Here is a 70939-nt window from a genome sequence, read left to right as displayed (position 1 = left end):
ACTAAATAATAATCTAAATAAGTTGATTCTGTAGCAGCCCTCTCAGCAGGTCGGCATTGACGCTTGAAAATGCATTTCCTTTTTGTTTGTTTTTCCTCATCCTTTCTTTAAAGAAGTGTTTCTTTAAAAGCTTTTCTTTTATATATATATATATATACATATATATTTGTGGGATTTTTTCTCCAGAGCACAACATCTAGGGCTCTATTACAATTTAGCTCTTTTTTTCCAAGTCCATTTCTTGGCTCTACAAAGCAGCTGCACTCCCTGGAGATCCTTTGTTGTAACTGTGTAAAATATTATGAAGTGTGGGAAAAATCTTGATCTCTTGTTGTTTTTGTATTTCTTTGTGGAGGGGGGTTTTTCTTCCCCCCTTCCCCAAGACAACTGATTTATGGGAGAGGTCTCAGCCAGCCCTTCTCATTACCTCAGGGTTCTTTTATGGTTTGATATGAAATACAGCCAGCATTTAAAAATCTTTCCTTGACTCCTCACCTAATGGTACCCCCATGCTGGGGGATGTTTCCTCTTCCTTCCTCTTCTCTCTTTGGGATATTTGCTTCCAGGTTTGCTGCTGGATTGGGAGCTGCTCCTCCATGGCTTTGGGTAAAGCTTCCTTGGCTTCACTCACCCTTCACACACTGATGCTGCTCTTCCCTTCCTCTCTTGCTTCCTGCACTTGGTTGGTTGATTTCTTATTTGATTTTCCTTCTTCCTTTTATGATTCTGGAAACATATTCCTGGCTATTAGAGAGTCAATTCACCAGGCTGGCATTTTTCTCTCTCACATACCTTTTTTTCTGACAGAGGTCATGACTTTTTGACTCAAATAACAAAACAAAAGAAAAGAAAACAAAAAAAAGGAAAAAATGGGATATGAGAGAAGTTAATAGGTTGGGCTGGTTAGGGAGTTGTATTTCCTCTCTTGATGGGTTCTCTGGTATGAATGCAACTGCACATGTAATGGGCTAGGTACTGATGAATGTCCAATGACTATAAAATTCTGTTTAAATACATAAATGTGGAGGGGAAAATTCACAAGGGATGTCTGACAAATTTTTCTGATTGCAAGGCTGCCTGGAAGACCTTGATTCCCCTCTGGGCAGGGATGGTGAGCACAGACAAGGAGGTTTCCTACGCCCAGGGTGACCCATCCTTGCAAGGCTGGGTAACTTCTTTTCTTTTCTTTTCTTTTCTTTTCTTTTCTTTTCTTTTCTTTTCTTTTCTTTTCTTTTCTTTTCTTTTCTTTTCTTTTCTTTTCTTTTCTTTTCTTTTCTTTTCTTTTCTTTTCTTTTCTTTTCTTTTCTTTTCTTTCTTCTTCTTCTCTTCTCTTCTTTCTCTTCTCTTCTCTCTCTTCTTCTCTTCTCTTCTCTTCTCTTCTCTTCTCTTCTCTTCTCTCTCTTCTTTTCTCTTCTCTCTTCTCTTCTCTCTTCTCTTCTCTTCTCTTCTCTTCTCTTCTCTTCTCTTCTCTTCTCTTCTCTTCTCTTCTCTTCTCTTCTCTTCTCTTCTCTTCTCTTCTCTTCTCTTCTCTTCTCTTCTCTTCTCTTCTCTTCCCTTCCCTTCCCGCACCTTCCCGCACCTTCCCTTCTCTTCTCCTCGAGTCTCCCCTTTTTTCTTCCCCTCCCCTCCCCTCCCCTCCCCTCCCCTCCCCTCCCCTCCCCTCCCCTCCCTCCCCTCCCCTCCCCTCCCCTCCCCTCCCCTCCCCTCCCCTCCCCTCCCCTCCCCTCCCCTCTTTCTTTCTTATTTCCAGAGTTTTTCAAATTCTGTATTTGAGGAGCAGGGCTTGTCCCCAGGGAATAAATGCCATAATCCTCTGTGCTGAGCTCCAAAGTCCTTTGCTAACACTTGGACAGGTGGACGGATGAATTCACACAAGTTCGAGATATTTATGTACTGCTTTAAAAATACACATTGAAGTTCTAACAGGCCTGTGAAGTTTGACTTTTCATTTTTATAAAAGAATTCTTTTTAAAATTCTTATAAAATCTGTGTAAGGTATTTCAGAAGGTGGAGTGATTCAGAGTGAAATTCAAACCTAAATCTAAATTTTCAAGAGCAATCACACCCAGGCTCAGCACAGGCCTGTTTTGTTGTTTTGTTTATTTTTTTCCTGAGCTACTGCTGAAAATGCCAAGCCAGCACGGCCTCTGTTCCATGGGAAACGTTGTGAAAGTTTTGATTCGATTTAATTTTACTCCTATTTCCCAGAAACTGGAAATTTACTTTCTGAAAGCACTGAAAACAGGCTGTTTACTAATGAAATAAATAATAGCAGCTGGGAGGCCGAGGACAGCGATGATTTCCTAAGTGGCTGCCAGGATGATGGGGAGCTGTGGCTCGGAGCAAGCGCTGGCTCCAGCTCAGCACAAGGCACAGCAAGCCTGGCAGCTCTGGTGCCACGGCTTTAGCTTGAAAATCAGCATTTCCATGCCTGCAGGAGAAAAAAAGTGAAGGTTTCTACTCAAAGGAGAGGTTGCAGCCACCTGGGGGTCGGGTTCTGCTGCCAGGGAACAGGGACAGGAGGAGAGGGAACGGCCTCAGGCTGGGCCAGGGGAGGCTCAGGGTGGACAGCAGCAGGAATTTGCCCATGGAAAGGGAGCTCAGGCCTTGGCAGGGGCTGCCCAGGGAGCTTTGCAGTGCCCATCCCTGGAGGTGTCACCTGGAGGTGGCACTCAGGGCTCTGGGCTGGGGACAAGGTGGGCATCAGCTGGGACTCTGTGATTTGGAGCTCTGTTCCAACATAAATTATTCCACAATTAGGACTAAATTCAAAAAGATCTTAAAGCTCATCCAGTTCCAGCCCCTGCCATGGGCAGGGACACCTTCCACTGTCCCAGGTTGCTCCAAGCCCCAACCTGGCCTTGGACACTTCCAGAAATGGAGCAGCCACAGCTGCTCTGGGCAGAAAGAAAGGTGATAACCAAAAAGCACACGATCTATTTTTATGAAAAGGTGTATTTTGAAGAGTAGATTTTTTGACCCCTTTCCACTTCTCTGATGGTTCAAGTTTTACCAACCATGAGACCAGCCTGCTTCAAGTCTTGCTCCTTTCCTCTGTCTCTTGGGCCTCATATTTGATAATTTTTCAGTCCCTGACTCATGCTAATGGCCCACACAAAGATGAGCCAGATAAACAGGAATGTCCCCTACAACGACGCCAAATATTGAAAACTGGCTCTGCAGCAATGAAAGAAACTTTTTTGATTTTATAGGGACACTTCTTAACACATTTAAGAGTTTACACTTTCATTTCAGAGGGCTGGAACAATAACACATCACATCCTGCCAAAGGCTGGTGAACACAGACGGGGTTGCTGTTATTTACATGAATTTACATAATTCACAGACCAAGAATCATTTGATGCAGGGATAAATGATACAAAATGAGATAGGTTGCAGCAAAATTTGCAGTTCAGCTTGTGGTCATCCTGGGGCAGACAGGGGCAGGATTTATTGTATCTTCAATATTTGTTTTCAGATTATTCCCACAGCTCTCCTCGGTGTGTGCTGTGTTTCCTATCTGTCCTCAGTATCCAACACTTCCAGACAGACCCAGTGCAGAGAACAAAGCTGGTTGTGGTGGTTTTTAATTAAGTGAACGGTGCATGCACGTGTTGGTAAAGTTTTTTTTTGCTTTTGAGGTACCAAGGTTTTGCCTGCTGGAGGTGGAATGTGGTCCTGCTTTGCTTCTATCCCACTCGGAGCAGGTTAATGCTCCGGAGGCCTCTCTGCTTAGATCTCCCTTCGTTCCCAAAGCCCTGCCTCTGGTGTGAGGTGATGGATGCCTGGAAATGAACTGTGGGGGGATTTATTCCGGGAGAGGAGATAAAAATAATTCAGCCTGTTTCTCTTTGCCCTGAAACATTGGACATTTTGCGTGAATTATGAGCAGCCAATACGTCTTGTTCTTGAGAGGGTCAGGTGGGGAAAAAGGGTTTGGAGCTGGCAAGATAAGCCTTCCCTAGAAACTGGGGTGGACTTACACATCCAGAAATAACCCAGAGTTTTCAAAGTCTGGGGGGCTGTCCAGTGACTTAGAGGGGAAAAAAAAATAATCCCTAGGACATGAAATCCGAACAACAAAAGGCAGCACTTCTGCAGAGCAGCTAAATTGAGAAGCAAAGAGAAAGTACCAGGAAGGGCCATTAGAGAATAGTGCCACTGGAATGAAATAGATAACTTGGGAGGCAGGGAATTTCCCCAGGCACCATTTGGCTGCGTGCCTGCCCCAAAAAAGCACTTTTTGACATTAAGGCAACAGCAGAGGGAAGCTGGGACTTTCAAAGGCAGTTTATCTCCAGTTGTTCCAGTCTTATTTTCTAATTGGCCTGGACTCTGGACCATTAAAAGGGTTGACAAATGCTACAGGAGTAAGAGTATTAGTAACTAATGCACTTAATGATCTTGAATAGACTTGATAGACATGAGGAATGAGTTCTCCTTTATTTCACAGGAGTGCAAAGGAACCTTGCCATAGGCATTAATTGCATTTAATTCCATGTTAGGGCCCATTCATCCTACCAACAACTTGGAAAACAGCTTAGGAGTAAATGTGATTCTCTCTAGAAGTGTTTCTTCTCATCAAATGCTGCAGATACACAAAACTGAAAATATTTTTGTGATATGGCAATGAGTTTTTAATTTATTTTTTTTTAATGCAGTCTTAAACCAACCTGCTTTTCTTAGTGTAAAAATTGGCTCTCCAAAACAAGTAGAAGTACAGATGGATGCAATATTTTTATTTTGTGCTTCAGATGATACCATATGCCAAGCCTTAGGAGGTGCTCAACTGCCAAGGAGGTACAAATAGAGATTTACACAAGGTGAAACTGAAAGGTGAAACTGCCACGTTTTCACACAGCAGGGCTCAGTGAAGTGCCTGTCCTCAGAGAAATGGTGGCTTCTCAGTTGAGAAATTCTAGTTTTGCTTTGTGTCACAGCAATTTCCCTGGAATTACCTTCTCTGTGACTGCTCAGGGTAACTGGGAGTGCTCAGTTTTAGCTGAGGGAGGACGTGGGGGACATTTGTGAAGTAATGGGTAATGGCTGGGGGTTCAGAAGGTGGGTAAGGGCTTCAAAAATTCATATTTTTAAGGTGGTTAATGGCTGAGGATTCAGAAGGTGGGTAATGGCTTCAAAACTTCACGTTTTTGAGGGTGGGTAATGGTTGAGGATTCAGAAGGGGCTTGAGGACCATCACTGCCTTTTCAGAGCACATCTCCTGTCAATTGGTCAGGCAGTGAACTATCCCGATTTTCACTTCATACCAAGCCCACAGGCAGCACATACAGCGTGACATCCCAAATAATTCTCCAGGCTGTGGGTATGGAAACACTGTCCAGGAAACAAAAGGGGTCAGATGATCTCTTTTGGGGCCAGCAGGCCACAGACAGCTGAGCCATTTCCATAACACTTTCCTCCACCTCCCCTGCACTCACCTGCCTCGTCGTTCAGTGGGATTTGTTTGGGTGGGAAAAGTCCTCTAGGAAAAAAAAATCAGTTTATTTAACATGAAACAAGCTCATCCTAACCTAAAACATTACAACATTAAATGTGTTTCTTTTCCAAATTGGCAACTCTTCTTTTCAAATAGGTTTGGGCTGTATTAAGCTATTAATTATTAGTTTTTATAGCAAACTCGTTCTCTCCTCCCTCTTCAATATTTCACTGCAATTTTATATTATGCCTCTGCTATTTATTGGCAGGTTATCTTTGGATAGGAAAAGAATGGAAATAGAATAAAGGACATAGAATTGTAATTTGCAGAACTTAAAATATTCCTTAAAGGGTCGAGATGCAAAAGCACTGCAATTAGCTAAAATATGACTTGTAAAAAGTTGGGAAAATGTCTAGATAATTAGAGTGACCCAGGCTTCCATAACTTCCTTGGCAATATCAGTTATGAATTAGGAAGGATACACTCTTCCCAGCGATAGAACCCTCCCCCTGGAGATAAAATTTTTCCACAGTTTGCAGGAAAACCACATGGGGCGGTTGGACGGGCGCCACGCGGACCCGGCGTTTTTGGGTCGTCTCCCGGTGCCAGTGACCAGAGAGATGCTTCCAAAAATCCATCAGTTGGGAGTAGGGGTGTGGATAAACGTCAGCAGCCACGCTGAGCCACGCTGAGCACCACCACCCACCCTGAGGGAGAGCTGTGTGCCCACCTTCCCCAGGTGCCAGCTGGAACTGAGCGTGCCAGGCTCTCCCCGAAGCCCAGAGCTGTGGGTGGAGGAAAGGAATTTCCCCCAGGAGTTATTCTGTGAGATTTCACTGCCACCCTTGGAACAAACCCGTCCGTAGCTGTGTGGCTTTGCTGGACAATTTGTTTGCAGGAAAGATGGAGGAATGACTGTGGTCACCCACAGAACCATTGGATGGTACGTTGGTGCTCCTGCGGGTGTTTTCCTTGTTCATTTCACCACAATTCAGCAATTATTCATCCCTGCCTTTTAAAGGCTGCCCAGACAATGGTGGTATGAGCTATTGCATCTTCCCAGGCCCCACCGTGGGTGGGAAGGGGGATGTCTCCAGGGGTTTCCAGCAGGAATTGGGCTGATTTGAGGAGAAATGCTCACTCTCTGGGCCGATGTCACCGCTCTCCTTATGCGATGTGTGGTACAAGAGATCCTCTCCTGTTACCTGTTCAGAACCCTCATCACTGCCCAGATTAAAAATGCAAAGCCAGAAAGAGAGACAAAGGCTGGGATCCTGCCTGCATCTGGGATAAAAAGTGGTGGGGAGCACAAGGAGAGTGACTCAGGACCAGGATGCCCATCTGGAAAACACCTTTTCCCCTGAATCTGTGTAAGCACACAGCTGAAACAGGATTTTTGGCCACTAACTTGGAGTCTGAGGCACAGAGTGTGTGCCTTTGTCTCTGACACCTGGCTCTGAGATCCAAAAAAACACTGAACTTCATATAACATGAAATTTACGAGAATGTTTTTCATGGTGTTACATGAAAACAACTGTTAAAGTTAAATAGAAAAAGTTTTTTACACTAAAAGTGTTAAGTGTGTAAATTAGAGAGTTTTCTTAAGTCACTGGGTGAAAAAGTTTAAGTTTAGAGTTTAAGCTAGTTTAGGGAGCAGAAGACAAGATGGAGGGTTTAGAATGTTGTTTCTTTTCCTTCTTTCTTCTTCATCTTCTTCTAGAGGTTTTTGGGTAGTAGTAAGTGATTGGATAGAGAATGCCAGCAGGTCCTCTCCACGGCCATGGAGAAGAGGAAGGCATGGATGTCTCAGATCTTGACTGCAGTCATCAGAACTTTACGAATAGGTGTTGTTTGTTCCTTGGATTGATGTATCTCTCATGTTAGAGTGTGCCAAAATGCTCTCCCAGCCTCTTTGAGAAAACAAAAGCAGATATTAAAAAAAAACCCCCGAAACATGCCCTTATTGAGGGTGCTGCTGCTTTGGCACAGAGGAAACATTGAAGGTGGTACCCAAATGAGCAATGCCACGAGGTGCACAGGCACAACAGACCAGTCCACAGCAAGATTTAAGTTTTGCTGGAGGTCACACCTACAGCAGCAGCAAAAAAATAAATAAAAAAAATAATAAAAAAATAAAATTATCAGTTCTCATTTTCCAGTGCTGAGGGCGAAACCTCTGCTTGCACGGCTCAACTCTCTCCCCTGCAGCCTTGCAAAACAGGGTTCTGCTGTGCCTGAGCATGAGGAGAGAGCCCCCAGGGCATTGCTGAGGGCCAGGTCTTCATGGGAGGAGCAGCCACCGATTTCTGAGTTGCCTGTCTCTGCTGATGAAGAAAAGTGCCCCTCAGAATGCCCTCACGGGTGGTCTCTGTGCCACCTGGAAAATGAGGGCACAGCCCTGTGGGCTGGTTAAAGCTGTCACTCAGGCTTGTTTCTTGCACCCCTGAGCAGGCTGCTGCTTTCCCTGGGGTGTTCTTCAGAATGATTCTATAACCAGAATAGCTCCAGACTCCTCCCCATGCTCTCCTTTCCCCCTGCCTCGGGTGTTTTTGTGCATGGCAGCAGCCTCTGAGTTCAGGGGTACCTCGGGGCAGCAATAAGACTCAGTTACCAGCAGTGCTGTAAATGCACTGATAAAGCAGAGCAGATGTTAAAGTGCAAACACAGGTTACCCCAAGTGGCCTTGTGGGGCCACTCTGCCATCGATTCAGTGGTGTTATGCTGACTGGAGACACCCTCCTGCAGCCAGAGAGCTGAGAAATCCCACTGGCTCTTTGCCACTTGAAAGCTTTTCATCAGCATCATCTGCTGGATATTCCCTTTCCCAGGATCATGGAGCCACAGAATGGTTTGGGTTGGAAGGGACCTTAAAAATCATCCAGTTCCACCCCCTGCCATGGGCAGGGACACCTTCCACTATCCTAAGTGGTTCCAAGCCCTTTCCAGCCTGGCCTTGGACACTTCCAGGGATCCAGGGGCAGCCACAGCTGTTGTTGTTCCTCCCAGGGAACAATTCCTTTTGTATATCTAACCAAAATTTCCCTTCTTTCAGCTTGAACCCGTTGGTACACAAATTACCTCCAAAACAAATCTGGCATGAACACAATGCCCTGTTTTTCCAGTCTCCAAGAAAAGAGGTGGGGAAAACCCCAAACCCAAACATACTCTTCTGCAGCACAAATTTCTGGAATTCATGTTCCCAGCTTGGCACAAGGAGCCACCTCCTTCCATGGGGTTAAGGCACAGCAAACAGAAGGTGTGATGAATGGCTGGGGGATATTGTTAGCACACGTGCCTGGCACTTGGGAAGGAAGAGATGAAATACCTGACTCGTGTTTTCCAGTCATTTTCATCCCCCACTAAAATAAACCTCTCCTTGTGTAAATGGAGGTAATTAGTTAATCCACATACTGCCAGTATCTGCTTTGATGCAAAATCAAACATTGTCCCGCATCCAGGGGATTTTTCCTGCAACAGAAACAACAACAGAAGTGATATATTCAAGTCCTGTGAAACGGACTGGAACATCTGGTGATGCATGCAGGTCTTGGAATATATACTGAGACTAAACCATGTTGAATTTAATCATTTGGATTCCCAATCTCACACACATTTAAAAAAAAAGTAAAAAAACAAACCTCCTTCCCAAAAAAACTGTGGAGGGTTTATTGAGCAACTCTTTGCCCCTCAATTCAAAGGAGGTTTTGTGCTGTCCACCTGCAGATCTTCTTAACTTTCCTCTGCTTTCTCCTCCTTTGTGATGATGAAAGCTTTTCCACTCGAAAGCACAAAAAGGCATTTATTGTTTTTTTTGTGCAACTGCAGACCTTCCTATGAGGAATTTCCAGGCAATACAGTCAAGATATAGAAAATCTCAATTTTAAAAATAAATAGCAGCCCCCTATTTTTATTTCTTTTTAACACAACACCGAAGAGCTGAAGGAGGAAACCTCTTGGTGTCTCTATCCTACGTAAATACACGATGCTGTGTGGTGACCCCGAGGTGCGACACTCGAGCTGAGAGCCCCTCCTGCCACCTTGCCACGATGTTCTCACACCATCCTCATCCTCTGTGCTCCTCAAACCCGGGATGTGTGGAGCTCACAGGGCTCTCGCTGCCCCGGCGGAGTAACCGGGGAGTTCCTCAGCGGTTCTTCGGCAGCGGCGATGGTTTAACGTCATTAAATAACATCTTCATTAAATCGTCTTGCATTAAAACTCTCCCTCTTTTTGAGGCAGCAACAGTGACTGCTTCGAAAGGCTTAGAATGTGTCTGTGGATGGAATTTCTTGTAGTAGTGCGGGGTCTGAGTGAGCTTATTGCTGCTCCCGCTTGATCTTGGGTTGTCACTGGCGCCGAGGGATGCCAAGGATTTGCCACAGGCCCGTGGGTGGCACGAGTGCTTAGCCAGGCAATTCCTGGGCTAATGCAAAATTAGTGAGTCATATAAGCTACTTCTTAAGAAGATCAGGCCTCCCTGGCTCATTAAAATCCAGACCGAGTGGGGAGAACAGACGTGACAGCTCGATGAGTCGGATGGGCTCTGACCAAATTTATTTTGAAACTGTAAAAACTACGGCCAAAAAGTGACACTGAGCCTCAACCTGGAGCTGTTTGGGGGTTTCTGTCCTAATTTAATCCCAGCAACCACTAAAAAGCACCACCTGCACGTCCTTCTCTTGGCCAAAAATCTGGACACAAGCCTCCTGTGTTAATTTAAGTTATATCTGCAGGATTGAAAAGTCTGCTGCTCCTATAACCTTTTTTTTTCTTCTTTTTTTTTTTTTTTTTTTTTTTTTACTTTTAATAGGTGTTAATGTTTCTGGATAGGCTTTAAAGGAGACTTTACAGATGTATATGATAGCACTTACCAGCACATCTGCAATTGTAAACCAGGCATGCCCTGCAAATTGCACAATCCATCACTGTTATTACTAAGCCCTGATAAAACAACTGCTTTTGTGATAAGTGTTCAAGCCCTTTCATATGTTACTTGAGTCAATGATAAAAGCTGCAGTTAAATTTTAATAGGGCATGTTTACAAAGGCATTTTTAAACTAATGCCAAAATACACAATCTGTAGCCTGTATTTTTATACACCCCAAGGTGGAGTCTAGGTTATTTTTATGGTAAACATATGGAAGCCTGTTTTACTTACTATTTTTTCCCAAATAAAGTTGCCTTTTTTTTCTTTTTTTCTTTTTTTTTTCCTTTTTCATTAAACTGGGCCTTTTCGTTGATGTTTTCAGGCTGTTGGAGGCATTGGGAATGATGGATATATTGTGATTAAGTTTCTCCCCCTTTTTTGGAAAGATAAAGGGCTGACATGTATTCATAGCTTTACTTCAGTTAAAAACAAAGTGTATAAGAAAAAAAGAGAAAATTTGAACATATGGCTAAATGATCTGAATCTGATGAGCTTTTTCATGGAAAATCCATTTTTACCTGCTGGAGAACTTCTGAATCTTTGCCCCAAAATAAAAATGCCAGGTTCTTTTCTGAGGAAATATCATCTCTGGTGTGCTATTCCTGTATTTTATTTTTTTTTAAATTGTGATCCACATGCAAAAGGATCAAAAACAAATAATCCACAAAAATCCCTTCTCCTGGGGCTTGATCCAAGGCTTATTTCAGAACATCTTTCTTTGACTTAGCAGATTGGATCTAGACTGAATTCCTGCAAAAGCAAAAAAACCTTTGAGATGCTTTGAAGAAATAGGAAGAGCCATTCATTGGAATGAGGAAAAGGGAAGAAGGGAAAGGTTCTGTTGGATGCTTTGGCTCTCCCTTAAACCTCACTCAGCTGTCTGGAGCCCAGTGAGGCAGCAGCACCTGAGGCAGGCACCTGCACTGAGCAGTTTTTAACCCTGCCTCAGTGTCCTGATGGTTTGTGTGTAAACCTTTTGTTCCCTGCCTGCAGAGTTTATATGGCAATATGAACAGTTTGTCGCTGAGTGAACCAGTTCACAGCAGATACCGCTAAGTGAGAGGAAAGCTGCCTGTCCTAAAGGCCATAAAATGTTACAGCTCAGTCCTGGCTATTAACTGTGGTGATGGATGAATGTTAATAGGCAGGGACACGCACTGGGATTCACTTCCAGATGGATCCCGTGCCTTGTGCGTGACACTTTTGCACCAGGATGGGATGGAGAGCATTCTGGCTGCTGGATTTTCACAGGATCACGGGATGGTTTGGGTTGGAAGGGACCCTAAAGACCACCTAATTCCACCCCCTTGCCATGGGCAGGGAGCCTTCCACTAGATTATTTTTATATCATAAATAATTTATTTTATTTTATTTTATTTTATTTTATTTTATTTTATTTTATTTTATTTTATTTTATTTTATTTTATTTTATTTTATTTTATATCATATCATATCATATCATATCATATCATATCATATCATATCATATCATATATTTTAGATCCATGATCTCTGCTTCTTTCTCCTTTTGAGGTTCCCTGAGCCTGCCCAGGGTTTGTGGCCACAAGACCCTGTGTACTTTCCTGTTTTCCCTGTCTGTGAGAGCAGAGCCTGATCTGGGATGTAACAACATTCCAGACCCAGGCACAGTTGTAAAGGGTCTTTCTGGGAGTGTGACACGTGTGTCCCTTCACACATGGGCACAGTCCCAGAGCAGGTCACACCTCAGGGGTACAATTAAACAGGTATGTGCCTGCTCACGGGGTTGGGGCCAAAATTCAGATCCTACTGGCTTAGCAAGGGGTAAATTTGGCCAGTGTTTTTACCAGCCCTATGACATCACATTTGCTTGACCTGCTGTGAGTAATGTAATTACAGCCTGGGCTGAGTGAGGCAAGGAAAATAGGATAAGAGAGAGATTGCAAGGCAGTGATGAGACAGAAGAGTTAACTCCGGAGCAGCAGTCCAGAGATCCACGGAGATGGTGGCAAGAGGTGGTTTTTGGGAAGAGGGGTGACCCAGATGTGTTCAATTTCCTTTAACACCAGCAGCCACCAGTGAACTGCCCACACCAAGCTCCTCCTGTCAAACACAGGGAGAAATGGGCATCCTTCCAGCCCCAGAGAGCTATCTGTTGATTTTAAGGAGAATTTTGAGCTAAGACTTGAACTTTCTTAGATGACAAAATTATTTAGGTGACCAAAATCACATAACACAAGAGGGAAGCCAGCAGCTGGGACTGAGATAATGAATTCATTTGCTGGAGCTCCACAGGCCCCTTGAACCAGAGGTGATTTGGACTGGAATCCAGAGGTGATTTGGACTAGAATCCAGAGGTGATTTGGACTGGAATCCAGAGGTGATTGGGACTGGAATCCAGAGGTGACTGGGGATTGGGACTGGCATCCAGAGGTGTGGAGGGAGAAGTGAAGAAGGAAGGAAAATCATAGGGATGAGCAGGGAGGCAGATGTGGATGTCTGGGGAAGCAGAATTCCACCTCAGGGATCAGCAATGGGGACAGGGAGCCACCAGCCACAGAGGGGAAGGGAGAACCCGAGTGAGAAGGAGGATGGAGCCAAGTCCCAGGTGTGTGCAGGGGTGAGAGGAGATGCTGGGCAGGAGGGGGAGTGCTGGGCAGGGCTTTTCCCTTCTCCAGGCAGGCCAAGGGTGTCTAAAGGTGCCCCATAATAAAGGTTCTCTTCAGGAGATCTGGCAACTCACAAACTGCATCCCAAAACCCACCTGGTTCCTGAGCTTACACGAGGAGAATCCACTGAGAGGACTCAAACAGATTTCCAAGAGGCTCAAAATTTATCAGGAGTAATAGATATAAATACAATATATAAGGGAATATAAAGGAACCCCCAGACCACTCTCCCCACAATGAGAAATTAGGTATTTTTAAAAATACCTCTCCAATTTCATTAACTTTATGTGGGGTGGGATATATCTGGCCAGAGAGGAGTGCAGCAGTTGTGGAGACACTGGGAGAAATACATAAAAGCAGATGAGGATTCAGGCACAAACCACTGTTGTTATTGCACCTATTGAATGTGTGGCAATATTTCCAAATATAAATCATATGGGAAGAAAAAAAAGCAAAAAAAAAAGCAAAAAAAAAAGCAGGAATTTGTTACATATATTGGTGAATCAACATTTTTTTTTAGGAAAGTGTGAATTATGTGGCAACCAGGGATAGGTGTGAAGCTGTGGAACCCAGGACTGAAACCATTCTCAGGGCTGTCCACTCCACCTGCCGTGACCAACTGTGGCACCAAAGCTTCCATCAGCCTGGAAGGAGTCAGCTGAGGAGAGTTTCGTGTCCTGGTGTCGTGGTGACAGGTACTGAAAGCCCAGAGTGGCTGTGAGTGATCCCTCTGGGCTGCTCCCTTGGCCAAGATGATATCACCTAAGTGGGATGGCCTGGTGCAACTCCCACTGGTTAATTCTTCATTAGCAACCATTACACACCTGATAAAAACACCTCACTCTGCCTGTAGCAGGATGTGGCCTGAAGTGTCACAGAACCAGGCAGGTTGCATGGACAGCCCCTATGGAGTGGAAGTTTTTTAGGCATGTGCTTGCTCTGGAAAAATGCTGCAATGCCTGTCCAGCCTTTGCTGGGATAGCAAATGTGATGATGCCACTGTGTTGAGCAGGATGTTGTGATGAGCAGCACAGGCCTTGCTTTGCTGTGTAAATGTAAATGTGAGCACGGGAGGGGAGCAAAACCAATCCAAGCAACAAGACACCCGCCCTGGAAATGAGGCTGATGTGGATTTCAGTCAGCTGTAGTGGCTGGGCCCTTCTTGGCATTGTGTCATTCTCCAGGACATCATGGTGTCAGGCTCAGGATATCGCTGTGCTGGTGGCAGAGCAAGCAGGATGAGATGGGATAAGCTGGTGCCATTTTTCCCAACTGAAGTGAAGGATGTTTGTACCTGGTAGCTGGCGCCTGAACTCAGATGTCCTGACCAGAAAGATTTGAAGCAACAGGATTTCTGCTAAATATTATCTAGACTTTTGTGTCTGAGTTAGCAAACGGGCTTTGGGCTATTTTGAAGTCGCTGCAGCGACATGGAACGATGAACATCCATCACTGGAAAATGCTCCTGTAAAGTGACACCCAGAGCTTCCCAACCACTGGTTAAGTCCCCAAAGAGCAAACTGTGTCAAATGTTGTGGGCAGACTCTCCTGGCAGGTGTCAGGCTTCCAGTGGACAGGTGATGCATCCAAATATTGTGGTGAAGGTACTGGATCAAGGCACTGCTCTTCAGTGTGGTACTTCCAGGACTAGACACCACTGATGCTTGAAGCAGCGGCCCCAGGGAGGTGACCACCTGAAATTACAAAGGGATTTAGTCACCCTCAGGACTGGACTTTGCATATTCCTGCATTCCCATGGGCTGTGGTACGTGAGTGGCAGCTCCAGTTAAAAATTGTTTCCACATGTGCCAGCCACTCGTGCTTTTTGCTCTGGAGGGTCTCAAGCCAGTCCTTGACACATTGGCTGGGATGCCAGCTACAACAGGAACTCTTGAGAATTCTCTAGGATCATGCAAAAGTGCATTATCTTTTTTCTTGCAGCGCTCAGTTCTCGGTTGTAGGAAGAAATTTTGTGTGTGTTTGTACCTGTGGGGGTGGGCTATATATACTGTGAAGTTTCTGGCCTTGATGAGATCAGAGAAAAATGGGAACTGCGCACCCAGAAGGCCAGAAAAACAGAATGCAAATAAAAGGAATGTTATATTAACATAAAAATCAAATGGTTATTGAAAGTAAAAAAAAAAAAAAAGAAATGTTTTGAGTTTGGAGCTTTCTGGTTCACGCTTATTTTTTTTCTTTGTAAGTTTGCAGTCAACCATAGTGGCCTAGTCTACTGCAAAATTTGAGTGATAGAAGCTTTTTCCAGTTGTTTTTCCTTCTGAGTGATGAGAAGCAGTTTCCAGTAAATGAACAGCAACCCACTGCTGAATCATCACTGTTGAGCAGAGGTTTCAAAACCTGAGCCAGATAATTGTGTGAGTGCAGCTGGCACCGTGTTCCTGCTCTCTGACTGACAGAGCCAACCTTGGGCTCACCTTTCCCGAGCGCGTGGTTCCCTTGGCTTTGGGATTGCTCTGGAGTGAAGGCTGCCAGAGCCTGCCCCGGGAGATGAGGAATGAGGGACCTGTAGGTATTTCTCAGCCCATTCAGAGAGGCAGCTCAGCTAATGTTCCCTTCCCTTGGCAGCCTTTCCCTCCATATGCCAAAAATATTTACTCTGAGAAGAGGAGAACTTCAGGCTGCTTTTGGTGCCTGCAGTCAAAAAATAACAGACCTTGATTTCAGTCCTGTCTTCCTAAAGTGAGCAAATATGTGACTAACGGAGGAAAAATAGTAACTAACACAAAAACACGTGCATTCAAGACTTTCCCTGTGGAATCACAGAATGGTTTGGGTAGGAAAAGACCTTAAAGATCATCTAGCTCCAAACTGTGGGCAGGGACACCTCCCTCTATCCCAGGTTGCTGCAAGCCCCATCCAACCTGGCCTTGAACCTTTCCAGGGATGGAACAGCCACAGCTTCTCTGGGCACCCTGTTCCAAGGCTTTTTGGTCATTTGTTGTAGACAAGAGGGAAGATTCAGACATTCACACCATGAGAGCCTCCACCTCATCTACCCCAGGCTCACTTCAGAGGTGATGGAAGGAGGCCATGTCCTCCTGTGGGGCAAGATTTGCTCCGCTCCCTGGGAAATTTGCTGGATGGGTCACTCAACTTGAACCAGCAGTGGCCAGAAACACCTGTGAAATGGCATAAAAAAAGCATCCACCAAATGTCCCTGGTCAGGTTTAGCTGGGATAATGTTTTCCCGAATCCAGGATCTGCCTTTTTCTGTTAAAAGATAATTTTACTGAAAGGCATTTCTATGAAGGTCCCTCTTCCAGCACCATCAGTGAGGAGAACATGGTACCTGATGTTAGAAAGATTTCCTGGGTTCTGTTTGTCTTTAAGGGAGATCAGAATGTGACTCAGGAAAGGAATTTTCCCTTACAAAGTCCCCTTGAGTGGAATTTCAAGGTGTATTTGTTTATTCATTGTAGTGACTTGGATCTTTTACTCAACCTCCTTTAAAAGTCAGTTTTTGTAAGTTGTAATCCACCCACAGGACCAGCGTGGTTGGCTTAGATTCAAATTCTGGCACACTGTACACACCTGTGACTAAACAGAAACTGGTTTGCATGGCTGATTTCTCTGTGTATCTCTTCTAGAAGTCTGAACAAAAAGGAAGAGAATCAATTAAAATGAGATTTAATGGCACCTAATTAATCTGAATAATTTGGATTCCTTGAGGTTCTGGCAGCAGTAGGATCATAAAAATAAAGAAGGAATTTGCAGTATCCAGAGTTTAAAATGGTAAGATAGAATAGGGATTTCCAGTAGCGACAGCAAGCAAGAAATAGTATTATTTCCAACAAAACACTATGGACAAACAGACCTAAAAAGCCAGGAAATGTAGAGAAAAAAATGACTGATGTCAGTAAGGGTAACTCCAAAAGCTGGGGAAGAGTCTATAAAGGGTGAATCATTCCCTGTAGGGAGGAGGGGCTGAGGGAGCTGGGAAGGGGCTGGAGCCCCAGGAGGGGCTGAGGGAGCTGGGAAAGGGGCTCAGCCTGGAGCAAAGGAGGCTCAGGGGGCCCTTGTGGCTCTGCACAAGTCCCTGGCAGGAGGGGACAGCCGGGGGGGTCGGGCTCTGCTGCCAGGGAACAGGGACAGGAGGAGAGGGAACGGCCTCAGGCTGGGCCAGGGGAGGCTCAGGGTGGACAGCAGCAGGAATTTGCCCATGGAAAGGGAGCTCAGGCCTTGGCAGGGGCTGCCCAGGGAGCTTTGCAGTGCCCATCCCTGGAGGTGCCCAAGGAAGGGCTGGACGTGGCACTCAGGGCTCTGGGCTGGGGACAAGGTGAGCATCGGGCACAGCTGGGACTCCATGGGCTGGGAGGGCTTTTCCAGCCTCAGGGATTCCCAGATTCTGTGAAAACTTACGACCTCAGCAGAACTAGAGAAACACAAGAGGAGGTGAATGAGAGAGGCAGAATAAGGAGCTTTGCCCCAAGGGCGGGTCGGTCAGCACCTGGGGGTTGTGCAAGAGCTGCAATGTCTCAGAGATGGCAGCGATAGGAGACACAGCAGAGCCAGAACTTGTGCTCTGAATGACAGGGAGGAGCTTGACAGAGCATGTCCTCTCCTATCAGAATCTCAGGTTATGATAACTTTCCCCCATAACATTTTTTGATGCTGTGAATCAGGCTGTTTTTCAAATTCAGCTGTTTGACATACAGGAGAAGTGGGCAGACTTAATATTGCCAGACCGGAAAATCCATTTACTCTCCACATCTTCATTTGGCAGAGGTGAGGCACAGATTAATGAGTGAAGACTTTATTTTTCAGGCTGTGAAAAATTCAAAACAACTTAGAAATATGAAATCATTTAATAGTTTGTGTTGGAAGGGAGCTTAAAGTTCATCTGATTCCATCCCCTGCCATGGGCAGGGACACCTTCCACTAGTCCAGGTTGCTGAGTCTCATCCAGCCAGGTCTTGAACACCTCCAGGGATGGGGAGTCCACAGCTTCACTGGGCAACCTGTGTTCTACCACCAATCTAAACTTCCTGCTAACTTCAGAAAGTTTGAATTAATTTACTATGAAAAAAATACAGGAAAAAAAAATTCAGAAAGACTGGAAAACTCAGGGTTGGCACCAGGGCTGCAGAGGTCGGAGTTAGCGAGGTCACAGCTGTTGGGGTGTGTTGAACACGGGAGGTGATGTCAGTAGGAAAAGGAGGTGGAGAGATCAGACTCCAGGAGGAGTAGGTGATGGAGACAGGTGAGGATTTAAAGCATGAGCTGGAGATGACCTCTGCCTCCAGTGCTGACTCACAAACCAGCCCTGTAGTTTAGACAGACGTGACAGGGTGTGCACTGAGAGGGAAAAATACATATCTGTGAGGGGTGTTGTGTGCAATCCCCGTGGATTGCAGCTGCAGCCTTACTCATGGACATCATTGGGATGGATAAAGGGATCTAATGAGGGAAAAAGCCAGGGAGCAGCTGGACACACCCTGGGAGCCCTGTGTGGCTGCCTTGCTTCTCTGGGAGGAGCATCCAGCTTCCATTTCATCTTGAGATCCAAGTGGGAAAGGGTTGTGGGTTTGGCACCAAGGAGGATGCAAAGAGGATGAAGTGTGAAGGAAGGCAGCAGAGTGTCTCTGGGGGTGTGTGGACTTTCCTTTGCTGCAGCAGGGGTGGTGAGGGCTGGGTTGGAGGTCTGGCAGGCAGGGCTGAGTGCTCATTCAGGCTGGAAGGGACCTCTGGGGCCTTCTGGTCAGCGTCCCCCAGAGCCAGAGCAGAGCCCTGTGGTGTTACAGCAGGGACAGGCAGGTGCAGACGTTCCTCATGGCATAAACCCCATGATGGTGACAGCATTTGGAAATTCAGGTCAGAACTCCTCAGCCTCCTGTGGGGCATGGAACATCCCCTCCTGAAATCCCCAGCCCATCCCCAGCCCCCTCCTGCCTCTGCTGCTCAGCTGCAGTTTTGTTTGTGCGTTTTTGCGCACGGAGCTCTTATGCAAAATCAAATTTTCCTTTTCCCCGTGCTGTCTTTTTGTGTTAAACAAAATCTTACGTTCTTCTACTTCCCTGTCATTCCAGGGCTTAGATATGGTACATTTTGTGGGCCTGAGAGCTCACGATAAGATCAAGCTGTTAAAAAATAAAGCCAATTCCAGACAATTTTCTACTGTAGAACCCTAAGTGGTGTTTGCTAAGACACGGTCCCCCTCGTCACCACAGAAATTCAGATCTATTTCCCCACTCTTCTGGCAGACACTGTTTACATCTTCCAAAGTTTCGAAAGGAATAGCAATTAACAAAGCTATTTATGTGCCTAAATAAATTAAAAAGGAAAAAAAATACCTTTGTCATAACATATTTGTTGTATCAGCATCATCTGCTTAGCCAGGATTTTTTGAGCAGCATTTTCTGGGAGTGTTTTTTGAAAGATCTCCAGAAGATGTGGCTGTGTCCAGTGGCACAGGAGACCTTTCTAACCCCGTGCTGAGGCAATTCTTGTGCCTCCCTCTGCCTTAAATCACTTTTATCTGATCTGCTCACATTTACACAAGGCTGGAGAGCCTCTCCAGCCCTATTTGGATGGAGGTAAACTGCTCCTGGGTGGAGTGCTGGAAGGAAGAGCCAACTTCCTCCCTTCCATAGATGGCTGAAATATATAATCTTTGGGAATTAAAGGCTCTAATTACCTCACAGGGAGCTGTGTCCACCGGAGCTGGAGCTTCACAGGGCTGGAGGATGCCTCAGCAGGGACATCTCCTCCCTGGATTGCGGTCTGGATGCCCACACAGGGGCTGAGACCCAGGGAAAAGGCAGAAACCCCAGGTTTCATAGGAAAACAGTGGAAATCACCTGGAAAAGGCAGTGCATTTCCCTTTGTAATTATTTTCACCGCTCTCCCTTGTTGGAAAGCCACGGGGATATGGAGGTTGTAGCATTGAGGTTGCACCATCCAAAAGACAGGAAAGGTAAAGCTCTGCTGGTTTTTGCTGATTGCTCACCTGAGCTGTGAATAAAGAGTGGAAGAAGTGTGGCCAGGAGGCCAGGAGAGAGAATTCTGTCCCTGAGCCCTGCTCAGGTGAGACCCCACCTGCAGAGCTGCCCCAGCCCTGGAGCCCAGCACAGGGAGCAGCTGGAGCTGCTGGAGAGAGCCCAAGATTAAAAAAATAAAATCTAAATGATGATGACCTAAAAAACACCATTGCTGGCTCCCCTGTGGTGGGGGGTTACTTTGAGTTCAGTGCTCCAGGTGAACACACCCAAGGAGAAGAAAGGCAATTCCATCCAGAAAAATCAGTAGAGGGTGAAAATCCTTCATCCTGAAAGGAAAACATCACCCATGTGGTGCTGTGGGTGAAACCCAGCCTGGGTTGAAAGGGAAAGTCAGGTCTGGGATGCTCCTGGTAAAAAGAGGCTTCTCCTGGAAGCTCTGACATTTCTCCCTAATTTCAGTGGTGAATTCTGGCAGCAAAAATGAGTTCTGGCCACCTGGGTCTAGCACAGGCATGGACCAGTCAGGGCTATTCAGATGAAAGCTGTTTTGCAGGAAGCTGAAAATGCCAAAAAAATAGCAGTGTTTGGGTAAAGGTTTGTATTTGCTTACAGATTTTGTGGGTGTTTTCAAAGCCTCAAGGAGATGCATATGGCCATTTCTGCCTTTGAGCCAAGCTTGCACTGCTCAGGAGGAGAATCACCAGAAGACCTGGTTTTGTGTTGTGCTGGACACATAATTTGCTCCCTCCATCTTCAGCTAAATCTGAGAAAAATGCAGATAAGCACCCAAAAGGCGAAACTCTTTGTATAAGGATATTTTCAACACTCATTTCTCCTCTTTCTCTCAGGTCTCCCTTTAACCCTTCTGGTGGATCTGAATCTTTTTTTTTTATTTCTTCCAAGCTTATTTAAGACAGGCTATTTTTTCTCCTGGGGCAGCAGAAGACAAAGACCACTTGTCATTTTTTTTTTGCTTTTAAAGGGACACAGTGTCTGTTCTTAGAGTGCCAAGAGTCCCCGTTCAGGCGCTCGCTGGTTTTGGCTTTCCAAGAAAAAAAAAAAACACACACACACAAAAAAATAAATCACTTTCGAGCTAAAATTAATCCTGGGAAATTTCAAACCAACAGGAACATCCTTGAAAAAGCCAGAGCATAAACAAGGGGTGAGAAAACAAACATTGCTTTGAATGCTGCTGCTTGTGATGTTGCTCCGGCAGAAGGAAACGGGCTCAGGCTTTAATGGATCAAAAGAAACAAAGGACTGGCTCGGCTTCACTCACCAAACCCAGCAAGCTGTGTGTGCTCAGCCACAGCTACAAACAGGCTATTTCTTCCCTCCTGCAAGTAAAAAAGAATGTCTCGACCACCTATCATTAACAAGCCATGGTTTCTGAAGCAGGGGACAGGTTTTTAGCGCAGATCAGGGTGAGCGGGCGGCTTCGCTGCATGGCAGGTTTAGTGAGATACTCTGGGACACTGGGCTGAGAGCCGTGGCTCTCAAAAGTGCATTTTAGCAGAGTGCTGAGGCCACAGCAAGTGCATTTAAGGTTGTGCATGATGATTGTGTTTGCCTAAAAGGGCGTCAGCCTAACTTTTGTAGTGCCAGCATGGCTTTTTATTTAAATACAGAGACATAAATGTATTGCATTGCAAGTAGATAATTCAGCAGGAATATACATATCCCTTAAAAAAACCACCAAAAATAGTTTAAAAATGTTACGGCTCCCTGTGCAGCTTTGCTGTGAACACCTTTAGCTCTGTAATTGAAGAGCATCACCATAAATACACTGCTTTTTTTTCCATATGCCTTAGCCTAGAGGAGTGCATGGCTGGTGGTCTTAAAAGATCTTTAAGAGTCAGGCCCAATTGTAATATTAATTTTACAACTAACACAGTCAAAACAACCACTGCTGTTAAACACGGTTGCACAAGCTCAAATTAAAGCCCTCTCTAATTTACCCAGAGCTATGCCATATATCATGTTTTATTCTGGTTATCATCAGCTACCCAGTTTGTCCAACACTTTAGATGTTATTACTTCAAGGAGGGGCTGCAGTGCTCCGTGCCAAAATTGCCAGTTGTCCTGGGTTGAGACAACCATTAAACTCCTGCAGACTGAAGCCAATTTCATTATGAATCATGGATTTTGTGGATTACCACATGCTTACTTAAAAGGACAAATAGCTTTGCTACTACAGGAATAACAGTTCCCTCCGAGATCAAAAGCAAGAAGGGGAAAAAAAACTAAAAAAAGCCTCCAGTCATGAAGAACACTCAAAGCAAGTGGTGGCACAAGGATTATATATTACCCATGCATGTAGAGCAAAGCAAACTGTCATTAAATGTTCCCAGGAATGCAGCTGAGGAGTGTTGGCAAACTCTTAGAGCAGTGGAGGTTTTGGAGGCCAGCACTTTTATTTTTAATTTTTAAATGGAGTCTTTCTGTTAAGCTCCTTGCAGCAGCTAAAGGAAGATGTCAGGCTTGCCTTGGGCTTTTAGGAACATGTCTGAAAATCAGGGCCAGGGCTGATGATCTGCTGCCTAAGGATTTGGGAGCTCAGCACTGGATAGGAGGAGGAGGAGATGGCCAGAATTTTGCTCTGGCTGACACATCTGAAAATCTACATACTTACCAGTACTTACCCTAATTTAGAAGTACAAGCTCTGTTTTTAACTGCAAATATTGAAATCCTGCATGTCTCCTGCTGTTGGGAATGTGGGAGAAGACACTGAAGAGACAGCTATTTTGCCCCAGTTGCAATATACTCTTGACTGAAAAGGCAGAAAGGACTGTGGACTTTTCAGAAAGCCAGTTTTCTTTAAAAAAAAATACAGATATATAATAGAGTGTCCCTTATGAACTACACACATGGCTGCTGCAGGGATTACTCTTCCTATCTTCACAGTCTTCAGGAGAAATGCAGGAGCTTCAGTCATTCTTCTTTCCAGGGCTTATTTTAAAAAAGATTTTGAAATAAATAATTTAATTAATTAAAAAAAAAAAATAAAATTAAAGAGCAAAGTAACAAGCGTGACAATTTATCCAGAGGTTACTTGAAGGCATCCCTGAACTGCAGCACTTCCCAGGACCTCTCTTCATGTTTATCAGGACAATAGAACTGCACAGAGACCAAAAGCTACCACTGAGACCAATGATTTTTTTCTTTCTGTGCTGTGACACACTTCCCAAGAATTTAAGTATAGTTCAGGACAGAATAATAGAGTGGCAACTTCTCTTTTATTTCTTTTTCATCTTGAAAGGAGAAAAGTTTGAGATGCTTTTGAGGGTCCCTCCTGCCCAGTCCAAATTTCACAGAATCATGGAATGCTTTGGGTTGCACGGGACTTTAAAGATTATCTTGTTCCAGCAGAATTGGAAATGGGCAGGATCTTTAGGGTCCCTCCAACACAAACCATTCCATGATTCTATGACTCTCAGATGAGCAACCTCAGCCAGCTGCAGGGAGATTTAACTCCTTCCCTTTCCCTGTGGGAAAGGGGTTTGATGATCCTATTGCATCTGCTTGGCATATCCCAGTCTTGGATGTTACACAAATAATTGGGCAGCTGAAAATTCTGCCTTGGGTCTGGTGAGAGCACTTTGCTTGGTGATGTGGAGAGCCCTGAGCATTTCCACAGGCTCCCTGGGGGACAGTGAGTCACCAGAGAGAAGTGAATGACAGGACACAGCCCCTGTGACATGTGCAGAGCACATTAGGTCACAGTTTCACCTCCCTCAGACCCAGCAAAGGCATAAGATGGGATTTGTGCGTTCCTTGTCACGGCCAGCGACACCTGAGTTCAGTTTTCTTTGTGACAGAGGTGACAGGGTGTTTGTCCCCCAGGCAAACCCTGGAATGGTGCTGTGGGACACAGCGACCTGTTGGTGTTGCACCATCAGCATTGGTACAAAACACCAGACAGAAACTTGGAGGCTCTGACAAGGAGCTCTTGACTCGTCCTTCCAACTGTGTCCGAGTGAGCGCGGAGCCCACAGCCCCGCCTGGGCTGCAGGATTGCTTCCAGCCCAGCCCCAGGGCTGCAGGGGCTGCTGCTGTGTCACTCTGAGCAGCTGGACAGCCCAGGGAGGCTTGGAGCTCTGCTGGCTCCTGTCCCACCAGCTCAGGCCAAGGTGACAGCTGCTTGTGCCTGGCCTTTGTAAATACGCTACCGGTGAGCGTTGCTGTGCTGGGTGTGAATCCCTCTGCGCTCTGCACTCCCAAAATCACTGTCCCTCTTCTGCAGCCACTTTCTGTTGTCTCTGGCCACCCCTGAGCCTGTGCCAGCCCTCCAGTGCTCCCTGTCCTGAGAGTGACCTCACTCCGTGTCAGGGTGAGCTGTGCAGGCAGATTCCCGGATTTTGCCGTATGAGGGCTGAGCCAGGACACCCCTGCGTGCTCCAGTAGCTTGTGGCTGAAAGGACAAAGTCCCCAGTGCAGGTGACACGGCTGGTCTGGCAGCCCTGAACCCTGGTACTGAGCACACCTCCCACGCTGCCGGGCACTCGGCCAGGAGCTGCACCCACAGCACCAGCAGGAAAGAAATCAGCTTTCTGATGCCATGGGGCTCCTCTGGCTTGTGGGGTTTCTTTTTTCCTAACCCATCTCTTCCTCTTTTTCCTGACTGCCATTCCGTTTTGCCGCCAGATCTCGTTCTTACTCGTTTTTTTTCCTCAGCAAGAAGCCTGCCCACATCCTTCCCAACTGCATTCAAAAGCTTTCTCCAACTTGCAGACAAACATCGAGAAAAGCCAAAGCTCTAATGATAGCTGTTAATGCTTGACTATGAACCACCATCCACCAGGCAGCACACAGGTGCTGACAGCAGCTAAGTGCTGGCTTGGGCAGCTCTCGTGCTGCTCTCTGCAATGTCCTCCACACCTTATCGGAATTAATATTGTTAATATTAATATTACAATAGAATTAATAAATAGAGTTAATAAAATTAATAAATAGAATTAATAAAATTAAATAGAATTAATATTGCACTGCTGCTCGTCCTGGAAGTCCGGGATGTGGAGCAGAAGGGGACTGTGCAGCTCTAGGACCCTTTGCTCATTCCCACTCAGATCCTGCCTCAGAGGGGATGAGCCAGCCTCTCCATACACCTGCTCCCAGCTGGAGCCTCCCAGGTGTGTGCAGATGGATGCTGAGGAGAGTTCAAAGAGGCAGCGAGCTGGCTGTACACCAGTGCTGCAGATAAGGCCCAGACGGTGATAGGGGTGTGATTCAGGTGATGAATGAGGGCTGCTCCCTCTCCCTCTGCTGAAACCTTTGCTCCTTCAGACAGAGAAATGGAAAGCCGACATGGTCTGTGCTCCCAGCCAGCTCTGAGGACAAGGCTGCTCCCTGTCCTGGGTTTACTCACGGGTCAGGACCTCAGGTGCTAAGCCTCACTTCTGAGGCGGCTCATAAAATGGATTTATGGAAGCCAGGGAGTATTGTAAAAGCTGGCACACCCTTGGCCTTTACATTCAGAGTCTGCAAAAAGGTGCTGCCTCGGGAATTGCCGCCGTGTGAAGGGACCTGGCTGCAGCTGCCACCTCTGCCTGTCCCTGCTGCCCCTGGCAGGGGTGGTCACTCACCGTGAGCGTCTCCTTGGTGCCCTGGCAGCAGGAGAAAGTTCCCTCCTTCAGGAGCTGTGCCTGTGTCACACAGGAGGGACAAGGCCTGTGGGGAGCACAAATGGAGCACAAAGCCAGCCTTTAACACGAGGCTGGGCTTGGGTGGGTTGCAGGGTCCTGCAGCAAGGCCACCAAGACCAAGAGTATCTAATTGTACTCAAACCAACACAGGCTTAGACTCTGGGTTGTTTTGGAAAATGTGAGGGAACAGCTCGGCTGGACTGACCTCGTGGTGTCAATCCTCCTCTCAAACTCTGGCCAGTCCTAGACTTTTCCAGGGAGCTCTCAGCCTCCAGAACTGGAGGTGAAGGCCAGGTTAATTTGGCTGCCTTCATTCTTGTTGACATCTTTTCAGGGTGTGATTGGTGGGTGTGATCACAGGAGACGCTCAGAGGGCAGAGATCCCGCTCTGGGGACTGGCAGGGAGGGTTCCCAGTGGAAGTTTTCTCCAGCTTTGTACCCCTCCATCCTGTTTCCTGGCACTGCAGGGCAGGAGGGAAATACCTGCAGAGTGGAGCAGCTGGAGCCAGCACTGATGCTCAGCCCTCAGGCCACGGGGGCAGCAGGAGAGGGGAAACCACCCCTGGTGCCCAAGGGGTCAGTTTTGGGCAGTGGGTCACTGCAGGAGATCAGGCCTGGACATCTTCCTTGGAGCTCCTGCCTCCCCTTCCCCACTGCAAATTAAAAAACCCAAAAACATTTCTGGACATTCTAAGCAGCCTGTAACAAGTTTTGTCGGGTTTTGACGACCTTCCAGACCTTAGCTGAGCAGAGAGGCTGGCAAAGATGCTCAAGCACACACACACTGCTCCTGCAGGTCTCTCTGCATGCTCTGAGTCTCCAGGGAATGCTGACTGGGAGGGATGGGTGCTATTCTTAGAGGGCAAGAAAGGGGCTTCGTGCTCCAGAGAGGCTTCAGCTTGCAAAGGCTTGTTCCTCCATCATCCCTTTCAAGTAAGTTGAGGGTTGATTCAACTGTCAAAGATAATTACTGGAACAGGCTTGCTTTTCTCGGAAAGATTATACTCCCTCAAAACCAGCTTCTTCTGAAAACACTTTGCAGACAATAAAAGGTTATTGGCAGCTATTAAGTCCTAAACATTGTCTACCTGCTGCAGGGCAGGGGCACAGGAGCAGCAGGGGTTCAAACTCCATGGCAGGGGCATGGCTGCACCTCTCCTGCTCCCCACGGCTTCCATGGTGCATTTGGCCTTGGGGGACCCTCACCTGGCCCAAACTCTGGCTCCAGGTCTGCAGCAGGCAGCCCTTGGCTCCCTTGGCATGGGGCTTCCAGATCCTGAGTGCCCTTCTTTCCAAAAGAGGTTGGGTTTGGGGTGGAAGGGAACTTAAAAATCATCTCATCCCAGCCCTGCCATGGCAGGGACACCTCCCACTGTCCCAGGAGCTCCCAATGTCCAGCCTGGCCTTGGGCACTGCCAGGGATCCAGGGGCAGCCCCAGCTGCTCTGGCAATTCCATCCCAGCCCCTGCCCACCCTGCCAGGGAACAATTCCTGCGCAAGATCCCAAGATCCAGCCCTGCCCTCTGCCACTGGCAGCCATTCCCTGGCTCCTGGCCCTGCAGCCCTTGGCAATTGTCTCTCTGCTTCTTTCTTGCAGGCTCCCTTCAGGTACTGAATGGCCAAAATTAGCCATACATAAATTTAAATGTTGTTCATATATATATATATATATATATGTACATTCATACATACTCTATTTTTTTTCAAGGCATGCTTATTAATTTTTTTAAATATTCAGTCTCTGTGTTTACTCATCCCTACACACTTCTGAAGCAGTTGAATGAAAAAAGTCTGATTTCAATTAAAAATACCCAAAAAACAGAGAGGAAGAAGTTATCCCTGTACTGTAGGACCTTGTAAGTTTCTTGGTTTTCAGTGCCAAATTACTTTTTTTTTTTAGCCAACATGGAAAATTTTTTCCCAGTGGGTTGGCTGAGATTTTCCTTGGGGAATTAACTGTGCCAAGTCAATTGCCACAAACATTTATCTCTCCAGGACCACAGGGTGCTCCGTGATCCACACTGGCACCAAATGGGTGGAAGAACTGAGCTCACTTCTAAACCTGTTTTAACAAAGGAGCAGCACAGACTGGGCCTATACCTAAATTAAACGTGACCTGGGATATTCCAAGCTCCACAAGGCACAGACCAGCCTGTGTCTGTGCTGCTGAGCTGCCTCACCACCCAAAACAAGGTGGCTTTGTGCAATCCCCCTTTTGGGAACGATCCCTGAAACGCTTTAACTGCCAAATCATGCCCCAAAGTTATTTAGGGTTAGTGCTGGCAGCATCACCCAGTTTAGGTCAGGAAGAATCTCTTTAGTTTACCAGCACAAGGGATCTCATTGCAGGCCCTGATAATGTTTGAGGGCATTGTCATAATCCTGCATCTTGTGACAGTACAGGGCTTCAGCTGATGGGGAATTTAACCCAATTTTCCACACCCATTTACCCAGGCTTCTGGCATTGTGCAGGGAGCTGGTGCTGCCTGGAGTGCTGCCAGCATGGGAACACCATCACACCACAAAATCTCCTCCTGGATAGGTGGTGCATTTCCATCTGGAAAGCTGAAATACTTGGAGTTTACAAAGCCTGTGTGAAAGACAAGTTGTATCTCCAGGAGCTGCACTCAGGGTGAGCTGCAGTGGGAATAATTGGCATTACTGGAGTTCCCTTACGAAGCAACACATTACTTCTGAAAAAAATAAAAATAAAAAATTAAAAATGAAAAATAATAAAATAACTTTAAAAAATGCTGTTCTGTGTTAGCCACTTCCTCACAGCCATAAGTTTATCCCCAGAAGTTTTATCTCCATGACATATTTGTGGAATGAGTGCAAAAGAGACTCTCGAGTAATGTGCTTCTGATTTGCTCCTCCATCACACTGCTGCAGAATCATAAACCCAGGGGTCACTAGAAGGGCCCTTTGGGCTCTGTGTGGGCCCAGCAGAGAATAGTTTGGAGCAGACAGCAGCATGTCCTTGCTTCATCCCCTCAGGGAATAAGGGACTGAAGGGAAGCGAGCGTGGGCACAGGAATGAGTGCACACAAACTTGCCTTTATTTAATTTAGCCAGGAAACAATGCGCTTCTGCTCCATCAGAACAGTGAGATCCAAAGACAGTTTTCAGCAGGAGTACTGGGACAACTTCTTTCCAACCCTGGTTGGTTTCTGAGCTGAGTTTATTATTGTTTCTAAGTGATATTATTTGAAATTCTAGTAGGAGAGCATATACCAAGCAGTCCACAGATCTCAAGCCATACATTCCTACTGGTAACCCAGAGATGAAAGGCTTGGAAATCCATCCCTGAACTGTTTTCTGGATTTCTTGGCATCAGGAAAATTCAACTGGGAGTGTCAAGGGTTTTACTAAATAGCTGCTGGAAGGACTCAGCAGCTGAAAACCCTGCTTGGGTCAGCAAACCAAACGGTTTAATGGGCATCACATGAAAAGCAAAACCAGAAGTTAATCAAAAGCAAAATAGGATGTCCTGACCGGGAATTCAACTCTGCCCCATGATAGTTTGATATCACATCTGCAGCAAACTGCTGCAGCTGAACTGCACAGCACATTTGAGCCCTAATTCATGTGTAGACAGAATCCTCTGAGCACTAAAAATGTAGGAACATTTTTCCTCATTTCTGCATGGGTCTGTGAGAGTACAATGAGGTGGAGTCTGCAGAAGGAAGAAGTCTGCCTCTTCTGCTTTAGATTTCATTATTTTCATTGATTTTTTTTTTTTTTTTGAGTTATGTAACATTCTTTTGCTTCTGGAGTAATCACTTGATTAAAAAAAAAAAAGTAAAAAAACAAAACAAAACATTTGCCTCCTAAAATCATACATTTCTGTAAGGTCACATCACACCACGTGGAAACAGCTCCTAGCAAGATCAATTCACACAAACTGCATGCAGGAAAATACTATAAAAGCATTGGCTCTTATTGTTGCTCTCTCCCTTGCCTGCACTCCCCACAGCCTGACATTTGTTAATGGTTTTTCTTGACTGAGTAGTTCTTCTCTCAGGCAGTCTGGGAAGAGTTTCAGCTTTGTCCTCCACTGTGCCCATGCAAGGAGTCTCAGAGGGAGGTGATTGGAAGAAAGTGGAAGGAGCTTTTCCAGGGTCAGAGAGGCTGATCCAGCTGGGCTAAAGCTGGACTTGTTTGTGCCAGGAATCCTTTTGGGAAGCAGACTCACAGGTAGCTTGTGAAAAGGCTCGGGAGATCTTTAATTTCCATGGCAAAAAATGTTTCTGGTATTTTTATGACCTTGGTTTCTGGTCACCTCTGGTTGACACCTCAGATGTTCTTGGCTTCCACCTAAGCTGAGTAGCTGAGAGGTGAGTCACAGCCTAGTTTCACCTGAGGGCAGGTTTCAAAGACAAGTCCCTTGTGTGGAGGTTTTTTGTTGCTCTTGGGTATTACAGTGAGAAATGAGTTAGACAGAGAAAGCAACCATAATCCACCACAGGTTAAAGAGTGTGTCTTTAAATGAGGATTAGTACTCTTCTTGAGGGACACAGAGACAGGAAAAATGTGTATTTCCTAAAGAGTTTTGTATGGTTTGGGTTTTTTTTCCTTTTTGAAGTTCAAACCATTTGTGTAACATTCCTTGAGACATCACACTTATGGCCCAGCCCTGGGCAGTTTCTTTGCCTGCTATTTCATAGTGAAATACTCCTGTTTCACAATGTCTTAACACACAGGGCTTGAAATGACCTGCTACTTGTCCTTCAGCAGTATTTCAGTCAAGTTTCTTGTGCTGACCCACTCAGCTCTGCAGCCAAGATCAGAGCACAGGAATGTCCCCCTCAAACAGTGGCAGCAATTTTCAGTGACGAAGCTCTGAAATGAGATTCAATGCCCGGGCAAATCTGCCTTTGCTTTGCTTTGTAGGAAATGTTTGTGACTCGAGAATCCATTTGATTTGTGAGCCTTAACTGGAATGAAACAGACCGTGCAATCCACAAGATGCTTTTTTATTTCCTTATCCTCTCCATTTTCCTTTGAGAGAACACGGCTTCACCACTGGAAGAGCTCGTGGCATGTCGTGAGCTGCCCCAGCAGATGCATCTGCAATAAATGTGTGTCCAATCTTCACAACAACAGCTGATTATAATTTATCCCCTTATCATGAGGGATTTGTCAGCCTTTGGAATCCCTGGCTGACAGGGGTCTGTGGATGATGGATTGCAGTAGCTGTCTAGGCCTGATTCAGAGAAAGATGTTGACACACACGGCTCATTTCTGAGAAAAGTCGATTTTTTTATGGGACATGGAATCCTGTTACCTTGCTGCACCCTTCAGTCTTGTGACAGAAGTGATCCAGCACCCTATTGCCATAGAGTTTGCATTCAAAGTGCAGCACAGATGCTCCTGCTCTTTGTTTTGCTGCCCCAGGCTTGGAAACTAGCACAAGAATGAAAGCAAAGAGCACTTCTGCCATGTGTGCTGGGGCTTCTGCTGGCTGCTCTGCCCTGTCCAGGTGGCCCCCAGCACAAGGAATGTGCAAACTGCTCCCCTGGGAGTGCCACCCCTGCTGGTATTTCTCCCCTTGTCCCCACTATCAGTAAAACAGAGGGCTTGATCTGTGATTAGATTTCTTAATTGTCTTCACATTGCCAGTTCAGGTGAGGCTGCTCTTGAGTTGGGCAATGGGGCTGTACCCAAGTGCTTTGAGCTGGCAAGCTGCCGCTCCTTGCAGCACCTGCAGATTCCCTGAGCGGCTGGAGGGTGAGTAATTCACAGGGGTGGATGGAGATGGGGGTTTCACACATTACAGAATCACACAACAGGCTGAGCTGGAAGGCACGCACAAGGATCATCGAGTCCAACTCCTGCTCCTTCACAGGACCATCCCCAGCACTCAGCCTGTGCCTGAGAGCCTTGTCCAAACATGAGCTCTCAGCCTTGGTGCTGTGATGCTTCCCTGGGGATCCTGTTCCAGAGCCCAGCCACCCTCTGGGTGAGGAACCTTTTCCTGATATCCAACCTAAACCTCCCCTGGCTCAGCTTTAGGCCATTCCCTGGGGTCCTGTCACTGTCACCACAGAGCAGAGATCAGTGCCTGCCCCTCCTCTTCCCTCACAAGGAAGCTGCTGTGAGTGAAATGAGGTTCCCCCTCAGCCTCCTCTTCTCCAGGCTGAACACACCAAGTGCTCTCCACGTGGCTTCCCCTCAAGGCCTTTCACCACCTTCACCGCCCTTCTTCAGACACTCTCTAATAATTTAATGTCTTTCTTATATTTTGACACCCCAAACTGCTCACAATACCAAGGTGAGGCCATCCCAGCCCAGAGCAGAGTGGGACAAGCCCTCCCTGTCCCAGCCAGTGATGCTGGGCCTGGTGCCCTCAGTACCAGGGATGTCCCTCCTGGCTTCCAGGGCACTGCTGGACTCAGATCCAGCTTGCCATCAGCCAGGACCTGCAGGTCCCTTTCCATGGCACTGCTCTTCAGCATCTCAACCCCAGTTTGTGCAGAATCTGGCATTTTCCCTTGCTGAATTTCATGCAGTTGGTGACTACCCCTGATCATCCTCTGCGGCATCTTTGAGTGCCTTGACAGCTCCCCCGCTCCCAGAAAAACTGCATCCAGCCCTGAGCTCACAGGGATACCTCCTGCCAGGCTGGAGCACCAAAACCATTTGGTTATTTCCATCCAGCACCAAGTGCTGAGCTTGGCTGCTGGAGGCCTGATTTTGGTTTAGAGCCAGGGGTTCGCATTACCCCACTTATAAATTTGCCCACAAGTGTGAGACCTGCAGCTTGTTCCTGAGCTGATCACGCAGCTGGCTCCTGCAAGAGGAGCCACTGCACGTGTGGTCTCAGCCTGGCACCGTGTCAGGAGCACTCCCCTGGCCAGTGGTTGTGTGTAATTGTGTGATACACGCCCCAAACACAGAAATCCAGCGCTGCGGGCAGAGTTGCGCAGCCTCAAAAATTGCACCTATTAAGGGTGAGACTGCCATGAAACTCAACAGGAAGCTGAAAGAGTACAGACACTTCCAGAAACAAAACCTGCCCCCTTTTTCTTGAAATGTCATTGCTTTTCAAGGTATGGAAAGAATGAGGATTAAGCAGCGGTGTCTCTTCAATGACGCGTCAAATGATCTTGAGCAACAGCTGGAGCTGCGTGTTTGGGCATTGCTTTGGGTGTTTGGTAGGAGCAGCCCATGGAAGATCTTTCCAGGCATTTGCACAAACAAAGCTCCCTTAAGTTGCAATCCAAGGTGAAGCCTCACTTTTGATGGTAAAAGCAGGGAGAATTTAGGGGAATCAGAGAAGCTGTGCTGGGTGTGGGGAGAGGACAGCAAAAGAAAGGGTGAGGTGGTATTTCTGCCTCACTTTTTATTGTAATGCTCCATGAATTCATGTTCCTGTTGAAGAGCTGTAGGTTGTGTCACTGTCACCCCATAAAAGGCCAAAGCTCAGAGACAGTCCCAGGGCTCAAAGAGAAACAGGGGCCAACCTGATCTCACAATCTGATGTCACACCTATCACGTCATCTCTTGGGTTTCCTTGAACTGAATTTTCCTTGAACTGATTCTCATCTGAGCCTGAGCACATCATCTGAAAAAAACCCCATCCTGTCTTGATGATGGCATTTCTAGAGGTGAAGAATCCAGTACACAACATGAAGTGTTGTTTCCATTGGTTAATCCCCTTCGCTATGAAAAATGTGCTTATTTTCCACAGAACACTCATATCTGGCTTTAGTTTTTAGGCACTGAGTTTTGTTGAATCTTTATCAGCTACTCTATCATCAGATTTGCATTTTCCAGAGATACACTTTTTACCATATGGCTCAGGAGTGTGTGGGGGGTTCATCCTGTGGACAGAGACTATTTCCAAGAGTTTGGAGTGACAGGACGAGGGGGAATGGCTTCAAACTGACACAGAGCAGGGTTAGGTTGGATTTTAGGAAGGAATTGTTTCCTGTGAGAGTGGTCAGGCCCTGGCACAGGTTGCCCCAAGAAACTGTGGCTGCCCCTGGATCCCTGGAAGCATCCAAGGCCAGGATGGATGACCCAGAGCAGACTGAGCTCGTGAAAATTCCCTTCACCCAGTTGGAACTGGATGATTTTTAGGGTCCTTTCCAACCCAAACCATTCCATGATTCTAGGATTATGCACAGCTATTCTAGAAAGAAATCATGGTCAAAGTTTCTTCTTCCCTAGCCTATTTCTCTCCCCCAAGCTTTGTGGTTTTACACTCACTTATCTCTAGTTTATGGAGTTCAGCTTCCCAGCTATCCATCCCTGTGTCAGGAATCAGTCCTCTCTGTTCCCCTCCCTGATGATTAGCAGCTCCCAGAAACAATCCACAAGACTGAGTGTTCTGCACCAGACTCACTTCCTTCCCAAGAGAGAAATTTCAGGAAGAATTTTTTCACAGAAAGGGCTGTTAAAGCATTGGAAGGGGCTGCCCAGGGAGGTGTGGAGTCCCCATCCCTGGAGGTGTTCAAATGTTCCCCAGGGAACACCTCGGATGTCTCTGAGCTTTGTGCACTCCCTGAGGTGGCCTCTCCTGCCATATCCAGAAGTTTGAGTTCCAGGCTAGAGCACAGATTTCACAAATATTTCTGAGAATTAGTTCTGTTTGCTCACGGTGTGTTTCATTTCAGGAATGGGATGTCTTCCAAGCTGATAAACTTTCCAAACCTGGAAAACGCTAAAAATGTTTGTAATTGTGAGTTTACCCTTGCCTTTGAATCCAAATCCAGACAATTTTCCTGTTGGTAATGCTTTGTGTAGTGGGAATTAGTGGATAATAATAGGATTTTTTTATGATTCCACCTGAAGCTTCAAATAGGAAGACAATAATAAAATAATCACAAACCTGACTCACAAAGCTAAAAAGCAGATAAAGCACACTGCAGATCTAAGGGGAAAACCCAATTAAAGCCCTCCTGCTATCTGTTGAGGTTTTCCTGTGAATTGCTAAACTGTTGTTTATTTCCTTTTAAATAAGCAAACAACCAAAGAACAGGCTACTTCCTTAAATGAAATTTTTCAGTGTTTGTTTGTCTTTCTCCATAGAAATTCAGGCCTTTTCCAGACTTGGGACTTGTAACAAGGACTGATTTTATATCCTGAGAGAGGAGAAAGATGAACACAGCCGAGGAAGGGAGATGCTGTTAGGACTTCCATGGGTTTGAGCCTTGGTTTTATTTGTCTTTTCCATCAGTAGGAGAGGCAATTTGCATTAGAACTGAAGACATGATGATGCAAGTAGTTTGTTTCTTTATTTCCAATAAATATGTCACATTAAAATGTAAAGCTTAAACTGCTTTGTACATTGTAAGCACAAACAGCCCATCTCCAGCAAGGGAAATATCTAAACCACCTTATCTTGGTTTTCATGCACTCCTAAGTAATTCAAACGTCAAACATTCTTAGTTTAAAACACAAGAATTAAAACTTTTTTTTTTTCAGTGTTGTTTTGATGGGTTTTTTTCCCCCCGCCACCCCCAAAGACACAGCTTCCTTTTGACCAGATAAAACCTTTCATTCATAAAGTATGGGATGTTCTGTTTTCAGTTCTTGTTTTGAGCAAAGTCAGGGAGGGACAGAAATGTTGAGGTGAAGAAACAGATCTTTCAGCAGAACATTTTGAAACATAAGACTACAGATACATCCTCTATGTTTTGGTGGGTTTTTTTCCCCCATCTGAAAGAGGGACAAGTCTGGCACAAATCTGAATCATCTAAGCTGGCTTTACATGCATTTTTTGACAGATTAATGTTCAACCAGGAAAGGTCTCCTGCTCACAAAGCATCTTCCCTGGGAGTGCTTCCCTAAACTTAGCCTGACTAAACTAAGCCTGACACTGCAGGTAAGAAAAAAGCAGCCTTAAAACAATTTTAAAAAACCTTGAAATGTTATAAGCAGCTCCTCCTTGTGACACTGTTGAATGTCTAGCCAGCTCTTCTGTGTGCTGACACACATGGTTGCTCAAGAGCTGAGCACTTGTTCCTGACATGCAGGCCTGCCAAAGCCAGAATAGTGAGGACATTTACAATACAGTGATGTAATCTTCTCCCACATTTTGAAAATGTGGTTTTTCTGTTGCAAACTTCCTTGGTTTTTAATAGTAAAGCAGCAGTGTTGAGTGTGTAGGGGCTGTGCTGCAATGTTAAACCCCTTTCCTAGCAGCTCAGCCGGGATTTCATAACCCGGTGGAGAACTCTGTGTTCATATTTGTCACCCATGACTTCACCCAGGGACCACTTTCTGTTCCTCTATCTGTTTCTGGGGACAGGGCTGACCAGCACTGCTCTTCTCCATCTGCAGGGGATGGTGGCTTGATAGCCAGCCCTGAAATCCAAGGGGATGAAGGGTTGTCCCATCCACAGATAAAACCTCATGTCCCACAGAGGCAGAGCAGGAAAAAGCATCCACAAGGGCGCTTTATGTGCCAGTTCATGCTCCCTCCTCCCTCCTATCCCAGGCCCAAAAGAAAAGCTGGAGCTATTTTAACTTTGGGCTTTTCTGTGTGGGAGAATGAATCAGAAAAGCAGTGGTGCAGTATTCCCCATGCCTGGCTTTGTTGATCCATCCTGGGAGCAGAGCTACTCCAGGATGCAGGTCCCACTTGATGTCTAAGCCCTGCTTGAGGGTCTGATTGCTTCCCTCCCTGCAGGCAGAGGCTCTACAGAGTCCTCCAAGAGCTCTGGGAGCTTGGAGCAGCCACAGGCAGCCCCTGTCCCCTCTTCTCCCCCCAGGTTTGCCAGGAAGGGCAGGAGGGAGCTGTGTTGGCTGTCAGGGACTGATAACGTGCTCTGGATATTTCCTGGATGTAGCTGCTCTGATTTACAGCCAGGCCAAAGAGGCTGCTAAGGACCAGCTCTCTTTATTTCTCCTGCCTCCCACACACAGGAACAAGGAACAATAAAGATCATGACCCTCTTTCCACTCGCATTCCTGGCCCCTCCCATGCTGTCCAGAAATGGGAGAAGAAAACGTTGTAGGAAATGAGAAGTCAAGTGGTGGCAACAGGGCAGGAAAAGTCTTTGCCAGGCTGCCAGAACAGCCACTTTCTGTTCTCCCTTCTCCCTGCCTTTGGTGTTTGCAGATCCTCGACTGGAAGGGGCTGGGACTTTAAAGCAAAGCAGAAAGCGCCTCTATGAGCAATGTGAGACTTATAAAATCATAGAATCATGATGGTTTGGGTTGGGAGGGGCCTTAAAAGCCCATCCAGTGCCAGCCCTGCCATGGCAGGGACACCTCCCACTGTCCCAGGTGCTCCCAATGTCCAGCCTGGCCTTGGGCACTGCCAGGGATCCAGGGGCAGCCCCAGCTGCTCTGGCAATTCTGTGCCAGGGCCTGCCCACCCTCACAGGGAAGAATTTTTTCCTAATATTCAATCTAACCCTACTTTCTTTCAGTTTGAAGCCATCCCCCTCTGTCCTGTCACTCCATGCCCTCCTGCGAGGAAAGTCGGTCCCTGCAGTGAAGAAACTGTAGGAATGCAGCTGCAGGGCCCAGCTCCTTCTCTGAGGTACATTTAAACTCTGTTTCTGGGGAGCTGGGGGAACTTCCACCCAAAACCACCTCTGCTGCTGCAGAGGGGACTCACAATAGCAGCAGAATCTCAGATCTCAGCTGGATCCTCTGCAAATCCCCCTCAAGCAGAGGGAGATGCAGGGACAGTAATTGGCATGGAGCAGCAGCTTGGCTGTGCTGGTGACAGAAGATTCTGTGGGAGTTATTAAGGGGCTCCTGTTAAGGTACTACTAATAATTTTCAGAATCATTTCCATTCCTATTCTTCCCCTGACAGCCCCAAAGTGCTGTGGGTCCTTTTAAAGCCGTTCTGCCTGCGAACAGTTTATTGTTTTATTTGATACGTTGCTTAGGGACAGCTCGGCACCTCCTGTGCTTTATTTCCCCCCTCCCTTCAAAGAGTGAGAGCACTTTAATATTTCTTGGAGAAAAATGGATGTAATAAAACATGAACATCTCGGGCCCAATCTCGCTGTGGTGGAAAGCTCTTCCCTGAGAGGCTGTTCCACGCTGGCTTTTCCGGTTCTGTGCTCTGCAGAGAGCTGGCAGCACCACCCCTCCTCCCATAAACATTTTTCTCCTGCTAGTGGAAAGCTTTGCTCACTTTGGATGGGAAGATGGAGCAGAGATTGACCTCTGTGGTCTCCATTGATGGGTTAGGGTTTTTGTTTTGTTTTTTGGTTTTTTTGGGGTTTTTTTTTGTTTGGTTTGGTTTTTGTTGGGTTGGTTGGTTTTTTGATTTTTTGTTTTACTTTTTTGGAATGAGACACTGCACATGGCTGAGCTGGGTCAAATCACACGATGATGGTCAAAATTTCCCAGGTGCTGGAGCTCCTACTGGCAGGGGTCATTTCATAGAATCATGGAATGGTTTGGGTTGGAAGGGACCTTAAAAATCATCTCATCCCACCCCAGCCATGGCAGGGACACCTCCCACTGTCCCAGGAGCTCCCAATGTCCAGCCTGGCCTTGGGCACTGCCAGGGATCCAGGGGCAGCCCCAGCTGCTCTGGGCACCCCGTGCCAGGGCCTGCCCACCCTGCCAGGGAGAATTTTTTTCCTAATATCCCATCCAACCCTGTCCTTCTGCAGCTTAAGGCCATTCTCCCTTGTCCTGTCACTCCATGCCCTTCTGAATAGTCCCTCTGAGCTCTCCTGGAGCCCCTTCAGGCCCTGGAAGGGGCTCTGAGCTCTTCCTGGAGCTTCTCCTCTCCAGGTGAGCACCCTAGCTCTCCCAGCCTGGCTCCAGAGCAGAGGGGCTCCAGCCCTGGGATCAGCTTAGTGGTTTTCTCCACCCTCATTCCCACAGATCCACGTCTGTCTTGTGCTGGAGGCCTAGACCAGGATGCAGAACAGCTGCTGGGGGTTCCCAAGAGCAGAGCAGAGGGGGAGAATCAGCTCCCTCAACCTACAGCTTGCCACTGGAGTCCTCAAGGTTTGGAAAACATCCAGGTGAGAGCAAGGCCACTGCTGAGAGGTGGCTGTGCTGGCCCCTGAAGTGACCCCAGGAGACCAAACAGCACTGACTGAGCACCTGGGTGAGGTCTGCACAGGGATCCTGCCAGGGGAATGGAAAATCCCCCACTTAGGAGCTACTTCAGGCTGGAGATATTGAAGTCTGGGAAGAGAAGCAGGGAGGCTGCACCAGCCTCACTGTCCACTCCTCACCAGCAGGAATCTCCTTCCCTGTCAGAGTCATGGGATGAGGACTCAATCCCACGTGGGATTCAGTGGAATTCAGTGCTGGGCTTAGCTGGGGGTTTTAGGGATCGCTGAGGAACATGGAATGAAAAGTGTTCATGTGCAAGAAAAGGAGAGGAAGAGATCTGTGAATTCTGGAAGGCACATTCCGCTTGCAGAAAAGATACATCCCAAGCCTTTGGAACCTGGCAAAGCCTCTTGAGGAGAAAATGGAATTTTCCCTACATTAACAACAATGGTTTTATGTGTTTAAAAAAAGAAAAAAGAAATTAAATTGGGAAGCCAGCAGAGGTAGAGCCCTGCTGAGGAAGAAAAGGAGCGTTGTGCACAGGACACTGGGGAAGCTGCTCCAAACCAGTCCACCCTCAGGCAGAGATGTCCCTGCTGGCTCAACAGTGGCTCCAGGGAGGACTGGCTGTGGGATGGGCAGTGTGGGAGAAGGGGATTTGGGACTCACTCCTGGCTTCAGCAAGATGAGTGTTCCTGGCATCTCCCTGGGCTGGCACTCAGGATGGGGAAAACAAACAAACAGGTCTGTTCAAAGGCATGTAGGAGGAAAGATATTGCTCTTGGAAGAGCTCCTTTTCTTCCACAGGGCAAAAAAAGCACCCTGCAAGAGAACAAGAGCTCCCTGTGAATGGCAGGAAGCTAAATGGGAGAACTGCATCTGCTGGATTGTTCTTTGCCTTCTGTCAGGGGAAAAAAAAAAAGTTAGACAAAGAAATGAAGTTTGATTCAAGATATATCAGGCCAAAGACAGGCAGCCAAGCAGGAAAAGGTTTTTTAGCCTAAGAATCATAAAATGATTTGGGTGTGAAGGGACCTTAAAGCTCATCCAGTTCCAATGCCCTGCATGGGCAGGGACACCTTCCACTAACCCAGGTTCAAACACCCAGATGAAGGAGAAGGGGGATTATGCTCACTGCACCTGACTTCTAACCTGTAACTGTTTAATGCAAAACACTTTCCTTCCTTTCTGCACTTCACTCAGCTGGTTAAGGTGGGAGATGGGCTCTGGAAACCCTGCTGTGGCAGAGCAATCCCACCCCAGACCTCAGTGAGTTGTGCACGGAGCGGGTCAGGCGCTGTCGCTCCATCACTGCCCCCCTTGGCCTCAGGAGGGTGAGTCCAACCCTGGTTTTCCAGGAAGGAAGGACATGGCCACCAGCTTTCCAGAGGGATTGCAGGTTTCACCCCTCTGTGTGTCACCTTTGGTCCCTGGGATGGGGTTAGGAGAGTGAGGTGAGCCAGCCCAAATACACATTTGGGGTGGGGTCTCCATTTCCAAACCACAGGATTTTGGCTCAGCTTGCCCACCTCCCTCTGAGCTCTGGATTTGCCTCCTCCACAGCCCAAGGAATGCACAGACAAGCCTGTTTTCTCTTATGGATCTGCTCATAGTGAGAGACAATAAAGAACAAACAGGTTTGGGGTATGCAGGCTTTAGAGGAATTGTATCAGGACTTTTGCATTTGCTCTCTTGTTTTAGGTCATGATGAAGAAAACCACAGTAAACATTCTATATATGGGATTTTGGACAATTTTTCTAGCTATCTACACAGCAGCTGGGGAAAATATCTTCCAACCCCCCCCAACATTTTGCATGGGCAGAGGTTTCATTACATTTGTTATACTTGCTTCTCATATTTTTTTTAGTCCATCATTTACCTCATTGTAAATGCCAAGAAAGGTAGATATGGAAGAAAAATGTTGAGCTCTGATACTTCTTCCCCAAAGCCCAGAATTACTTAATAACTGTTTTATTGATACACAGAAACTTACTGCTTGAAAAATCTCGATTTGCACGGAGCAAATGATGCTGTTACTGACCAGCGTATCTTATTTATTTTAAATAACTTCACTTATTGTGTGGCTGCAGAGTGCACATCACATGGCACCCATTGGACACGAGATCCTGGCCACCTTTCCCAAAGGCTGTGAACCCTAAGCTGACTTTTTCATTCTTCTGGCTTACAGGGACACCTTTTATTCCCTCTTTAGCCCTTTGAGCATTCATGTGCCTGGCATATGAACGTCGTTGCAGTCACATGGTGCTGTGAACACAGGGAGTTCAACTTGTGCTCCACTTCACACAGAATTAAAAAAAAAAAAGAGAAACATGAGACACGAGATAAACCCACATGGCCAAAGTCTGGCAATCCTTCACCCTGTCAAAATTTGGGCCATCCTTGGAAAGGGCATCAAAAAAGCCATGGAAGAGATGAGAACTAGAAACAGAAGAGCTGAATCCTGCATCCCTCCCTTTGGTCCTTGGTTTATTAACAGCCAACAGGGCCAGAAATTCAGGGCTGAGAAGCCTCTAGGTTTGCTGATAATGCTGAGTAGTTTCAGTAGCCGAATGCCAGAGTGCTGGTGAGGAACTCCAGGGGAACCTCACAACACACAAAAAGGTGGCAGGTGAGCACCAGTGTAGGTTAGTCTAGAGAAGTCCAAGGAAAAATAACCCAACCTGAGCGTATGTGGTGCTAAACCTGCAAACAGTAGCTACCAGGAAATGGGTGTCTGACAGCTCTGAAATCATCAGCTCAGTGTGTAGGGACTGCCAAAAAGCCAAAAAAGCATAAGGGTAGAGATAAAACAGCTTTCTTTTGCTGCTGAGCACAATGTTGGTGTGCCCTCAGCTCAGAGCCTGGGTGAGGTGCTGGTCTCCAGTGCTTGAGGACAAGTCAGTAGAGAGTGGCCAAGGGGGCTCCTTCCTTTTAGGCTGGACAAGGTAAGAAATCCCCAAGTTAGAAGGAGAAGAAAGAGGCAGGGTGTCCCTTCCGAGAGGCTGAGCACAGTGAGGGGATGGGGGTTCACTCAGGGAACCACCAGCAGAGCCAGGTTTACTCAATCCTCCTGCCACTGGTGGAGATAAAGGATGAAGTACTGGGATAAGTGATCCACCATCTGTCCCATCCTCACTCCTCACCTGTACTCAGCTCTGGACAACTGCTCAGACCTAAGGTGAGTATGAGAATAAGGAACAGCTGGCAGATGTTTCCCAGAAAAGTCCCCTGGACACTGTGCATTTGTAGCTCACAGATTTCCCAACCCAGAGGTGGTGTTTGACTTGGGATGGAATTCTAATTTTTTTCTTTCTTCGTTTTTAATTAAAAAAGAAAAAAAAAATAAAAAGGGAAGACTTTGAAGTCAAACTCTTGTTGTTAGAGGTGATACGCCAGCCATGGGTAGGTGCCAACTGCAAGACTTTATTTTGATTGCTGTCTCATGAGGAAAGCTGGCAGCTGGGAGCACAGGGAGGCTTGTCCTGAAGAAGGGGAAGAATTCAGCCAGACTGCTTTCAACAGCCTCTTTGATGCTGGGTGGCTGAGAACACAGAGCAGGGCTTTCTGTGTGTGTTGCAAAATATCCTTTAATATTTTGGGTCACCCTGGGCTACAGCTTCAACCCCTGAGTGGAGCCAGTTCAGAGCAGGAGAGCAGCTTTTCATGGAATAGATCACACACAGAACCAGAGATTGGAAAAGATCCCCAAAATCATCAAATCCAAGCTGTGACCCATCCCCACCTTGTCCCCAACCTATGTTTTGGCCCTTTCCAATGTTTTTGCTTGAACATTTTAACTTCTGGAAAATACACCACTGTGGTTTGCATGGATCAGGATGCTTCTACTACCAAGAAATTCTTTTTTTTCTGCTGGGAGAGGAAAATAAACAACTTTCCTTTAGCCTCTAATTTGGAGCCTTCAGTGATCACCCACGCAAGAGCCAACCCTGTTTTCAGTCTAAATAAATAGTTCTGTGTTCAGGGAAAAAAAAGCTGCAAATGAGACTTGACCAGGTTGAGAAGACAATTAGTGCTCTGCAGCCACGGTGTGAGAATGGCAAAAAAAAATCCCACATTCAGCATGACAGCAAATTTTTTTATTTTCATGCAAAATAAATAACTCCCTCAGGATCAGGACCACAGGCAGGACATAGCACTACCCCTGCCCATGGCAAGGGGATGGAAGGGGATGATCTTTAAGGCCCCTTCCAACCCAAACCACCACTCTATGATTCTTTTCCTTCACAGGAGCGTGGAGAAGTAAGGCTGAAGGACAAGGAAAAATAAGTGCAGCTGTTCAGGGAAGACCAAGGTGCTGCAAGACACATCCCATTTAGAAAGGCACCTTCCCCAGAAAACTCCAATCCCATGCTTTTTCAATTGGTGGCTACACCAAAAGCAACAGCAAGACACAGTTTGGTAGAAAGATCAAGAGGCTTAGGGCCAGCATCATTTAATATCTGTATTTTTTACTTCTTAAATGTGTCGAAATGTTTCTGTATTTCCTGCTTCTCTGGGAGGTGCAGGGATGAAGAGGGTGATGGAGACAGTAGGGTTTCTTTGCACAGGAGAGGAACAGTTCAAGCCAAAGTTGTCATCCCACTTCTGTTTTTCAATATCTTCCCCCACCACTTTAAATGCTCTTTCACAGCACAGAGCTGCCAGTTTCCTTTCAGAGGCACAACACAAAGGTGTTAACTTCAATTTCTACCCAGAGAGAGTGGTTGCATGCATCTAGCCCAGCTCCAGACCATCAGCCTGAGTGAGCACTCCTGCAGTCTTTTCTCCAACAAGCCCTCAGCCTGGCTGGTTATTTTCTTTTGGGGGTTACTTTTTTCATCCTGCAGCTGTTGAGGGTGGTGGTAGCAGGATGGACAAGGATTGAATCACCAAACAAACAAGAAAGGAACTCCTCTGAAACTTTCCAGATCGAAAAAGCACACACAAAATTTTCTTTTCAAGAGGTTTTAATGAAGAGTCATATTTTTAAACCTCTCACACTGTACAACACATTTAACTGTACATCAAGCTCAGATAAAAAATAAAGCTTTCTTACAAAGTACGGTTTTCCAGTGACTTTTTTTTCCTTTTTTTTTTTTTTTGCAGTAAAAATAGCTGCTACATAAAACCCTCCTGATCTTTGAAAAGGAGTCACAGTTATTTCCAAAAATAGAATTCGTATTTTAATCATACAGAATAAACTGCAGGAAGAGACGAGTGAACTGAAAAAATAAGGCTTGTATATAAATTTTTTTTTAAAAGTACATGCATAGAAGTTGAAAAACATATGCCATTTATAAAGAAAAAAAGGTAATTTTACCCATATTAATATTTTCATTTTTCAGTTACAGAAGAAACCACAAACAGGCCCTTTTATGTCCCAGAATACAACATTAGTTTCCTGTAAAAATGCCAAAATGCACAAAGAATTGCCAGCTTCAGGCTTGGCAAAATCCTGAGCCCGACCTCCCTCCCTGCCCCCCCAAATGCATGCACACTGAGTATAGAACTTCTGCTGTCTCTCAGGCCAATTAAATATTTGCAGAAGGTTGTATATCCTAGACAAACATGAAAGCCAACCCCCCCCCTCCATTTGATAAGTTTACATTCATCCTATTTCAAAACACACATACAATTAGTTTAATTTACACTATACAGTATCTGTTAAATAGGAACATCAGAGTTTCCAAAGGAATCACAGAATATATACAAACTGAATATTGAAATGGTATGATTTTCCCTTCTTTTAAAAGGGTGGTTGTTTTTAGGTTTTTTTTTTTTAACAGTTGCTACATCTGGTTTTGGACACGAGAGTGTTTATGTACCTATGCAGCACATTTCTGGAGTAGTAACAATAATAATAACAATAATAAAACGTGCTTTAAAACAAAAGTAATACCGGTCTCCTTACTGCTCATTTAAAATAAATTAGTTTGTGGTTGTTTTTAAATAACCTGCATGAGGAGGGCGGTGTTTCACAAACATCCCAGCAAGAGTTCTGCTGCATCGCTGGTTTCTCACAGCCAACCTTTGGTTTCAAAGCCAACCCCATCCTTTCAGGGCAGTGTCGAAGCGCTTGGCAGGGCAGGGCAGGTCAGAAATGCTGACCCCAGGAGCATCCCCGTGTCTCCACGCCGGAGCCAGGGCTGTGCCCGCTCCCGCAGAGCCCCACCGACCCCGCTCGGCCGCTTCCCTCCGGCTCTCCGCGGTTACAAAATGGATGAAGGTCCCGCTTTGGGCAGCCTCCCCCCGGGCACGGCGGGCCCGGCTGCCACGGCTCCCGGGCACTGTCCCCACTGGTGACTCCAGACGCACGAGCCGGGGCCGGGATCAGTCCTCGGTGTCGGGCTGCACGCCCAGCATGGCGTGCAGCTCCTCGGGGGTGTAGCCCAGCAGGTTGTGCAGGTCGCACACGAAGCGGTAGACGTAGCGCTTGCCCGACGTCTTGTGGATGATGTTCTTGTCGTAGTAGTAGCGCAGGCCCCGGCTCAGCTTCTCGTAGTTCATCTTGGGCTTGTTCTTCCTCCTCCCCCACCGCCGTGCCACCTGCCAGAGAGCAAAATGCAGCTTTATTCGACTCGTCTTCTCCTCGGCGGCCGATTAAATAAAACCCTTTCTCAGACACAGCATTTCATTTGCTTTGGATGGCCCAGCCTCACAAGAGAGGAGCTGGTGACTGATCCCACAAGAGAGCTCAACAGCAGCAAATCTCTCAGGGATTTTCTCACCCAGGAGAAGGTGGCTGACAGCAAAGGACACCAGTTTGCAGGGGATGGGCCAAAACGTGCTTAAGGAGGTCAGGTTTATGGAGAAACCACAGAATATCCCAAGCTGCAAGTGTCCCACAGGGACCAAAGTTTAATTCCTGGCCCTGCACTGGACAGCCCTGAGAAACACTGAATATCCTGAGCTGGAAGGAATCACAGGATCAACCAGGCTGGAAAAGACCGGCGAGACAGAGCCCAGCCTGTGACCCAACACCACCTTGTCAAGCAGACCATGGCACCAGGTGCCACATCCAGTCTTTCCTTCAACACCCCCAGGGACGATGACCCCACCACCAGTCCAGCTCCTGGCCCTGCACAGGACAACCCCACGAATCACAGAATACCCTGAGCTGGAAGGGACCCACAAGGAACCAAACCCAGCTCCTGTCTCTGCACAGACAGCCCAACAATCCCACCCTGTGCCTGAGGGTTTTCTGCAAACACTCCTGGAGCTCTGGCACAATCTGCTCTCTCAAAAAAACCCTGTTTTACCCCTCATTTGCTATCAGGCAGCAGGGGACAACTCTTTACTGGAAGTTCAATGCTACGAAGTTCCTTGGAGTTCATGATTTCTATCCCCTCTCTTTTCTTTTTTTAACATCAAAAAGTTTCACTGGACTTTTTATGCCATATCTTAATACAATAATTTCCCTACTGGAAACAGTATCAGAAAATAAAAATGCATCACTTTTAATGAGTGAAGTTCCCAAAATACTTCAAAAGCAGCACTACCATATTTGATGTGCAGCTAAACACGCATCTATAGCCAGGACTGGGCCCACAGATGTCAGATCAGACCCCAAATCTTTGTTTTCACCCCAATTAGCCACATACCTCATCTGGGTCAGCAAGTTTAAATTCCCATCCATCTCCTGTCCAACTAATGAATGACTGACAGGACTTGTCAGTCAGTAACTCCAGAAGGAATTGCCACAGCTGGATAGGTCCACTGCCTGTTGGGAAAGAGGAGACATGGAAAAACCACAAATTAATACCTCTGCCAGCTCTAACCACAACCGACGTATGTGACCAGACTCGTATCACAGACCTGGTAATTAATCTGATTTATCTTTTTTATAGATCAGAAAGAAACCTAAGGTTTTACTCCACAGCACAAATCTGCTCCTTCCCATGTAAAAATGAAGTCAGGTTTTTTCATGGAAACAAAGGATTTGACAAAAGTTACGGCTTTGCCTCTTACATGGATCCCTTAACCCTCACTCCCACCTCCCAAACAGCTGCATTTTGAGCTCCAGAGCTTGTCCTGAAGTCTTGGGCTTGGCAAACATCCTACAGGAAAAAAAACAATCTCAGCAAGGACTACGGCAACAAGGCCTTAACAACACCTGTGGGAATTTCCAAATCTGGGAAATTTTGTCCAAGCTCCCCTCTTTTTCAAACAGATCAAAAAGTGCATTTGATTTTTTCTTGATCTGACGTGCCTGTCTGTTCCTGCACTGAGTGGATAATCCCCAAGACTTTGTTTAGTCACATATAAAACTGAAATTATTTGTGACTAGTGGTCACTACCCCTGTGGCACCCACTTACAGGGAGCACTGATGCTACATAAGAAAACAGGAGTGACCATTTTGCCTCACTACTCACCAGTAAAGCCAGCCAGGATGGCTGCTGGTATAACTGGTTTCCCTTGCTCCACAGGATCACTCCGTTCTTGGATGTAGTCTTTGAAGGACATGGTAGGTTTGCTCAGGCACAGGGACTGGCTGCAGTCATCCTCAAAGCTCTCGTAGGATGGCACACGCTGCAGATCCACCAGGGAGGACTGGCTGTTCCAGGACTGCAGCATGGAATCCGAGCTCTCGTAGCTCTCGGCACCGCTGTCGCTGGATTCGTGTTCTCTCAGCTTGCCTTTATCAAATAAAACAGTAAAATAAATAAAATAGAAAGTGGTGGTGTTTTTTTGATTTTTTTACCCTCCCCCTCAATCCAGCCTGTCCACATAAATCAGGCAAAGGACGAAGAGGCGTTCAGAATGGGGCCTTGGCCTCGTGTTTATCATACAGATAACGACTCACCAGAGTTATCCATCAGCAAATTGAGATTGCTCCTTGGGAAATCTTGGTTTACTGCACAGTAGTTCACACCAACAGCATCTGCTTGGGTTTTAGGGAACAATGGGAAGTCTTGTTCTGGGTTGAGGAGATTCGGTGCCGTGGAAGTCTGACAGACGTCAGTCAGGAGACTGGGTTTGGGATAACTGAGGGGTTTAGGGTATCCAGGCATTTGCATTCCATAGGAATTCTGATCTACGCTAACAGCTGAAAAAAGAAACCAAAGAATTAGATGATTTTCCCCTGGAGACCCTTAAACAAACTAATACACTAAATACACCAAATCAGATTCTGCAAATCCCCCTCTGTAACTTGCCAGCCACAAATGCCCATTGTTCATTCTTCAAGGAAACTACAGAAAAAATTGGGGAAGTTTAAGTGGTTTTGAGCAAGGCTCTCCCCATTAAGTGGTGTAATCAGGCTGAGCTGAAGCCTGACTGTGGCAGAATAAAACACACCATCAATCAAACAATCCGAGGGAGCCAGCACTGCATCCCACACACTTCCAACAGCTCTAGCACACTTCCAGAGCCTTTAAAAAGGCCTAAACAGAACTCTTGCTGCTCCCCAGCTTTTGCCCTGGTTTGCTAGAGATGGGAGTGGTCATTCTGCTCTACAGATGGAAGGTTTGGCATAGCAAGAGGAAATTTCATTTTCTCAAAGACTTTGCTCTTCAAATGATTTCTGATATAAATTAGGTGACAATTGAACAACACGAGGAAAGAAGGCTGGAACAGCTGAAGTCAAATGTTCAAGCACAGTACCTACTCTGGTGCTTTTTGTTTCTACCCAGGAGTCTGTGACGTGTTTAGAATAAACTGAGAGATGCAAAATACGAATTTTTAAAAAAAACTTACTTAAGGAATTATTATTGACCCAGTGAGGGACAGACGTGAGGTGAGAGTTCTCCACATACTGATCCTGTGTTTTCTCTTGGCTGTCTGGGGAGAGGAGAAAAAAAGAAAATTTGGGTTTATAGTTTTAAAGATCCAACCTGTATGCTATAGAAAGCTTCTGACTCTTGGGAGTATTTTGGGGTCACTATTCACAACAATTTTAGTATCACACTCTATTTGCATTCTCTCTCATGATAGAAATCACACTAAAAAAACCCCAACCAACTTCCAACAGGCTTTGAAACCATCACACCAACTGTATTTTCACATAAAACTTAAAACCAACAAAAATTGCAGTGTGCTTTAAGGTCCAACTGTTGGTTAGCTTTGTATTTATGGGGTTAACTGTTTTATTTATGGGGTATTTACAGTGCTGGTACCCCAATCTCATTTATTCCAGTGATCTTCCCAAATAAAACCTGCCCACAAATGTACTCAGCCTGCACACAGAATGTCTGCAGCTATCTGGATCTGTGCTTTGCATACCAAGGATGTACTGACAGTGCTGATAGCGCTTTTATTAACCAAGTTTTAAAGTTCATTTCGAGTTTTCATATGCACTAAAGCCCGTCATAGTGAAACCAGTGTTGAAATCGAGTCCCGTTTCTGTTAGGAGAGCCCCAAACCAAAAGCTTTTTCTGGCTCTCTTAACTACCTTTTATCATCTGTTCCAGGTGTTCCCACAGAATATCACCCACATAGTCAGGTGCCAGTTCCAGGAAACGCTCCTTGCCCAGGTTGCACAAGTCTTGGCCACTCATAAGAAACTGATGGAAGTTCACATTTGCCAAGCTGAACTCATTAGTAGCCCATGAAAGCCACTGGCAAACTTGCTGTTCAGTCCACAGCCAGGGATCTGCAAGACAGGAAGGATCCAACATTTAGAGGTAACTCTTGGCCCTTGCCATGTAATCTTCCTTAGAAAGCAGTGAATTAAAAAGAAATAAAATTATTTAGCCAAGTTATTGAGTTCTGAATGAATTCAGAATGAATGTATTCTTGAATTAAAAAAAAAAAAACCCAAAACAACCCAGTCCTCTCTTTTCTTTCTGCATTCACTTGCAGAAACCAGAGATGTCCTCAGCTTGCTTGATTCTCTCTCATGCTGCCAAAGCATGAGCTCTCCATGCACCCATTTTTAACACCAGCAAGTCTGGCCTTTCCAAGGCAAGCTGTGCCAGATTCACATAGGATCCATTCTTGTATTTCCTACTGACATCATTCCTTCCTTTTCAAAGAGCAGCTATTCAGCCTCCTCCTTAGCATTAAAAAAAAATAAAAAAAAAAAGCTTATAAATAGCAAGCACTTACTATTTGGGATACCCAGCCGACACTGTTCCTTTGTGAAACCACTGAAAGTATCTTTCAGGGCCTGACTCATCACAGCCTTGCTGCACGGGGTTAACAGAGGCAATTCACAGTTGTTCGACTCTGCAAGAAAAGAAAAGGGGTGGAGGGGAGGAAGAAGACACATTAACTTCAGGCCACTGAAAGGAGTGACTGGGTTTTGCTGTTTGAAGAATTTAAAAAAAAAATAAAAAATAAAAAGGATGCTAGAAAGTTGGTGTTTTAGGAAAACACAGATCACCATGCTCTAAAATATCTGTGCTACTCGTTTGATAAGATTGCATCACTAATTAGAGCTTTGCAGCTTTCCATGCATAGATCCTTATTTACTCTCAGTGGTTACATAAAGTGCCTTTGTTGCAGGGAAACTTTTTTTTTTTTTTTGAAGGGAAATGAGACTGCTTGTTCCTATTTTACCACCCATAATTTGCCCTGAGACTTCTTTGCAACTCCAGACAATCTTTATTTAATTTGAGAGCTAAGTAACTGGCAGCAGGGTTGTGAAGAGGCAGCTTGCACTGTTCAACACTGCATTTTCAGACCTTATCATATCTCATCACCCAAGCACATGGTGCAATGGATTATTCCATCATCTGGACCAAACAAGTGTGACTGGTAACAAGCTGGGGGTGAATAATGCATCAAACCACAAAGCTGGCACCATTGTGTGTCAGTATAAATCACTGATCTACTTCACTGACTTTCAAATTTACAAGAAGATTCTATTTTAAGGATAAATTCAGCTCCCACTCAGCTTTTCTTATTGGTCAATTTTTACCAGAAGATGCCTCATTTTATCATAGAACAATGTCACAGAATGATTTGGGATGGAAGGGACTTTAAAGCCCATCCAGTGCCACCCCTGCCATGGCAGGGACACCTTCCCCTATCCCAGTTGCTCTTGGCAGATTCCAAGTCAGCTCAGAGCCGTGCAGCTCTTCCTGCTCTCCCAGACTATCTACAGACTCCACTTGTGCTTAATTCTGTTTTTACCACACCCTTCCTAATATCTGCAAGGACTTGCTTTGCTGACCAGAGCAGGTGACTGATTAGAATCACACTAGAACAAAGGACCTGTGGTTTTCTGGGTTTGAGGGCTGGAGGTTTTTTTTTTCCTTTCCCTAAGGGGAGATAAAAGCAGCATCAGGTAAAATATCTACATTTTTTCAGGGATTTTAGGCAAGGATTTATAGGGCACTCTTGGTGGAATACTGACCTACACACACGCAAATAAAATTTAAAAGCATCTTAAAACATCTCCACCCTATTTTTTAAGATATGGAATAAAACATACTGAGATTTAACACCAGAGAATCGAAAAAGCTTTTAGAATATTTGCACTTTAATTATGGTTGAGATGTTGCAAATTCAAATACACAAAACCCTCTTTTTAATGATTTTTAAACTCTCAGTTCTGCTTAAACTCCTACTAAGGCTTCTTTAACAAAAAAAATCAGTTTATTAGGCTACTGTATCCCAGTTCCTATTTCTTTCCAGTACAGAAAACAGCAACTATCCACAAAGAAACTCACATGAATAAAACCAAGCATGTACACACAAGTCTGTGTATTAAACCACATCTTTTTAGGAAAATCCATGTTGCACACTCAGGAAATGTTACTTAGACAAAAATTTCTGATCTGCTGACTGGACTAAGGAGCAAAGTGAAGACTTACCATAAGAAGTGGAGTCAAATCCTGTTGGCACTTCCTGAAGTGTTTGGTCTTCACTGAGTGAGAAAAAATACCCAGCAAAAAGCGAGTTTGAGCTGTCAAAGGTGTCAAACGCTGGCTGACGCTGCAAAGGAACAGAATAAATACAGAACAAGGTAAGCATTTTGCTGGAGAGCGGTGAACTCCACTGCTAGGAAGTGTCTGGGTTTGGTTTCCTAGATCTGGAGATCAGGCACAACCACTACCTTGAATGAGCCAGCTTTGAAACTTAACCACAATGAGGGCACAGCTTCTGCTACCAGTGACTAAAACCCACTGATAAGGGTGAGGTGGGGGATGTTCTGCAGCTTACAGTAAAGCCAAATCAAGATATTCTTAGCTTTTTCCTGTAATTGAGGCTTTTGACAATAGAGAATACATGTGTGTGTGTATAACTACGTGTTTATTTCCAGGTATATTTTAAAGAAATCCTCATTTCCTTAACCCTTTTAAATTGATTATCCACTTGATGAGGATTTGATGGCAGATCAGTAAATTATGGGAAAACTGCCAGTGCAAAACCTACAGTAGATTTATGAAGTTGTTTTGTTTTGTTTTCTGAAAGATAAAACTCATCTGAACCACATCACTTGAAGCTACAGCCAGCTGTACAGGACTTGAGGAAGGATGTTGTAGCAACTTTTACACTTCTGCCTCACTGGATTTGCCAGCAACCACATTTTTTAAGTCTTGCAAGCGCTCAGATGCTCAGTGAAACAATTCTACTTTCATTTTACAGCAAGGGATAAACAAGACTGATAAAAATGCTCCAGATAAAAGTGGATTCTACTGATATACTGACATTCAAGAAACACTGTTATATTTTGAAAACCTAACTCCTTTCAAACTGGACTTGTGCCGTGTATGCCTGAAATACTGGAATGAATTTAGTAAATTCCCCCCAACCACTTCAGTCTTTGGGGGGCAGAAGGAATGTGAGCAGAGGAAGAAATAACTTCAAAAACAACTTAAGAAACTTGCTTGTTAGTCACAGGGAAACTGTATCTGCAATATCTTCAGGCAAAGATGGATAAAAGTGGCCACTGAGATTTTTTTAAAGGCACCTGAGGATAGAACATTGCTCTGGAAAGCTGCAGCTGGCTCGTGGCAGCTCCTGCCCTTCAGGGAGCTGGAGACAAAGGCAACTTGCAAATGTTTATTTGGTTTGGGCAAACATTGATTTGCCAGCTTGTGCCAAAGGAGTGGATTTAGCTGAGGACAAGGCAAGGATTTCTCAGGGCAGTGTTCAGGTGCAATGCAAAAAGCAACCTAAACTATGCTCCTGGAATAGCAAATTAGGATTAATTTACCCTCACATTCCCAAACTTTTCATGTCACTACGAACAGTATGATGGTCATTCAGAAATCTCCTGGCCAGCAGGGACAAACTGTGGACCTCTGGTTCAGGTACTCCCCAGCTCAAGTCAAAGCCAGCCCTTGGAAAGACTCATGTCTGAATAAAACAAGTTAATAACAGCTGCCAAATCTGCTGGTAAAAGATTCTTTATACGTTACTAGATAAAAACTCTGACTCATCTCTAGCACTTAAAAAAAAGGGCAAGTTCTTTCAACACAATCTGGAAACTCCTGCATTTTGTGTAAATAGCTGACCCTTATCCTGAGTCACTGGAAAAAATGCTGTGGCATGTGAGTGAGTAAAATCCATACCGTGCTAGCTTCATATTTCAAAAGGGAGAAAATTATTGTGTAAGCACGTTCTTGATTTAATAGTAGTAAAAGAGGGAAAACACAATGCAGAATGAATTCTGCTTGTCCTATCAGTTACACAACGACTTTGTTTGGCTTTTCAATACATGTAACTACTGCAGAACGAAATAAAATGGAACGGGAACAGCTACAGCACAGCAGAACACAAATCTCTGACTTAATTCTGTGACAACTGAACACTGAATAAGTGCTTAGAATAACCACTGTGTTAAGAGCACACAGATGTTAAATTGGGGGATCTCTTGGATTTTTTTGTGAGGAGTAAAAAGCTAAGAAGGGACATAAAGAGTCAGAGCAGTCAGCAACCCAGAGCTTCACTGATTCTTCAAACCATGGCCATTCCTCAAAGGTAATGAGAGCAGAAAGGGTCTCCCTAACCTTTAATTGTTTAACATTAATCAATGCTATGTAAAAAATTTATATTGGGATTAAAAAGCAACCTGCATGAAAGGGGAGGGAGGGAGCCCTTTGAGACTGAGCCTTTATAGTCTGCTGACCTCAGTTTGTAAATTCCTTTCAAAACAAATACCAGACACAGTCTACCCAAAGATGGAAGAAATGTAGTAACTTTTGGAGTTTTTACAATGTATTTGGCTTCCATTAATAACAGTTGTAAGTGAACAACCAACTTTTATTCCAAACAATGCTCAGGAAAGTACCAAACCTGACCACTCCTATCAGAAGAGGCCTCTGCCAGTCTCATCAAACTAAAGACACAAATCCTCTCCTGGTGCCCCGTCTTTAACCTTTATTTCAGCAGAAGTTCCACCAATACAAGCCAATTTGAACTCAGTTCTTGTCTACTTCTTTCAAGTTCTTAGTATTTAGGGAAACGAAAGAGGGTTGAAGATGCAAGATCTGAACCTTCCTATTTCAGTCTTGCTTTTCACATCCCCGTGGAACTCAGTGGGAATACTCTGGCAGCAGATTACAGGGGAGCAATTAAACCCATGTTCACTTGGTTTATCCAATTCCTGTTCTAGCAGTGCAGGAACACAACAAAAGCACCGGCTGGATTTGGGAGGTGACAGCTCCAGGGTACTCACCTTGAGCATTCCTCTGTACATGTTTGACACGGGAGCTACTTGATCCATGTTCCTGATCCCAAAGTCACTCATCTGAAATATGAGAGGGGTGACGTTAGAAACGCTGCCAAAGGAGGAGGAAGCAGATGTTAACAGATGTACCCAACTGCTCCGGCACAGAGTGTGCAGCAGTGAGATACAGGGAAAGCTTTTCCAACATCCCAAGCACACAGGGCAGTTCTCACCTTGCTCTTCAGCTGGGAGAGCTCTCACAGAATTTGTGGTTGCCTGGAAAGCCCACAAAAAGCTCTTGCCCACCAAGTACCTGTCTCTTTGGGGTCTTTTCCAACTTTTCACCCATTATCTTAGGTAATCAGTTTTGTGTTACTTTTGCTTACTCTGTGCCCTCTCAGAGGCCGTGATTCACTTCAGACTTTGGCTTTCAGAGGAAGAGGAGTGACAGAGTGGCACTGTGATACACCTTCACCTCCTGCATTCACCCCTCCATGCATAATCAGAGAAGCCAATCCCAGTGTCCCCAACCTCCTGCCTTTACTACTTTACTCCAAACCACAAGACTTTCTAAACACAAGATTAACACAGTTATAAAGCTTTAGAGGGCCTAAGTTTTATTTGAGAAAGGGTTTATGCAGTAAAATGCCCTGTTTAAAGGGCTGACAATGGGACCACTATCAATATATTCATGCCACTTAAGTCAAACCTTTATCAATATTGCCTTTATTACCAGGAACAGAGTTGTGTGAGGCCTGTGTAACTTTTCTCCTATATATCACTGAAGGAGAAGAGTGATAAGATTCATATCCTATGGAAAAGATCAAACATGAGGAATAAAGCCAGTTTTATGGCCATTGCTAAGGTTTATCATGATGCTGCAATTTAGGTGTCAGTGAACTTGTAGCTTGATACCTTATCAAGCTACACTTTTAATTTTCCTTCCCTTTTTTCACAGCACTGGGCTGAATTCCCTTGCTCCATAGCAACTGCCTGAAAACATGCACTTGTACTTAAATAGCCACAGAGGACACTATCAAGATTTCCACAAAACTGTGATCACTTATTATAAGCCAAATCTATCATTCACCATGTTAAAACAAGAAAAAAAAAACAAAAAACAAAATCCCTTTAAAATTCAGAAAAAAACCTGTAAATTAGGATCTAAACAAAATAAGCCCAGCTTGTTAAAAGTTGCAACACATTCAAAAGCTGTCCATGTAAACAGATAGGAAAATAAAAACAACCAGCAGCCAAAGACAAGGAACCCTTTCATACTCTTAAATAGCTGATCACTTAAAAATAAATGTAAAAAAATAAATAGCAAGAGTCCTTAACATGAAAGGCCTATTTCAACTTGACTGGGCCTTATAATTGAAACAAAATAAACCGACACTGAAAAGAATATTCATTAGTGTTACTCAAAAAGGGCAATCTACTGAACGATGTTTTTTACCTCAAACAGCACGTACAAATATTTGATCTAAATTACACATCTCATTGAGCAGCAAAGAATTTCACACAGCATGAGTCTCACTCAGCAAGCATCCTAATCTGTTCATTAAATTTGCCACAGTTTAAACAACTGTTTATCCTTGCATTTGACTGGGCTTTTTAAAAAGTGTAAGGCAATTTCCATCACCCTTTGTTTTGCCTTTGAATTCTGCTCTGGTGTCCAGGGATAACTGGCTTAGGAATCTGAGTATTTGTGAAAATATTCTATGTATATTCTGTAAGTTGAGGTCTGATCCCTGGTTAGGGGTACAAATAAGATTCCTGGCACTTGTGGGCAATTCTGACCTCTCCACAAATCCTGTTAGGCACTTCCCTATCCACTAAAAGGGCTGGGATTCTCTCCTTCCTGCCATTTTTTTTTTTTCTCTTTCTTTAGAGATGTTTAGGGCCCTAAGACAAAAGGTTTATACCAAGTGTTGATTACACAGCATTGCTCATTAACCCAAGCCTCTGCTTCTCCGTGCTGGGTTTGTTCCTAGGGAAAGCTTTGGAAAAATGAGACACTGAGCTCTGACTGAAAAACACATGGATTTCTTCAGCACGTTTCTTCCTCCAACCGAGTATCTCAAGCAGAGGAATTTCTATATCCCTTGCTCATCCCTCATCAGCTTTCTCCCCATCTGCAGCACAAATTCCCAGCCCTGAGATACAAAACCCGTACAGAGACAGCACAAGGCAAACAGACCTGGAAAGGCAAGGCGGATTTCCGTGGCACAGAGGGTTAAATCTGCCTTTCTGCCGGACTTAGAAAGCTGCTGTTCCAAGTTCAGAAAAGCCACTACGGCCCAACACGGTGTGACTGGGCCTCACCTCCAACTCCTCCACTAATGCTGATGACTGCGACTTGCCAGCTATAATTGGTTTAACTGGCAGGACACCTTCCTCAACACCCCCGCATAGCTGAGTGGGTGAACCAGAACAGGGTCAACAGGATCAGGCACTTATTAACTAATACTCCTGAATTCTGATCGCCTTCTTTTCAGCAACAGCCAGGTGCCTGCCCACAGCTGGGCGCAGCTGGGCAGCATCCACAGGGAGAAGCGAAGCGCTCCGGCGTTCCCGATGGATCTGAGGGACCTCCAATGGGATTTTCCCTCGGTTTTTCGGGGGGATTTTTTTGGGAGGGGAGAGCAGGCAGGGGGATATTTTGCCTGGATGTTTTGCTGTTTTTTTTTTTTTTAAGTAGAAATTTTTTTTCAGGGAAAAAAACCAGCCTCCTCTTAGGAAGAGGGTAGGAGGGAACGGCGTGCCCCGTGCAGCCCCTGGGCTCCGCCGGGAGCCTGCCCGGCTTCTCACACACATGACACACGCTTCGCCCACGTAAAAAACTTCGGTGGGCAGATCACACAGCCCAACGTTGTTGGGGTTTTTTTTAAGTCCCTTTAAAGTCCTAACCAAATCCAGAGCGCGCTGCCCATTAACCCCTTCCTGCCGGGCCCGCGGCGTTCCCCGGGGGATGAGCCCCGGCCGCTCCCCTCAGCCCCTCACGGCCCCCGGGCCGGGCTGAGGGATCGGCGTCCCCGAGGAGAATCCGCGGCGCGGATGGCTCGGGGCACATCAGCGAGGAGGAGCCCGGGCAGCACCAGCGAGGAGGGGTCCCGATGAGCCCTTTCTCCTTTTCTCCCCCCCTCCATCCCCGCCGCCCCCGCCTCACCTGGCCCCCGATGCCGGCGCTCCTGCGCTCCCTCCCCGGCGGCGGCCCCGGCCCCACACGCGGCGTCCAAGGGATGGAGGCGCCGCTGCCTCTCGGCGAGCCAAAATATCCTCGATGCGGCCGCGCCGGCCAACAACAACAGCGCTGATCCCGGCGGAGAGTCCCGGCGAAAGGAGCGGGGCACAGAAGGGGCGGGATGCGGCAGGGAAGGCAGGCGGTGCGTGGGCGCTGCCGGCCGGGGCGCGGGTGGCCCGCGGTGCTGCCGCGCTGGTTCCGCGCTGGTTCCGCCGCCGCTGGGCTCCGCTCCGCGCTGTGCTGCCCGGCCGCCCTCGCAGGCGCTCTTCAGCGGGCGGGGAGAGGCGGCAGGACCCGCCTCCCGCAAGCCCGGCCCCTCCGCTTGTTGTCGTCGCTGGTACCGGCACAGCCGCGCTCAGCCCCGGCTCCGGCAGCGCCGGGGATGCCGAGCGGCTCGGGGAGGAAAAGGGGGGGAAAAAGCTCTTTTATGTCAGCTGTTTTAACATCCTTCTGAGAGCCTTTTTTTATTTTTTTTTTATTTTTTTATTTTTTTTTTCCCCCCCGGTTATGCGTGAGATAATTCATGCTGGACGTTTTCCATGCTTGTTTTTTTAGTTAATGCCTCTCGTCGAGATAGGAGAGTTAACCCCTAAAATCCCAAGCAGAAACAGTCTGTTTGAGCCTCAGGAAGGATCCCTTCACAGAAAGGCGTTAGAGATGCCCAGGGAGATGGTGAAGTCACCATCCCTGGAGATGTTCAAGGAGCATCGGGACGTGGCGCTCGGTGCCCTGGTTTGGTGGTCTGACAAAAGTTGGACTCGATGCTCTCAAAAGATCTTTTCCAACCCGATTCTGTGGTTTTCGTAAGTAAACTGCGACACTTGGTGCTGTGGAACTTCAGCGATTATGTCATGTCGCACCTTCCGCAATTATTTTGGGGAGTTCTTAATATAAAACGGGATGCGACGCAAAAAAAGCTGCAGCCTGCGAATCGCAGATCCTGACGCCGCAGCCTGTGAAACAGAGTTGGCGTTCCTCACACCTTGGGGAGAAAATTTGGTGGCCCTTGGAAAGTTGCAAGGAGCTCAGTGACATCAAAATGTAAAGTTCCTTTCTGCTGAATTTATTTTGTCGAAGTGAGCTCCCCTTGAGGGGCTGGAGAGATTTTGTGGACAGGTAGGCAGGGGTCTGTGTGGCTTTTCTTGGGTTGGAGCCACCTCACTTGCCTGATTCTCATGCCAGATCACCTACAAATGATTTATAATGATATTAAACACTTTGTGTGCGTTCAGACAAGGGATCCATGTGCCCTTCCCAGCTGCCCAGCCTGGCTGACCATGGGAGCCACCCTTGCTTCTTGCTTCCCTCTTCACTTCCCTGGATTTTCGGTGAACACCAGGGATCCAAACCACATTTAGAGAGGAGCTTGCTCTAACACCTTGCTTTATTTAAATTTGCTCCCATTCAAACTAACAGTTGTGTCATAGGGTTGTAACTTTTCTGAATAATAAGAGCCCACTAACTGCTATTTCTCAGCTCCTCACCAGATTTCAGCTGATCCTCTACCTTTGCCTGTGAATATTTCTGCCATTAAAAAGCCACAGTTTCTTTGGCCTTGCTGGTGCTGTTGTCAGAACTCCCTCCTGTATCTTCCAGCTCTTTCTGGCTGCAGCAAAAACTGGATTTTTTTTTTTTTTAAGTAGTTCTTTCAAACCCCTCAGAAAACTTTCTCTTTAGAAAAGCAGGATATATTTCATCCCTTAGGGTCAAATGTTACTGGGAAAATTGTGACAGTCTACTTTGAGAGGCTTAAAGAAGTGTCTTGATTATGCCAATGACATTTCTTACTCCAGGAGAGCCTGATCTAATAAGGCAACATCTGCTATAATCCTAGGGGAAACCATTAAAAACTGTATGTCAGCTGCATAGCAATTTTAATTATAACACTGACAAAAACAATTATGACACCCTTTTTATAGGGGAAACATCTGTCAGAAAGATAAGATGAAAGGCTGGGAGTTATTTATTTCTTGCTAAATTAACATTCTGGGACCCAGAGCAAAATTATTAACCTGGCCATATTTTGCTCTATTGAAAGGTCTTATTTTTTCAAGCAGTTCTTCTTATGTAAGAGCATTTAAGTTCATTAAATTTTACTTGTTGTTAGTATAGGAACAGACTTCATTAGAAGTGGTTTGTGCTTAGTGGGCTGCATGATGTATGAGGAGGGGCTGGGGGACCTGGGTTTCATTAGTCTGGAGAAAAGCAGGCTAATGGGGAATCTCATTGCTAATTTCAACTCCTTAATGGGAGGTTAGAGCAAAGGGAGAAGCCAGACTCCTCCAGAGGTGCACAGTGGCAGCAGGGAAAATGCCAATTCGATTTTTGGGAATCGATGTTCCCAGTGGGAGTCTCTGATCTGGAGTGGCCAAAGCTCAGAGCAATCCCAGCAGAAGGTCACAGTAGAGACCTGAAACTTTCCAGCTCAAGTTTCTCTTTAATTCCATGATCCCTCTGCATTTTCAAAGTGTAACATCATTAACTGAGAGAGTCAAAGGAAAAATAGGTTTGGGTTGGTGTTTGTATTGTGCCCGTGTGTTTGGTTCTAGTTTAGGAATTGTCCATCCTCCTCACAATTTTCTGTGGTTTTATTCCTGTGTGTGTTGGCACTCTGTGAGCCAGAGACAAACGGGGGAGTTATGTATCAGTTTAAAAATAATTGAATCAGCATCTAGCTGCAAACTTCTGAGATATACTTTTTCTGATATTTTTGCTTTTTTTTTTTTTTTTTGTAGGAGTGAGGGAAAGCTAGCTGTGGTGCTCAAGATAGCTAGAAAAGGAAAAGGAAAGAAAACTGGTAAAGACTAAAGAAAAAAGCATTGCAAAGTTCTCTTTTCTGTGGTAGTCCAGATAGGTAACACTTTTCTTCAGTCCTTCTTGATCATGATTTTTTTTTGTTTGAATGAGGACCTATGCTGAAAATGAGTGCTAAGGAGTTATTTCTGATTTTTTAAACTGCATTTCTCTGCGACGGTGCCTCAGAAATAAGCAGAAGAGTTACTTTCTTGTAGTGAATTAAAGTAAAGGAACCAGTTAGATGTTTCTGAAGTACCTGGCAATGGATGGCTGTCCAAGGGGATTGTTTTGATATATTTCTGATCTGAGCAGCTGAATTGTGAGCTCCTTGGAGGGAGAGAAGGGCAGCAGCTGATGGTCAGAGCATCCCAGGGAAAGGCTTCATTCGCTGTCTGCACACCATATTCTCACTGGGGACAACAAAAAGGGGGAATAAGATCCTAAAAATGCCAAGGTTGGAAGCTTGGAGAGGGAATGTGAGGAGGCAGGTATGTGTCAGGGCTGCATTGCAGCTCCAGAGCTGTGACTTAACTCCTCCAGAATTCCTCTTGCGCCACAGAGGCAGAGGACACACTCAGGAGTGAAAATCCCTGTCGTGCTGTCCTGGCGTGCGTGGCACCCTCATCTACATGTTGGCTCAGCTCCTCTGGCTGGGGAGGTTTGGGGTGCACGTGTTCCTCCTCCTCCTCCTCTTCTTCCTCTTGTCCTCCTCCAGCTGCTGTAGGGAGGGCTGGGCTGGAGCAGCGAATTCCTGGGAGCCCCAAAAATCTCTGGTGGTCCAGTAGAGCCCTGCACCTCCTCCCACTGCTCCTGGCATCCCTGCAGCACCAGGGATGCCTCCTCCAAAGAGAGTTTGCATTCAGCAGCATAAATAAACAAGAGCCGTCCTGAATTTGAAAGGAAAGGCTGTATATTTGTGCCCCTAAAAAGACAATTAACAATGAAGCTCCAGTGGCTGTAAGTTCACAGAGTAAAGGGTCTCAGGAAATAACATCTTTGAAAAATAAAGGCCCAGCTCTCCCAGCTTGAAATAGCAACTTCAAACAAGGCGCTGTTATGGTTGAAACAAAGGATGAAACTCATTTACTCTGCCATTCAAACGCCACTGAAACAAAATATTTATACAGGTTTGGGGGGGAAAGAGGGCTATCAACTGGCTTTTCACTCAGACGTGGATTGTTCACAGCTAAAATAAAACACTGACTCTCCCCACTGGAGAGTTCTCCCCACGGTGTTTGGTGCACAGAGTGTGACCAAGGTAATTTCTGCGAAGGCATGCCAGTGAGTCACAAAGTGCAGTGAGTTATTTGTGTGTGTGTGTGTGTGTGTCATTACTCTGAGCACATGCAAACCAACATGGCTAATTACTACCCAGAAAAAAAAAAAAAAAAAGAATACTGTGTCAAAGTTTGAGCAGCTGCAGATATTGCTACATTTTGCCTGCAAAGTGCTATGGTTCGCCTTCATAACTCTCAAAGAAGTCAGGTAAACTCCCAGCTGCATAAAGAATAAAAATTTGGAGTGGTTATGCAACTGTTGTTATTTGTTTGTTCTTTTAATTGAGTGAAAATGTTGCGGGCATGCCTCAAATAATGTTGCCAGTGGACAGGAGAGATGCCTAACACATGAACTGTAGGATGATGCCTCATATGACTGAAAAACCTAAACTTTGCCTTTCATGCTAAAGCAGAAGATTTGTTGTTAAACTAGCTAGTGCTTGAGAGATTGCTCATACCATTTTGGGTGTATTTAATTCATTTCATGCAGTCTGAGGCATAAAACAAAAAGCACATGTTAATATTTTAAGGCCAAGTGTATTCAGAAACAACAGAGCTTAATAATTGCTCTTGGATGACTGGGTTCAAAAAAGTATGTTTGAGCTTCCTTTAGCAGCAGAGCTTTTTCTTTTATTCCCTGCTGGTTTCATTTAAGAATTACTTTGCTTGTGCTCAAGCTTGTGATTCTCCTGGTCAGCTCACTAATCACTGTGATGTGCCCTTCAGTGCAGTGAGGGCAGGAATTCATCTCGCTGGGTATGGGCCCCTCTTTTTATTCCCCTCACCAAAAAGTAGAGGAGTTTGGCATTGTTGTTCCCTGGCTGTAAAAGTTGAGTGTTGGTGCTTTGGTAAGGTGTGACAGCTGTTTAAAAACTTTGCCTTAGCCCTAGGTGTGTAGATAATGCTGTTCACAGCACAGAGTGTGAGAGCCCGTGGCTTGGAGCTCTGTCACTGCTGCTCTTGTGCTTCTCTAAGTGGGAAATGTCCCTGTGAGCACGGGGAATATTTTTGGAAAAATGACTTAAGATTATTTTTTTCATGCTGACATGTTCTACTGTTGTGTCAGGGTTCAGGCCTTGGCATCATTGAATTTGTTCATCTTTTATGTTTTCTTTTACCTTCTTTATTATTCTCAGCTGACTTCATTCTCATTCAGCTGGAGCAGAGCACACTGAGGTCAGAGCTCCTGGGATCTGCAGCTCCTCCCGAGGGACAGCTCCGATCTCTGCTCTGGGACAGGGACAGCACCCAGGGCATGGCTGGAGCTGGGCCAGGGCAGCTCAGGCTGGAGATCAGGGCAAGGCTCTTCTTCCCCCAGAGGTGCTGGCACTGCCCGGGCTCCCCAGGGAATGGGCACAGCCCCGAGGCTGCCAGAGCTCCAGGAGCACTTGGACACTGCTCTCAAGAAAGAAAGTGATGAGATTCTTGGGTTTTTCCTGTGCAGGGACAGAAGCTGGACTTTGATCTTCCTTGTGGGTCCCTTCCAACTCAGGATATTCTGTGATCATCACCCAGAGCAAATTCCCAGTTCTCTTTCTCACCTCGTTGACTTTTGTCTGTGGAGTGAGCTGTGCAAGCCAAGTGCTGGGTAGTGGCAGAACTCATGGCACCGAAAGTGAGAACGGAGTCATTTCTAATCACTTGATTCCTTTTGGCAAGTGAGTGCCATGATTTCATCCATGGATCCCTCTTACTGCATGTTCAGTGCACATACACATCCTTACAAACAGTGCAGCAGTGACTCTCATTGTGGTCAGTGAATAAGAATATCTCTGTTTACACAATATTTTGAAATTCATTCCGGACAGGTGCTGCATGTTGGGACCTGAGGGAGCTGGGGTTGCTTAGCCTGGAGAAAAGGAGGCTCAGGGGGGACCTCCTGGATCTGCACAACTCCTGACAGGAGGGAGCAGTCAGGGGGAATCAGGCTCTGCTCCTTGGGAATAAGAGACAGAACAAGAGGAAATGGCCTCAGGCTGTGCCAGGGGAGGCTCAAGCTGGACATCAGGAGGAATTCCTGCACTGAAGGGCTGTTAAGATTTGGAGGTTTGGAGTCCCCATCCCTAGAGGTGTGGACTGGCACTCAGTCCTGGGGCTGGGGACAAGCTGGGGATGGGTCAGTGACCTTGGAGGTCTTTTCCAACTAAATGATTCTGGGATTCTACTGGGAAATGGGTCTTCAAGTTTTAAGAGTGAGGGAAAAGTTGATGTCTTCTCTCTTGACCCAAGCAAAAATTCAGGAGTAGAGCACTGTAGTCAGGAGCATTCACCCTACTCCATGTTGAGGATCTCAGCCTCAAGTGTCTGGAGCAAAAAATCATCTCTTGAGTGACTTTAACTAAAATAACCCATATGTAAGATCTACATCCTGTTTCATTGACCTCCTCTCATGCTGGAAGGCTGTTCAGGGCTATCCATCAAGAAATTCAGCTCTATTTCCACCGAGGTAGGAGAAGCACAGGCGACACCAGATTGAGCTGTAAGTGGATGAGTAGATGGTTGCGTCCGCTGGTGCCTACACTGGCAGGCTTGGGAAACTGCCTGTGTTTCATTCACAGCCATCTCTGGGAAGCTCTGCTCCATCCTAGCCAAGCTGGCTGTCTTTTTGCTTTTCCTTCCCCAGGGCCACAGTGTCAGATTAGTCATTTTTACAAGAGCGGGGAGCTTTATAGCAGCCCCAACATACGTTCTCTGGAACAGCGACAAGATAAATTCACTTTATACAAATACAAGCAGAAGTTGCTGTATCTCTCCTGGTTGCTTTTTTTCCTTTTTTACAATGGAGCAGGTGCAATGCCTGTATCTGTTATCAGTATCTAATATGGTTTGAGCAAACAAGGAATTGCTCACGTTGTCTAGGTGTTGCACACAGTCCATTAGTCACCCCGTCTAGTGCTTATCACAGTTCAAAAAAACAACATTTGGGATGAGTCATTAAGATTCATTAAAGAATATCTTTGTCACAGCAGCAAATGAGGGAGAAGTACGGAAGGGATGGGCGGGGGTATGTTTAATATTTGTGGAGAGCATAAGACATGTGCTGTGTACCAGGGATCTTAGGGACAATCCTTGTTTCACAGACTATTACTAGCAGAGCAAAAAGTGGACTTAGTTGTTTTGATCAACTCTAGGAAGCAAATCCTGCATTTGGAGTGTGAAATAATTCACTTTTTTGGGGATGGCCTGGGTTACAGGGTGTGATATCCAACACCAGTGTCCAGCTGGGGCCAAGCCATAAGTCTTGTTGCAGCCGTGTGTGGCTCTGTCAGTGTCAGCAGCCCCGGAGCACTGTGCTCCCCTTGCCTTGCTCATGTTCCCAGCAAAAGAGACATTCCTGCAGGATGTGGCACAGCCACATGTCCCTGTCCTGTCCCTGTGGCCACGTGGTCTTGTGTGAAGCCCTGATGCTGTAAGTGCTCAGCAGGGGCTTGGTGGCACGCAGGACTGATGGCACTGGCCAGCAAACACTGGCAGGCTGGCACAAAACAAGGGGAAATCATTTCCTTAGCCCATGAGAATCTGCTGGACCTTAGACATTAGGGCTTTTTCCTCCCCTAGGAACAGCAAAGTCAGTCTCCAAAAAAAAAACAAACAACAACCCTTTGTGAATTGTATTTTGAAAAAACCCAACAAAGCCAACCCAAGCCATGATTGATCAAAACCTTGTATTCTTTTTGCTCTTTTTGATTTTTATTTTAATTTTTTTAAAACATGTTTTTACTTTGAATTGTCTTTTCTACAAACAGCGGGTTTTGGTGGAGCCCTGCACAGACCAAGCAAAGGGAGGGAGTGCTGTAAGCAGTTCTTCTCCACACAGATCTCCACGTAGCTTTTTCCCCACTGGCATGAATTCCCCTCTGTGGACCAGATGTGCTTTTCTCTTGAAAAACTCACAGGAGATGAGTGTTTCCATAGCTGAGCTGTCCTGCTGACAGCACTGAGATTTCTGGAGCCACTGCTCACTCCCAGGTGTGAAGTGGATTGCTCTCAGGCCAGATGAGCAGCCACAGGACTTTGTTGTTGCTTCTCCCAGCATTGGAAATCTTTTAATTAGGAGAGAAATAAACTGTCCACATTGTTTCTTTCTTTCCTGTAGTGCAGTCTCTTTCCTTTGTCTCAGTGCAATCTGGTTTTCTTAACGTGGCTCATTCAGAAAGTAAGCTGAGGGGTGCCCAGAAGTCTTTAATTGAAAATATAGATTTTAGTATGATCTTTATGGTAATACTTCAGTTTCTTTTTTATCAACATGATAAGTGATTGCCCCTCACATCCCAGCTTTCACTCTGGATGGAAACTGAACTTTGGAAGCAATACACTCTCAGGTCCTGTGCAGGTGAGCTCTGATGATTCCCACTGGATTTCTTTAAGCAAAAGTTTTGCTTTTAGTGCTCCTGAGTAAACTCAGGAGAACCTGGAGTTGTGTGGAGCTCTTATCTCAGGACAACACACACTTTGGCCAGGCGGGAAAGAAACTGAACAGATTTTAAAAGAAGGGGATTTTGATCTCGCCTTCTTTAAATTCCTTCTGTCTTTCCCAGTAACCTGGGCATTTCTGGGAACCCACATCCAGCACATGCCAGGGTTTATGGCCAGCAATCATCTTTAAAATACCCATTCCCTGGACTTGGACCCTCTGTCTCTTCCCAATGTTTTTGCAGTTTGCAGCCCTGCCTCAGGCTGGTTGAGCTTTTGCTGCAGCTCCCAAAGACATTTGGGGCAGAGTTGTGAATCCCAGAATCCCAGGATCCCTGAGGCTGGAAAAGCCCTCCCAGCCCATGGAGTCCCAGCTGTGCCCGATGCCCACCTTGTCCCCAGCCCAGAGCCCTGAGTGCCACGTCCAGCCCTTCCTTGGGCACCTCCAGGGATGGGCACTGCAAAGCTCCCTGGGCAGCCCCTGCCAAGGCCTGAGCTCCCTTTCCATGGGCAAATTCCTGCTGCTGTCCACCCTGAGCCTCCCCTGGCCCAGCCTGAGGCCGTTCCCTCTCCTCCTGTCCCTGTTCCCTGGCAGCAGAGCCCGACCCCCCCCCGGCTGTCCCCTCCTGCCAGGGACTTGTGCAGAGCCACAAGGGCCCCCTGAGCCTCCTTTGCTCCAGGCTGAGCCCCTTTCCCAGCTCCCTCAGCCCCTCCTGGGGCTCCAGCCCCTTCCCAGCTCCGTTCCCTGCCCTGGACACGCTCCAGCCCCTCCAGGGCTCTCCTGCACCAGCCACAACTGGAGCCAGCCCTCGAGGGGCCTCTCAGAGCCAGCACAGAGGGACAGATGATGCTTCCAGGAATGGACTTGCTGGACTCTAACCTATAAAACCCAGCATTTATGTAGTAACACCATCCTGATGTCAAAAAATATAAAACAAACAAAGTTAAGGATTGCATAGAAAATGTCCCATAAATCCATAGTTATGCACTGGCTTCCCACAGCTGATATTCTGCCATTAAAACCTTCCCTCACTTTCCTTAGCTCTCTGTATCCTGTGTCGTTACACGCTCCAGTGGAGAGTTTAGTTACTGAGGACAAGGTGAAGGGATTTGAAATGAGCACACTCCACTCCTTTTGCTGTTCTCAGGCATATGGGAAACACCTCAAGGAATTCAGTCTTTTTAGGATACTCCCTTCTCCCACCTCTGGATGTGTTCCCTTGAAAGGAGCACGTCCCTAAAGAAGAAGTTTGTTTACCAAGGGATTATTGCAGGGATTCTTGCTTTCTCTGCAAGGATGTGTTTTAGCTCAGATTGAGTTTAAGGAAATGGGAGTCACGGAGTCACTCAAGTCACTCAGCCTTTCTTTTTTTTTTTTTTTTTTTTTTCCCCTTCTGGCTTCCTGTTTGCCCCAAGCAACTTTTGAACCATTTGGTCAATTTTAACCAAAGCGTGGAAGGATCTCCTGATCTGAGGGAAATAAAGTCCTTACACGTCTCAGAAAGAAGAGGCAGCAGAGCAGATAAAAGACACCAGACCTTGTGCCCCCACAGAGATAAAGGCAAGAAACGTGGGGTCGACTGTATTTGTTTCCAGAGAAGCACACAAGAAATAAATGCTATTAACAGGAACCTTTGATCAGGGCTCACATCTTACCAGGCTTGAGATAAGAATTTGTGTTATTAGAGATGAGATAAGGCCCTCTGAGACACAAGGCACGGGAGAGCAGCATCATTTGTTCTCCTGCTGGCAGAAGGACGTGCTGCTGTGGTGAAGTGTAATATTTACCTCAATTCAGTGGTTGCTCACCCCTCCTTGGGCTCTGCCTGAGGCAGTTCTCCTGTGGGGATGTTTGCTGAGGTGTGAGAGACCTGTGTTGCTGCCTCAGTGTTGCCTGAAGAGCTCAGTCCTGGGGAACAGCCTGAAATCCGCTACAAGTCTGCAGTTGGTGGGGCTGGGTGACTCCCAGGTACCAAATGGAAACATTCCTAGAATCACAGAAATAGAGAATCATGGAATGGTTTAAGTTGGAAGGGTCTTGTTCACCCCCTGCCATGGCAGGGACACCTCCCACTGTCCCAGGTGCTCCCAATGTCCAGCCTGGCCTTGGGCACTGCCAGGGATCCAGGGGCAGCCCCAGCTTCTTTGGGCACCCTGTGCCAGAGCCTCCCCAATTTTACAATAAAGACTTTTTTCCTTATACCTAATCCAACTCTGCCCTCCTTTATCTTGAGCCCATTCCCCCTTGTCCTGTCACTACAAGCCCTGATGAAAAGACTTTCCCCAAACAAGATAAGCAATGACTGAAAGTCATGACTGTCTGAAGGCTATTCCAATTCCATTAATTAGTGAGCTGGCAGTTTCACTTGGGAGCCTGTTTGGCAAATGGCCACTGCTATCGATACTGAGGTTTGCCAGATCTTACCAGGAATGAGTGATCAGGCATGGAAAATGGGCAGCCATCCATCCCTAGAGAGTGAATCACACACCTTATTTCAGGAATATCAGTAATGCCACCTTTTATTTTTTTATTTTTTTATTTTTAAATAAATATTTTCCAGGTCTGTAAGTAATGTGGGGACTTCATGCTTGACATCCCAGTGGGAAAAGTGACACTCTTCTCCCTGCTGTGACAGTCTACTGGATTTCAGTGCTCCCTCCTAAATCCTACCTGGTATTTCAGTATGGATGGGTCAGTCACATATTTCTAGAGAGTACTTTCCATGCCCATTAGTGGAGGGACAGGAGATCGATCCAGTTTTGTGATATTTGGGATACTCATCACGCAGGTTGATCTCAAGCATGAGCTTAGCAATGTTGAACTTGGGACCTGCACATCTTTTGTCTCTGGGTTTCCAAAAATAAATCTTCCCTGCTTATCTTTCTGACATCTTTTGTAAACAGTGAATTCAAGAGCAAACTTTGTAAAGCTCTTAACCCTAATCTTCCCAATAAGCTCCAAAAGTCAAAATACCAATTATGCCCCGTGTTTATTTTTGTCCTCTGGGTCTCAATTTTCATGCTTGCTTTTGCTGCTGGGCTCTCTGTGAGGCTCTTTGGTTGGGTTTTATACAAGGAAAGCAATCCCTTCCTTTTCCAAAGACCTTTGAGTCTGAAAAGTTTCCAAAGCCATGGAGTTTGAAAAGGCAGGGGACTGAAATAATAGCTTGTATTTGGTGACATGTAAGTGTCAGGTTTTTAGCCAAGGTTTACAGGAGAAGGGAGTTGATTCGTACAGAAGATCAGCCTGCTGTCTGATTCCTTTATTTAAGCCCATTTTCTGTGCTCTCCACAAGAAACCCAGTGGATCTCCAGCTGCTTTGTGTTTTTCAGGTGGAAAAAGGAGCAAAGTCACGCAGGAGTGCAGTGGGAGCTGTGGGAGCAGGTACAAAAAGCAGGGATGTGGAAGGACTGAGTCTCCTGAGTCACATCCCTGCTGAGGGCTGGAAGCTGTGGCTGGTGTGATGTAAAGCCTTGGGGAAGAGGGTGTTGGGGGACAAACCACACAGGTTCCTTCAGTGGCAGCGTTTTCAGCTCAGCTCTGAGGTGGGATGGAAGGTGGGAGAGGCAGAGGGGAGATTGGAACATTCCAAAGCAAAGAGAAATTTGGAGAATTATGTCTCCTAATCTTCCTCTGTGGGATACTGGTTTAAAGCCCAGCAATAGTTACTGGCAGCCTGTTTCCCTGTGTCACTCTCTGCTGGATTCCTGATTAATTCAGATTTCTCTTTCCGTGAGGACTCTGACAAAGTCTCTCTCCTCTACCCAGCTGCTCATTTTCAGTAGAGGTAGGAGTATAATTCATTCCTGACCTCCTGTCAAATGGGACTGCAGTTGGGTAAGGGATCAAAATTTAATATAGGAAAACAGGCAAACATGTGAGATATGGCATGATCACATATTTTCTTATAAAAAAAGTGATAAAAATAGCAAAATATCTGAATCAGCTCAACAGCTTTTAAACATCTGTTGAATGCACCTTAGTGAGTTACATGCTTGATGTTTCACTTAAAAATACAGCATATTTAACTTTTCTTTCTTTCCCTTTTTTTTTTTTTTTTTTTAGCTAAAAAATTTCCAGAAATGGCCTTTGGTGAACCAAAATTAAGAGAACAGCTCTGAGAATAAATGTATCATGCTGTTGGCTGATATTTTGGTTTCCTTACTGGGGCAACAAACTATTTCCACCCCAGGAATGACTTGGTGTTAATTCAGCAGAGCAGGTGGCTGAAGAGACAGTTTGAATATTTGATAGCACACACCGAGGTGTTTGGATGAACTGGTCATTTAAAAACAAAATCAAGAGGCATGCATCTCTAGGGAATTGTAAACAAAGCTGGAGTCATTCCTAATTATTGGGATACAGCCCTGTCATCAGGTCCTTGTCTAGATACTATTATTTATAGAAATAATTATTATGCAGCGTTTCAATTCGGGATGCACACGGTTCTTTAATTGGGGGCTGAACTTGTGTTTGGCGATCTGGATTCCTATCCTTACTCATCTGTCTATCATTTATAAAGATTATATATCTGAAACGTGACCTGTACGTAATTATAATTAATTAAGTCGCCAGCAGTATGCTGAAAAACTTGCATTTAAATCAGGGGTTGAATAATTAAGGCAATTAGTAGAAGTGACTATTTGCAATATGGCTTCTTGAAAATGTGGAATAATTGCTAATCTTCTAGGCAGAGATGGACAGAACACCAGCCTGGTATTTAATTCTGTAAATACAAATTAGGTGAGGTGGTGCAAGTACAGAATTCCTTTTTTTTGTCCAAATTTCCAGAGGTCACAAACTGGGTGAGTGACACACACATCCCAACAGATTATTTCAGGGCACAGTTAAGTTCAGGGTGCCCAGATGAATCCTCAAGCTATTAAAAAATTCCCCTCTCTCGGCTTTCATCATTTTTATTTATAATCCTTAATTTGTGTGGTTGGGAGAGTAACAGTGCTCGTTTCCTCACCCTGCTCTGGCACCGGTGCTTGTCCCTGTGGATTTGTGCTTGTCCCTGTGGATTTGTGCTTGTCCCTGT

General features: G+C 45.9%; 1 protein-coding gene across 2 annotated transcripts; it reads right to left on the bottom strand.

The window, feature by feature from the left end:
* Positions 1–43556: 43556 nt before the first annotated feature.
* On the bottom strand, positions 43557–57639 carry ETS2 (ETS proto-oncogene 2, transcription factor). 2 transcript variants are annotated; one of them, XM_005526553.3, is made up of 10 exons: positions 57337–57639; positions 54177–54248; positions 51367–51487; positions 49655–49774; positions 48999–49199; positions 48305–48388; positions 47412–47654; positions 46981–47244; positions 46209–46327; positions 43557–45153 (listed from the first exon to the last, which is right to left on the bottom strand). In XM_005526553.3, exons 2-10 carry the CDS (start codon positions 54246–54248, stop codon positions 44938–44940), a joined length of 1440 nt encoding a protein of 479 aa, XP_005526610.1. In that variant the 5' UTR covers positions 57337–57639; the 3' UTR covers positions 43557–44937. The 2 variants fall into 2 exon arrangements, with proteins under 2 accessions (XP_005526610.1, XP_087908075.1); XM_088051949.1 differs by lacking the exon at positions 57337–57639 and adding an exon at positions 56368–56486.
* Positions 57640–70939: the final 13300 nt, after the last annotated feature.

Source organism: Pseudopodoces humilis, chromosome 2, assembly GCF_049639895.1.
Source record: "Pseudopodoces humilis isolate 2021_Gansu_Grassland_sample_001 chromosome 2, ASM4963989v1, whole genome shotgun sequence".
In the NCBI taxonomy this organism is placed as follows: Eukaryota; Metazoa; Chordata; class Aves; order Passeriformes; family Paridae; genus Pseudopodoces; species Pseudopodoces humilis.
This window is presented reverse-complemented; position numbering and strand designations above follow the sequence as displayed.

Excerpts from the sequence above, each read along its gene's own strand:
- ETS2 (XM_005526553.3), bottom strand. The coding sequence starts at position 54,248 with ATGAGTGACTTTGGGATCAGGAACATGGATCAAGTAGCTCCCGTGTCA. Across the intron at positions 51,488-54,176 it reads TGTACAGAGGAATGCTCAAG|CGTCAGCCAGCGTTTGACAC; the intron begins GTGAGTACCCTG and ends GTTCCTTTGCAG. Across the intron at positions 48,389-48,998 it reads CCTGGAACAGATGATAAAAG|ACAGCCAAGAGAAAACACAG; the intron begins GTAGTTAAGAGA and ends TCCTCTCCCCAG.